Raw genomic sequence first — 72,089 nt, forward strand, 5'->3', positions numbered from 1 at the left:
AACGACAGTGATGGCCCCCTTCACCAAGAGACGGGCCAGCTCTGCTGCCAGAGCCATGCTCGCGGCCGGGTCCCATCTCAACGTGTTGTCGCACCGCTCTTGCCAACATGCATAGCGGATGGAGAGAGGGCGAGTCGACAGCTGAGGAAGACCGTTCAGGAATAACCCGTATTCCTCGACCCCTACCGCCTCGACACTGTGTGTGAACCAAGGGGGGCTTCCCATGAAAGGGAGGCGGCTCAGCAAGCGTAGGAGACGTACCAGAACCAGCCGCTGTAAAAACAACGAGCTGTCTAGACGTCGCGCTCGTGCCCGTTGAACAGGGCGTGAGCCGTCCAGTCGCCGCACCTGTGTCCGTGCGCTGTCCGCAGGCTGTAGCCACAGCGCGCGGACCGGTCTCCTCACCTTCCACAAACTGTGGAAGGGAGGTAGAGGGGATAATGTGGGGAACCAGGAGACCGGTACAAGCGGCCGTATCTACGGGCTCGTGCAATGAGCCATGTGAACACGCCACCGGGCTGAGGGGGGGAAAGAGGCAACATGGAGGAACGCACCACAAGCGTAGGACGCAGGTGGCCTAAGGAATATCGCTCTTTAGTTGTCATGTACTGCCGTTCAGCCGAACGGTCTTTATTTTTTTCTTTATTTAGGAGAGAAAAAGTGGGAGCAAGCTCCCGGAACTTCCCGGTCCGTGGCGCTGCTCTCCCCGTCTGCGGCGGCGGCGGCTGCGGCTGCTGCGGCACCGGGGCTGGAGTTGGAGGCGGCCCCCTGGAACGCTGGGACCGGCCTGGACCCCGCTTCCTCCCGGCCTGCTGGTGGGAGGAGCCCATCCGTGAGAATCGTTCCCGGTTCGGGGCAATTCTCACGGACAGACTGCTGGTGCGCGAGCACCTCGGAGAACCGGGGCCCAAACAGGCCATCCGGCACTAATGGGCCCTGGACGAGGCTGGCCCGCTCTCGTTCCGGCACCGCAGTGTGGGAGAGCCATATGGCCCTCTGAAACATCATGGCCCACGCCATATGCCGGCCGGCCGAAACGGCTATCGGCTGGCAAAGCTGGAGGATGGCGCTGGAAAAGCGGGAAACCGCTAGCCATCTCGCGGCTTCCTCCGACGGTAGGCCTCCCTGCCAGCCGACAAGGAGACCAGGGCAGAGGAGAGCGGGGCGAGATTGTTGACCACCACCGCGGATTGAGAGGCACAAACGAACACCCTGTCCATTAGGACGACACTCTGTCTCTGGAGGCGGTCAGGGGGGCAGCGGCTTTTCGTTAGGGCGCCATCCGCACTGGGTAGCCCGCCAGGAAGAAGATGGGGTGCGAAAGCACTCGCCCTGCATATCATCAGATAAGGACGAGAGGCCGGGCCGGCATGGGAATCCCCTTGATGGCCGTCGCCTCACCCATGATCTCCCCAAAGAGAGAGGCCTTCTGGCCCGGTTTCTCATGTTGGACGACGGTGGCGGTTGTAATCCGGGAGCGGGAAAAACCGGACGCCGAGTCACCGAAGACGTCGTCCAGGGAGGCGACGTCGATGATGCCGCCGTCGTCGTCCAGGTCAGGGTCCCCGGCCCTGAACAGGTCGATGGCCTCAGCGAGGTCCACCGAAGGGGAAAAGAAGAGATGCCCGGAGAGGATCCCCTCTTCAGGCAGCTCCCGGCAGGCGACACAGGAGACGGGGGCCGCCATAGCAGCCGCGGCGTGGTCGGCTCCGAGGCACCGAAAGCACGCCAAGTGCCCGTCACCCGGTGCCAGGCAGGCGGGACAGGAGGCGCATAGGGGCCCTGAAAAGGGCCTAGCTCTAGGAGCGCTCTCAGGTGGCGTTTGTCAATGGCCTCGCCCAAGCTGCTGCCACCGGCTTGGGAGATCCGTGTCGAAGTCATCTTAATGTTCTCGATTTTCTGCTGATAAGCACAAGTGCTGAAAGAAAAGGGAGGATGAGCTTATGTAGACACGATACCGTGGGAAATGTGGGCGGTGCCCACGCTGATTGGTGCATAATTGAAATTTTCAGTGTGCGAGCACGCGCACGGGACAAGCCCGTAAGGCAAAGCCTAGACGGCGTAGCATACATGAAATAGAACAGCTAGTGCTCGTTTTGCACCAAACGCAAGTTTTAGCCACTGGGGGACCATAGGCAGGCAAGGGGAACTCATATTTATGTTAGAAAACCTCATAAAGTGAGATTTTCATGTCATTGGACCTTTAACATAGTATATGAGCTCCAGAAATTGAGCTTTGTGAAAATGAGAAATGTTTTTAAAGCTCAACCACAGCATGGAGGAGAAGTGATTGTTGCCATTTGCGGACTCCCGGAGCTCTATATCTATATCAGGGACGGCTGGTATCAATGGGCTAGTGGGGCTAAGCCCTCCCTATCTTGTACAATAAAGGACATTATTAAATTTATGAAAATATTAAAATATAATAATTACTAAAACTTAGAATTGGTTGATTTTGGTGCAACTGAGAAGCAACAGCCCCAAATAATCCCAAAAACGCAGGAGATACATATAGTTATGATGCGTAAAAATCTGCCCAGACAGATCGTCTGGGCTGACTTTTCTAAGCCCACGCTTAAGAAAATCAGCATCCAATCGGTGTCGCCCAATCGTTATTGACAGGTGTTATGACATACCCCCTTGATTTAGAGACCATTTGGGCTAAATTAATATAGCCCAGACCATAGACATCTTATAGCATAGACGGAGCATTGGCTGCTGGGACGCGAGAAATACGGCCGCCATCTTGGAGTTGTCAACCGGGAGCAGCAACAGCAGCAGAAACAGGATGCCGGGCTGTTGTTCAGCGTATTCCTGCTCAAATCGGCGGACCATCCACAATAGGAATCGGGGGGATTACTTTTCACAAGTAAGATTTAACATTACCGTACTATTGGTATAATTGGTATTGAATAATAAAACACGCCAAACCATGTGGCCTTTATCATAGCTACACGTCTGACAAAAAAACGCATGAAAATCAGTGGTATTCAGTGAGGTATGATTAATTAAATGCGCTGACAGTTCATTGCTCCAGCCAAACGGATTACACTGAGTGGAGCGGATGACCACTCCAAGATGGCAGCCCCGCGTCTCGTCAGCGCCAGTAGGCGGTAGCATTCAATGCTCCGTCTATCATATATGATGTCTATGGCCCAGACCAACAGTGACAGTGACTCTCACTGGTGATGGTCACTGTTGGAGGCGGCAGAAAAAGGTGAAAAAAACCCTGACCACAATGGCGAGCGCTAATTTACCTAACGAAGTGGACTATCTACTGACTCATCCGTTTTCGTTGATGTCTTTAGAAGAAATAAAAGAAACTAGAACTGCAAGCAGTTATGCAGGGGTCCAAGAAGTGTGCATTTCGCCGGCACAACGCGACAAGAAATGTGCGTTTCGCCGGCACAATGCGAAGCATGTGTTCAAAACGCTACCCTGAACCTGTGGATACAAAGGATTTGACTGTGGTAGGAGTAGCGAGAAGTCAGTGCAGCGTTTTCGCAGTGAAATTTTGTAGAAGATATACAATTTCCTCGTTTATGGCGCCCCCTAATGGCGAGATTGTCCGATTTTTTTATCGAACGACATTAAGGGTAGCACCAACATGTGTGTAGAATTAGGACTCGATCCGATGTCTACTTCTGGATTTTTTTGTATTTTTGATTTTCCACGTCTAATTTAGCTAATATACCAATATTCAAAACGCTACCGTTTCGTCGTCGAAGGTCGGATCAAAAAAGTGTATACGATTCCTTTTCGTGTGCGTCTGAAGATGTCGTGTGCAAAGTTTGGTGTCGATTGGTCAAGAAATGTGGGAGTAAAAAAAAAAAAAAAAACAGTATAGCGGTTTTCGCATTTTGCGAAAGAAAATTCTAGACGCAAATGGGCGTGGCCTATGCCAAAAGATGCAGCAGACTCCAGTGAATATGTGGGTACAAGTTTTTGACTGTGGGAGGTTCGGTGTGGGAGTTATAGCCCCAAATGCATCTTTCCTTGGTATAGCGCCACCTAGTGGCCATCGTGTCTGGATTTGGTCGTCTGCTTAGAACTCAGGGCCCTGGATCTAGTCATGCAATTGGCGTGTCGGCACCATTTACGGTTTGGGCTGTGGGCACACTTTTAGGTGCTGGAATAATAACTAGAACTGCAAGCAGTTATGCAGGGGTCCAAGAAGTGTGCATTTCGCCGGCACAACGCGACAAGAAATGTGCATTTCGCCGGCACAACGCGAAGCATGTGTTCAAAACGTTACCGTGAACAACATTTGGATATAAAGGTTTGACTGTGGGAGCTTCGGTGTGGGAGTTATAGCCTAAAACGCGTTTTCAGAACATTCCATTGGCCAAATAGGAGATAGACCATGTCGTCGTTTTTTGGCGCCGCCCTGTTGGCGAAATTTTCCCAAGACAATTTTCCTTTGCCAAAAACTCCCGCCCACATTAATAATTCTTGGCCATATTTTCTATATAGATTCGGGTTTGCCCCTTGATGGTTTCCCTTGAGTTTGAAGAACATTCCTTTGGCCAATTAGAAGATATACAATTTCCTCGTTTATTGCGCCCCCTAATGGCGAAATATTCCGAATTCTTTACTGAACGCCATTAAGGGTAGCACCGACATGTGTCTAAAATTTGGACTTGATCCGATGTCTAATTTTGGTATTTTCTGAATTTTTGCGTATCGACGTAAAACGTAGCTAATAAACAAATGTTCAAAACGCTACCGTTTCGTAGTCGAAGGTCGGATCAAAAAGTGTTTGAGTTTTTCTTTTCGTGTTCGTCTGACGATGTCGTGTGCAAAGTTTGGTGTCGATTGGTCAAGAAATGTGGGAGAAGTAGGGCAAAAACAGTTTTCCAGTTTTCGCGATTTTGCGAAAAAAAATTATGGACGCAAATGGGCGTGGCCTATGTCAAAAGTTGCAGCAGACTCCAGTGAATATGTGCGTACAAGTTTTTGACTGTGGGAGGTTCGGTGTGGGAGTTATAGCCCCAAACGCATCTTTCCTTGGTATAGCGCCACCTAGTGGCCGGCGTGTCTGAATTTGGTTATCTGAGTAGCGGTGCCGTACCTGGTTCTAGTCATGCAATTGGCGCGTGTGCACCATTTACGGTTTGGGCTGTGGTTCCATTTTCACGGGGAGGTAGTATAATAATAATAATAAATATAGCTGCGAGCAGCAATGTGGGTGTCAAGCATAATCGGACTCGGTAGGCTAATTCTGCCGGATGGACGCAATCGGCCAGGGGGCTACATGACGACCGCCTCGGAAATCGGCAATACCGACAGCCGGTGGGATGAGTAAATGGGAAAAGGACCCCACCTAGAGGTAAGGGCGCAATACAGTCTGCCTGACAGAACAAATGTCACAAATACATAGGGGTATTCGGAACAATATCTCTAAAAGAGACACAATGTAAACAAGCATCCGTTCTGGAGGTGGTTCGTGAAGCATCTAATCCAGAGGGAATTGCAGTTTATATAGTAGGTGGGCGGAATGGTAAATTTAGTCATTGTTGCATTATACATTAAGTACCGCTTGACGCCACACGAGTGCAGTGTCTGCCCATTAATGAGCGCCACACGAGTGCAGTGTCTACCCATTAATGAGCAACGTCAAGTTTGATTGGCTGTCACGGCCAAACGGTTTTGAATTTGAGAAAGCTGTTTAATACATTTGTTCAGCTTGGTCGGAAGATCATATATGCAAAGTTTCATGAAGATTGGACATAATTTGTGGCCTGTGGGAATTTACAACTAATTTTGACAACTTTCAACATGGCGGCCAAGTTCTGATGTTACAATGAGAAATAATTTATAAGCTATATAAGGAGGTCTGGCAGTATCCTCAGACATTAGAAATAAGTTTGAAATGTACTCATGTGAAGAGAGAGGAGTTAAAACACGTCTTCATTAATTATAGCGCCCCCTAGAGGTCAATGGTCACCAAATTCATTAAGCGTCCCCATGATGATGTTATGGGTCTATGTTTCAAGTTTGGTTATGATATGTCAAAGGGCTGCCGAGATATTGGCGTGTTTCCGGTTTGGGGGGTTTGTGGTCAAATATCATTGGGTGCCGCGGTTATTTCCGCAAGAAGTAATATACTAGCTATACGGGGAGGTCTGATAGTATCACTAGACATTGAAAATAAGTTTTAAATGTACTCATGTGAAGAGAGAGGAGTCAAAACACATCGACATTAATAACAGCGCCCCCTAGAGGTCAAATCTCACCAAATTTATTCAGTGTCACCTTTCTGGGGTCATGGGTCTATGTACCAAGGTTGGTTATGATATGTCAAAGGGCTGCTGAGATATGGGCTTACATCCGGTTTGGCGGCTACGCCGCCAAATTTGATTTGCTGTAGCGGGCAAACGGTTTTGAATCAATCGATCAATTCGATGTTTTGTATCAAGCATGGCCAGAAGATCATGTGTGCCAAGTTTCGAGATGATTGGACAAGATTTGTGATAGAAGTAGTATTTTGAGGGTTTTTGACATAAACCAAGATGGCGGACATATACGTCATGGCGCAATGACGTCATAGGGTGTGTTGAACTGGGCTTGGTTCAAGGAATCCAATGATACCTGGTTTGTGAATATTGGTCGAATAAGTCGAAAGTTATGAACATGAATGCATGTCCAACTTTGACCTGTTGGTGGCGCTAGAGCTGTTGGGCTAGCGACCTGAGATTGGCTTAATGGGCTAATGGGGCTGTCCTGAACCATTGTGCCAAATTTCACAACTTTTCGCCAAGCGGTTCTATGGGCTGCCATTGACTCCAATGGCAGCATAATAATAATAATAATAATAAGAATTCGTACGAAAACAATAGGTTGTCTCGCAACATAGTTGCTTGACACCCAATAATAAAAATCCTTACAAAAACAATAGGGATCCAACCTGTTGGCTTGGACCCCTAACTAGAACTGCAAGCAGTTATGAAGGGGTCCAAGAAGTGTGCATTTCGCCGGCACAACGCGACAAGAAATGTGCATTTCGCCGGCACAACGCGAAGCAAGTATTCAAAACGCTACCGTGAACAACATGTGGATATAAAGGTTTTGACTGTGGGAGCTTCGGTGTGGGAGTTATAGCCTAAAACGCGTTTTCAGAACATTGGCCAAATAGGAGATAGACAATGACGGCGTTTTTTGGCGCCGCCCTGTGGCGAAATTTTCCAAAGACAATTTTCCTTTGCCAAATAACTCCCGCCCACATTAATAATTCTTGGCCATATTTTCTATATAGACTCGGGTTTGCCCCTTGATGGTTTCCCTTGAGTTTGAAGAACATTCCTTTGGCCAATTAGAAGATATACAATTTCCTCGTTTATTGCGCCCCCTAATGGCGAAATTTTCCGAAATTTTTATCGAACGACATTAAGGTTAGCACCAACATGTGTGTAAAATTTGGACTCGATCCGATGTCTCAATTTGGATTTCTTTGGATTTTTGCTATTCCACGTCTAATTAAGCTAATAAACCAATATTCAAAACGCTACCGGTTCGTCGTCGAAGGTCGGATCAAAAAAGTAATGCAGGAATTATTTTTGTGTAGGTCTGAAGATGCCGTGTGCAAAGTTTGGTGTCGATTAGTCAAGAAATGTGGGACGAGTAGCGAAAAAACAGTTTTGCGGTTTTCGCGATTTTGCGAAAAAAAATTCCAGACGCAAATGGGCGTGGCCTATGCCAAAAGATGCAGCAGACTCCAGTGGATATGTGCGTACAAGTTTTTGACTGTGGGAGGTTCGGTGCGGGAGTTATAGCCCCAAACGCGTATTCCTTGGTATAGCGCCACCTAGTGGCCGGCATGTCTGGATTTTGTCGTCTGCCGTCACCTCACGGACGTGGAACTAGTCATGTAATTGGCTTGTGTGCACCATTTACGGTTTGGGCTGTAGTACCACTTCTAACGAAGGAAGTATAACTAGAACTGCAAGCAGTTATGCAGGGGTCCAAGAAGTGTGCATTTCGCCGGCACAACGCGACAAGAAATGTGCATTTCGCCGGCACAACGCGATGCAAGTATTGAAAACGCTACTGTGAACAACATGTGGATATAAAGGTTTTGAATGTGGGAGCTTCGGTGTGGGAGTTATAGCCTAAAACGCGTTTTCAGCACATTCCATTGGCCAAATAGGAGATAGACAATGTCGTCGTTTTTTGGCGCCGCCCTGTGGCGAAATTTTCCAAAGACAATTATCCTTTGCCAAATAACTCCCGCCCATATTAATAATTCTTGGCCATATTTTCTATATAGACTCGGGTTTGCCCCTTGATGGTATCCCTTGAGTTTGAAGAACATTCCTTTGGCCAATTAGAAGATATACAATTTCCTCGTTTATTGCGCCCCCTAATGGCGAAATATTCCGAATTCTTTATTCAACGCCATAAAGGGTAGCACCGACATGTGTCTAAAATTTGGACTTGTTCCGATGTCTAATTTTGGATTTTTTGGGATTTTTGATTTTCCACGTCTAATTTAGCTCATAAACCAATATTCAAAACGCTACCGATTCGTCGTCAAAGGTCGCATCAAAAAAGTGTTTCATGCATTCTTTGCGTGTGCGTCTGAAGATGTCGTGTGCAAAGTTTGGTGTCGATTGGTCAAGAAATGTGGGAGGAGTAGGGAAAAAACTGTTTTGCGGTTTTCGCGATTTTGCGAAAAAAACTCTTTGACGCAAATGGGCGTGGCCTATTTCAAAAGATGCAGCAGACTCCAGTGAATATGTGGGTACAAGTTTTTGACTGTGGGAGGTTCGGTGTGGGAGTTATAGCCCCAAACGCGTTTTCCCTTGGTATAGCGCCACCTAGTGGCTGGCGTGTCTGGATTTGGTCGTCTGCTTAGAACTCAGGGACCTGGATCTAGTCATGCAATTGGCGTGTCGGCACCATTTACGGTTTGGGCTGTGGACCCACTTCTAGGGGGGAATAATTGTAAACACTACAAAAACAATAGGGATCCAACCTGTTGGCTTGGACTCCTAATAATAGGAAAAATCCTTACAAAAACAATAGGGATCCAACCTGTTGGCTTGGACCCCTAACAAGAAATGTGCGTTTCGCCGGCACAACGCGAAGCATGTGTTCAAAACGCTACCCTGAACCTGTGGATACAAAGGATTTGACTGTGGTAGGAGTAGCGAGAAGTCAGTGTAGCGTTTTCGCGGCGAAATTTTGTAGAAGATATACAATTTCCTCGTTTATTGCGCCCCCTAATGGCGAAATTTTCCGAAATTTTTATCGTACGACATTAAGGTTAGCACCAACATGTGTGCACAATTTGGACTCGTTCCGATGTCTAATTTTGGATTTCTTTGGATTTTTGATTTTCCACGTCTAATTTAGCTCATAAACCAATATTCAAAACGCTACTGTTTCGTCGTCAAAGGTCGCATCAAAAAAGTGTTTTTCATGCATTCTTTGCGTGTGCGTCTGAAGATGTTGTGTGCAAAGTTTGGTGTCGATTGGTCAAGAAATGTGGGAGGAGTAGGGAAAAAACAGTTTTGCGGTTTTCGCGATTTTGCGAAAAATATTCCCAGACGCAAATGGGCGTGGCCTAGGCCAAAAGATGCAGCAGACTCCAGTGAATAAGTGGGTACAAGTTTTTGACTGTGGGAGGTTCGGTGTGGGAGTTATAGCCCCAAACGCGTATTCCTTGGTATAGCGCCACCTAGTGGCCGGCATGTCTGGATTTTGTCGTCTGCGTAGTGTTCACGGACCTGGATCTAGTGATGCAATTGGCGCGTGTGCACCATTTACGGTTTGGGCTGTGGTACCACTTCTAGATGGGAAGTATAATAAAAATCCTTACAATAACAATAGGGATCCAACCTGTTGGCTTGGACCCCTAACTAGAACTGCAAGCAGTTATGCAGGGGTCCAAGAAGTGTGCATTTCGCCGGCACAACGCGAATTAAGTATTCAAAATGCTACCGTGAACAACATGTGGATATAAAGGTTTTGACTGTGGGAGCTTCGGTGTGGGAGTTATAGCCTAAAACGCGTTTTCAGAACATTGGCCAAATAGGAGATAGACAATGTCGTTGTTTTTTGGCGCCGCCCTGTGGCGAAATTTTCCAAAGACAATTTTCCTTTGCCAAATAACTCCCGCCCACATTAATAATTCTTGGCCATATTTTCTATATAGACTCGGGTTTGCCCCTTGATGGTTTCCCTTGAGTTTGAAGAACATTCCTTTGGCCAATTAGAAGATATACAATTTCCTCGTTTATTGCGCCCCCTAAAGGCGAAATTTTCCGAAATTTTTATCGAACGTCAATAAGGTTAGCACCAACATGTGTGTAGAATTTGGACTCGATCCGATGTCTAATTTTGGATTTCTTTGGATTTTTAATTTTCCACGTCTAATTTAGCTCATAAACAAATATTCAAAACGCTACCGTGTCGTCTTCGAGGGTCGGATCAAAAAAGTGTCTATCATTTCTTTGCGTGTGCGCCTGAAGATGCCGTGTGCAAAGTTTGGTGTTGATTGGTCAAGAAATGTGGGAGGAGTAGCGAAAAAACAGTTTTTGACGCAAATGGGCGTGGCCTATGCCAAAAGATGCAGCAGACTCCAGTGAATATGTGCGTACAAGTTTTTGACTGTGGGAGGTTCGGTGTGGGAGTTATAGCCCCAAACGCGTATTCCTTGGTATAGCGCCACCTAGTGGCCGGCGTGTCTGGATTTTGTCGTCTGCGTAGTCCGAAGAGATCTGGATCTAGTCATGCAATTCGCGTGTCGGCACCATTTACGGTTTGGGCTGTGGGCACACTTTTAGGGAGGTAAGAATAACTAGAACTGCAAGCAGTTATGCAGGGGTCCAAGAAGTGTGCATTTCGCCGGCACAACGCGACAAGAAACGTGCGTTTCGCCGGCACAACGCGAAGCATGTGTTCAAAACGCTACCCTGAACCTGTGGATACAAAGGATATGACTGTGGTAGGAGTAGCGAGAAGTCAGTGTAGCGTTTTCGCGGCGAAATTTTGTAGAAGATAACCAATTTCGTCGTTTATGGCGCCCCCTAATGGCGAAATTTTCCGAAATTTTTGTCGAACGACATTAAGGTTAGCACCAACATGTGTGTACAATTTGGACTCGTTCCGATGTCTAATTTTGGATTTCTTTGGATTTTTGATTTTCCACGTCTAATTTAGCTCATAAACCAATATTCAAAACGCTACCGTTTCGTCGTCGAAGGTCCGATCAAAAAAGTGTCTATCATTTCTTTGCGTGTGCGTCTGACGATGCCGTGTGCAAAGTTTGGTGTTGATTGGTCAAGAAATATGGGAGGAGAAATTTTCCAAAGACAATTTTCCTTTGCCAAATAACTCCCGCCCATATTAATAATTCTTGGCCATATTTTCTATATAGACTCGGGTTTGCCCCTTGAAGGATTCCCTTGAGTTTGAAGAACATTCCTACGGCCAATTAGAAGATATACAATTTCCTCGTTTATTGCGCCCCCTAATGGCGAAATTTTCCAAAATTTTTATCGAACGTCATTAAGGTTAGCACCAACATGTGTGTAGAATTTGAACTCGATCCGATGCCTAATTTTGGATTTTTTGGGATTTTTAATTTTCCACGTCTGATTTAGCTAATAAACAAATATTCAAAACTCTACCGTTTCGTCGTCGAAGGTCGGATCAAAAAACTGTCTATCATTTCTTTGCGTGTGCGTCTGAAGATGCCGTGTGCAAAGTTTTGCGGTTTTCGCAATTTTGCGAAAAAAAATTATTGACGCAAATGGGCGTGGCCTATGTCAAAAGATGCAGCAGACTCCAGTGAATATGTGGGTACAAGTTTTTGACTGTGGGAGGTTCGGTGTGGGAGTTATAGCCCCAAACGCGTATTCCTTGGTATAGCGCCACCTAGTGGCCGGCATGTCTGGATTTTGTCGTCTGCGTAGTCCCCACGGATCTGGATCTAGTCATGCAATTGGTGTGTCGGCACCATTTACGGTTTGGGCTGTGGGCACACTTTTAGGGAGGTAAGTATAATAATAACTAGAACTGCAAGCAGTTATGCAGGGGTCCAAGAAGTGTGCATTTCGCCGGCACAACGCAACAAGAAATGTGCGTTTCGCCGGCACGACGCGAAGCATGTGTTCAAAACGCTACCCTGAACCTGTGGATACAAAGGATTTGACTGTGGTAGGAGTAGCGAGAAGTCAGTGTAGCGTCTTCGCGGCGAAATTTTGCAGACGATATACAATTTCCTCGTTTATTGCGCCCCCTAATGGCGAATTTTTCCGAATTTTTTATCGAACGACGTTAAGGTTAACACCAACATGTGTGTAAAATTTGGACTCGATCCGATGTCTAATTTTGGATTTCTTTGGATTTTTGATATTCCACGTCTAATTTAGCTAATATACCAATATTCAAAACGGTACCGTTTCGTCGTCAAAGGTCGCATCAAAAAAGTGTTTCATGCATTCTTTGCATGTGCGTCTGAAGATGTCGTGTGCAAAGTTTGGTGTTGATCGGGCGAGAAATGTGGAAGGAGTAGGGAAAAAACAGTTTTGCGGTTTTCGCAATTTTGCGAAAAAAAATTATAGACGCAAATGGGCGTGGCCTATGCCAAAAGATGCAGCAGACTCCAGTGAATCTGTGCGTACAAGTTTTTGAATGTGGGAGATTCGGTGTGGGAGTTATAGCCCCAAACGCGTCTGTCCTTGGTATAGCGCCACCTAGTGGCCGGCGCGTCTGGATTTGGTTATCTGAGTAGCGGTGCCGGACCTGGATCTAGTCATGCAATTGGCGCGTGTGCACCATTTACGGTTTGGGCTGTAGTCCCACAAGTACGGGGGGAAGAATAATAATAATAATAATAATAATAATAACTAGAACTGCAAGCAGTTATGCAGGGGTCCAAGAAGTGTGTATTTCGCCGGCACAACGCGACAACAAATGTGCGTTTCGCCGGCACAACGCGAAGCATGTGTTCAAAACGCTACCCTGAACCTGTGGATACAAAGGATTTGACTGTGGTAGGAGTAGCGAGAAGTCAGTGTAGCGTTTTCGCGGCGAAATTTTGTAGACGATGTACAATTTCCTCGTTTATTGCGCCCCCTAATGGCGAATTTTTCCGATTTTTTTATCGAACGACGATAAGGTTAGCACCAACATGTGTGTAAAATTTGGACTCGATCCGATGTCTAATTTTGGATTTCTTTGGATTTTTGATATTCCACGTCTAATTTAGCTCATAAACCAATATTCAAAACGCTACCGTTTCGTCGTCGAAGGTCGGATCAAAAAAGTGTTCCAGCGTTCTTTGCGTGTGCGTCTGAAGATGCCTTGTGCAAAGTTTGGTGTCGATTGGTCAAGAAATGTGGGAGGAGTAGGGAAAAAACAGTTTTGCGGTTTTCGCGATTTTGCGAAAAAAAATTATGGACGCAAATGGGCGTGGCCTATGCCAAAAGATGCAGCAGACTCCAGTGAATATGTGCGTACAAGTTTTTGACTGTGGGAGGTTCGGTGTGGGAGTTATAGCCCCAAACGCGTATTCCTTGGTATAGCGCCACCTAGTGGCCGGCATGTCTGGATTTTGTCGTCTGCGTAGTCCCCACGGATCTGGATCTAGTCATGCAATTGGCGTGTCGGCACCATTTACGGTTTGGGCTGTGGGCACAGTTTCAGGGAGGTAAGTATAATAATAATAATAACTAGAACTGCAAGCAGTTATGCAGGGGTCCAAGAAGTGTGCATTTCGCCGGCACAACGCGACAAGAAATGTGCGTTTCGCCGGCACAACGCGAAGCATGTGTTCAAAACGCTACCCTGAACCTGTGGATACAAAGGATTTGACTGTGGTAGGAGTAGCGAGAAGTCAGTGTAGCGTTTTCGCGGCGAAATTTTGTAGAAGGTATACAATTTCCTCGTTTATTGCGCCCCCTAATGGCGAAATTTTCCGAAATTTTTATCGTACGACATTAAGGTTAGCACCAACATGTGTGTAAAATTTGGACTCGATCCGATGTCTCATTTTGGATTTCTTTAGATTTTTGATTTTCCACGTCTAATTTAGCTAACATACCAATATTCAAAACGCTACCGTTTCGTCGTCGAAGGTCTGATCAAAAAAGTGTTTCGTGCATTCTTTGCGTGTGCGTCGGAAGATGTCGTGTGCAAAGTTTGGTGTTGATTGGTCAAGAAATGTGGGAGGAGTAGCGAAAAAACAGTTTAGCGGTTTTCGCGATTTTGCGAAAAAAAATTATGGACGCAAATGGGCGTGGCCTATGCCAAAAGATGCAGCAGACTCCAGTGAACAAGTGGGTACAAGTTTTTGACTGTGGGAGGTTTGGTGTGGGAGTTATAGCCCCAAACGCGTATTCCTTGGTATAGCGCCACCTAGTGGCCGGCATGTCTGGATTTGGTCGTCTGCCGTCATCTCACGTACCTGGATCTAGTCATGCAATTGGCGTGTGTGCACCATTTACGGTTTGGGCTGTGGTCCCACTTCTACGGGGGAATAATAACAAACACTACAAAAACAATAGGGATCCAACCTGTTGGCTTGGACCCCTAACTAGAACTGCAAGCAGTTATGCAGGGGTCCAAGAAGTGTGCATTTCGCCGGCACAACGCGACAAGAAATGTGCGTTTCGCCGGCACAAAGCGAGGCATGTGTTCAAAACGCTACCCTGAACCTGTGGATACAAAGGATTTGACTGTGGTAGGAGTAGCGAGAAGTCAGTGTAGCGTTTTCGCTGCGAAATTTTGTAGAAGATATACAATTTCCTCGTTTATTGCGCCCCCTAATGGCGAAATTTTCCGAAATTTTTATCGAACGACATTAAGGTTAGCACCAACATGTGTGTAAAATGTGGACTCGATCCGATGTCTAATTTTGGATTTCTTTGGATTTTTGATATTCCACGTCTAATTTAGCTAATAAACCAATATTCAAAACGCTACCGTTTCGTTATCGAAGGACGGATCAAAAAAGTGTTTCGTGCATTCTTTGCGTGTGCGTCTGAAGATGTCGTGTGCAAAGTTTGGTGTCGATTGGTGAAGAACTGTGGGAGGAGTAGGGAAAAAACAGTTTTGCGGTTTTCGCGATTTTGCGAAAAAAAATTCCTGACGCAAATGGGCGTGGCCTATGCCAAAAGATGCAGCAGACTCCAGTGAATAAGTGGGTAAAAGTTTTTGACTGTGGGAGGTTCGGTGTGGGAGTTATAGCCCCAAACGCGTATTCCTTGGTATAGCGCCACCTAGTGGCCGGCATGTCTGGATTTGGTCGTCTGCCGTCATCTCACGTACCTGGATCTAGTCATGCAATTGGCGTGTGTGCACCATTTACGGTTTGGGCTGTGGTCCCACTTCTACGGGGGAATAATAACAAACACTACAAAAACAATAGGGATCCAACCTGTTGGCTTGGACCCCTAACTAGAACTGCAAGCAGTTATGCAGGGGTCCAAGAAGTGTGCATTTCGCCGGCACAACGCGACAAGAAATGTGCGTTTTGCCGGCACAACGTGAAGCATGTGTTCGAAACGCGGCACAACGCGATTTGACTGTGGTAGGAGTAGCGAGAAGTCAGTGTAGCGTTTTTGCGGCGAAATTTTGTAGAAGATACACAATTTCCTCGTTTATTGCGCCCCCTAATGGCGAAGTTTTCCGATTTTTTTATCGAACGACATTAAGGTTAACACCAACATGTGTGTAAAATTTGGACTCGATCCGATGTCTAATTTTGGATTTCTTTGGATTTTTGATATTTCACGTCTAATTTAGCTAATATACCAATATTCAAAACGCTACCGTTTCGTCGTCAAAGGTCGCATCAAAAAAGTGTTTCATGCACTCTTTGCGTGTGCGTCTGAAGATGTCGTGTGCAAAGTTTGGTGTCGATTGGTCAAGAAATGTGGGAGGAGAAGGGAAAAAACATTTTTGCGGTTTTCGCGATTTTGCGAAAAAAAATTATAGACGCAAATGGGCGTGGCCTATGCCAAAAGATGCAGCAGACTCCAGTGAATCTGTGCGTACAAGTTTTTGAATGTGGGAGATTCGGTGTGGGAGTAATAGCCCCAAACGCGTCTGTCCTTGGTATAGCGCCACCTAGTGGCCGGCGCGTCTGGATTTGGTTATCTGAGTAGCGGTGCCGGACCTGGATCTAGTCATGCAATTGGCGCGTGTGCACCATTTACGGTTTGGGCTGTAGTCCCACAAGTACGGGGGGAAGAATAATAATAATAATAATAATAATAATAATAATAGGAAAAATCCTTACAAAAACAATAGGGATCCAACCTGTTGGCTTGGACCCCTAATAAACACTACAAAAACAATAGGGATCCAACCTGTTGGCTTGGACCCCTAATAATAATAACTAGAACTGCAAGCAGTTATGCAGGGGTCCAAGAAGTGTGTATTTCGCCGGCACAACGCGACAACAAATGTGCGTTTCGCCGGCACAACGCGAAGCATGTGTTCAAAACGCTACCCTGAACCTGTGGATACAAAGGATTTGACTGTGGTAGGAGTAGCGAGAAGTCAGTGTAGCGTTTTCGCGGCGAAATTTTGTAGACGATGTACAATTTCCTCGTTTATTGCGCCCCCTAATGGCGAATTTTTCCGATTTTTTTATCGAACGACGATAAGGTTAGCACCAACATGTGTGTAAAATTTGGACTCGATCCGATGTCTAATTTTGGATTTCTTTGGATTTTTGATATTCCACGTCTAATTTAGCTCATAAACCAATATTCAAAACGCTACCGTTTCGTCGTCGAAGGTCGGATCAAAAAAGTGTTCCAGCGTTCTTTGCGTGTGCGTCTGAAGATGCCTTGTGCAAAGTTTGGTGTCGATTGGTCAAGAAATGTGGGAGGAGTAGGGAAAAAACAGTTTTGCGGTTTTCGCGATTTTGCGAAAAAAAATTATGGACGCAAATGGGCGTGGCCTAGGCCAAAAGATGCAGCAGACTCCAGTGCATCTGTGGGTACAAGTTTTTGGACTCTGGAAGGTTCGGTGTGGGAGTTATAGCCCCGAACGTGTTTTCCTAGGTATAGCGCCACCTAGTGGCCGGCATGTCTGGATTTTGGCGTCTGCGTAGTCCCCACGGATCTGGATCTAGTCATGCAATTGGCGTGTCGGCACCATTTACGGTTAGGGCTGCGGTACCACTTTCAAGGAGGTAAGTATAATAATAAACACTACAAAAACAATAGGGATCCAACCTGTTGGCTTGGACCCCTAATAATAATAATCCTTACAAAAACAATAGGGATCCAACCTGTTGGCTTGGACCCCTAATAACTAGAACTGCAAGCAGTTATGCAGGGGTCCAAGAAGTGTGCATTTCGCCGGCACAACGCGACAAGAAATGTGCGTTTCGCCGGCACAACGCAAAGCAAGTATTCAAAACGCTACCGTGAACAACCTGTGGATATAAAGGTTTTGACTGTGGGAGCTTCGGTGTGGGAGTTATAGCCTAAAACACGTTTTCAGAACATTGGCCAAATAGGAGATAGACAATGTCGTCGTTTTTTGGCGCCGCCCTGTGGCGAAATTTTCCAAAGACAATTTTCCTTTGCCAAATAACTCCCGCCCACATTAATAATTCTTGGCCATATTTTTTATATAGACTCGGGTTTGCCCCTTGATGGTTCCCTTATAGTTTGAAGAACATTCCTCGGGCCAATTAGAAGATATACAATTTCCTCGTTTATTGCGCCCCCTAATGGCGAAAAATTCCGGAATTTTTATCGAACGACATTAAGGTTAGCACCAACATGTGTGTAAAATTTGGACTCGTTCCGAAGTCTATTTTTGGATTTCTTTGGATTTTTGCTATTCCACATCTAATTTAGCTAATAAACCAATATTCAAAACGCTACCGTTTCGTCGTCGAAGGTCGGATCAAAAAAGTGATCAATGCATCTTTGCGTGTGCGTCTGAAGATGCCGTGTGCAAAGTTTGGTGTCGATTGGTCAAGAAATGTGGGAGGAGTAGGGAAAAAACAGTTTTGCGGTTTTCGCGATTTTGCGAAAAAAAATTATAGACGGAAATGGGCGTGGCCTATGTCAAAAGATGCAGCAGACTCCAGTGAATATGTGAGTACAAGTTTTTGACTGTGGAAGGTTCGGTGTGGGAGTTATAGCCCCAAACGCGTATTCCTTGGTATAGCGCCACCTAGTGGCCGGCATGTCTGGATTTTGTCGTCTGCATAGTCTTCACGTACCTGGATCTAGTCATGTAATTGGTGTGTGTGCAACATTTACGGTTTGGGCTGTAGTACCACTTTCTTGGTAGGAAGTATAATAAGAACTAGAACTGCAAGCAGTTATGCAGGGGTCCAAGAAGTGTGCATTTCGCCGGCACAACGCGACAAGAAATGTGCGTTTCGCCGGCACAACGCGAAGCAAGTATTCAAAACGCTACCGTGAACAACATGTGGATATAAAGGTTTTGACTGTGGGAGGTTCGGTGTGGGAGTTATAGCCCAAAACGCGTTTTCAGAACATTCCATTGGCCAATTAGGAGATATATTGTGTCGTCGTTTTTTTGCACCCCCTTGTGGCGAAATTTTCCAAAGACAATTTTCCTTTGCCAAATAACTCCCGCCCATATTAATAATTCTTGGCCATATTTTCTATATAGACTCGGGTTTGCCCCTCGATGGTTTCCCTTGTGTTTGAAGAACATTCCTTTGGCCAATTAGAAGATATACAATTTCCTCGTTTATAGCGCCCCCTTAGGGCGTAATTTTCCGAATTTTTATTCGAACGTCGTTAAGGGTGGCGCTAACATGTGTGTTAAATTTGGACTCGATCCGATGTCTAATTTTGGAATTTTTTGGATTTTTAATTTTCCACGTCTAATTTAGCTAATAAACCAATATTCAAAACTCTACCGTTTCGTCGTCGAAGGTCGGATCAAAAAAGTGTCTATCATTTCTTTGCGTGTGCGTCTGAAGATGCCGTGTGCAAAGTTTGGTGTCGATTGGTCAAGAAATGTGGGAGGAGTAGCGAAAATACAGTTTTGCGGTTTTCGCGATTTTGCGAAAAAAAATTCTAGACGCAAATGGGCGTGGCCTATGCCAAAAGATGCAGCAGACTCCAGTGCATATGTGGGTACAAGTTTTTGACTGTGGGAGGTTCGGTGTGGGAGTTATAGCCCCAAAAGCGTATTCCTTGGTATAGCGCCACCTAGTGGCCGGCGTGTCTGGATTTGGTTATCTGAGTAGCGGTGCCGTACCTGGATCTAGTCATGCAATTGGCGTGTCGGCACCATTTACGGTTTGGGCTGTGGGCCCACTTCTAAGGCGTACGAAATAATAATAATAATAATAATCCTTACAAAAACAATAGGGATCCAACCTGTTGGCTTGGACCCCTAACTAGAACTGCAAGCAGTTATGCAGGGGTCCAAGAAGTGTGCATTTCGCCGGCACAACGCTACAAGAAATGTGCATTTCGCCGGCACAACGCGAAGCAAGTATTCAAAACGCTACCGTGAACAACATGTGGATATAAAGGTTTTGACTGTGGGAGCTTCGGTGTGGGAGTTATAGCCTAAAACGCGTTTTCAGAACATTCCATGGCCAAATAGGAGATAGACATTGTCGTCGTTTTTTGGCGCTGCCTTGTGGCGAAATTTTCCAAAGAGAATTATCCTTTGCCAAATTACTCCCGCCCACATTAATAATTCTTGGCCATATTTTCTATATAGGCTCGGGATTGCCCCTCTATGGTTTCCCTTGAGTTTGAAGAACATTCCTTTGGCCAATTAGAAGATATACAAATTCCTCGTTTATTCCGCCCCCTTATGGCGAAAATTTCCGAATTTTTTATCGAACGCCATTAAGTGGAGCATCGACATGTCTGTACAATTTGGACTCGATCCGATGTCTAATTCTGGATTTCTTTGGATTTTTGATTTTCCACGTCTAATTTAGCTCATAAACCAATATTCAAAACGCTACCGTTTCGTCGTCGAAGGTCCGATCAAAAAAGTGTCTATCAATTATATGCGTGTGCGTCTGAAGATGCCGTGTGCAAAGTTTGGTGTCGATTGGTCAAGAAATGTGGGAGGAGTAGCGAAAAAACAGTTTTGCGGTTTTCGCGATTTTGCGAAAAAAAATTATGGACGCAAATGGGCGTGGCCTATGCCAAAAGATGCAGCAGACTCCAGTGAATATGTGCGTACAAGTTTTTGAATGTGGGAGATTCGGTGTGGGAGTTAAAGCCCCAAACGCGTATTCATTGGAATAGCGCCACCTAGTGGCCGGCATGTCTGGGTTTTGTCGTCTGCGTAGTGTTCACGCAGTGGCGGATCTTCCATTAGGCAAACCTAGGCAAGTGCCTAGGGCCCCAACCAAATCTGTCTTTATTAGGGGCCCCCAAATCTGACCCCCCCAGCCATTACTTATGTAAAGTAAAAAAGAAAAACACATTTCTAGTAGAAAAAAATAACAAAAATATCAACATAATGCCGAACTAAGGCCTAAATAATAATTTTCCAGCACACATGCCCCCCTCCATTGTGCATTGGACTAGTCCAGAATATGATTACGTAGTAACGCGCGCAGCGCGAAATAACTTACTTCAAACCAAAGCAGAGGGATGCAACTCGGTGAAAATGAAGCGGCGGAATTATGATAGTTGTTGTGCTAAACGAAAACAAAAAGCTGTCTTTGTGTTTACAAATGCTTTCTGTCTCTCACACACACACACACACACACACACACACACACACACACACACACACACACACACACACACACACACAGCTTTGCCACTCACTCAGTCACTCACTCACTCACATACTCTCTCTCTCACTCACACACAGACACACAGACACACAGACACACACACACACACACACACACACACACACACACACACACACACACACACACACACACACACACACACACACTGTTTTACTCACATGAAATGGTGAAGGCAACAGGGAAAATGGACATTTGAAGATGGAGAACTTAACCACTTGCACACCTAAACACCTCTCTCTCTCTCTCTCTCTCTCTCTCTCTCTCTCTCTCTCTCTCTCTCTCTCTCTCTCTCTCGTTTGAGTAATAAACATGGAATTTTGGCAAAGGCTGGAGAAATCTGAAACTGATTTTACTGTGGAGAGTTGAGTGGCAGTGCACTATGGGTTTATTGCGATTCTAAGAGTATTGGGATGGTTAGTTGTTTTGTGTACGTGTTTCAAAAATGAGGGCCCCATGTCTATATTTTGCCTAGGGCCCCAAAATGGCTAGATCCGCCCCTGTGTTCACGGACCTGGATCTAGTCATGCAATTGGCGTGTGTGCACCATTTACGGCTTGGGCTGTAGTACCACTTCTAGGGGGGAAGTATAATAACTAGAACTGCAAGCAGTTATGCAGGGGTCCAAGAAGTGTGCATTTCGCCGGCACAACGCGACAAGAAATGTGCGTTTCGCCGGCACAACGCGAAGCATGTGTTCAAAACGCTACCCTGAACCTGTGGATACAAAGGATTTGACTGTGGTAGGAGTAGCGAGAAGTCAGTGTAGCGTTTTCGCGGCGAAATTTTGTAGAAGATATACAATTTCCTCGTTTATTGCGCCCCCTAATGGCGAAATTTTCCGAGATTTTTATCGTACGACATTAAGGTTAGCACCAACATGTGTGCACAATTTGGACTCGTTCCGATGTGTAATTTTGAATTTTTTGGATTTTTGATTTTCCACGTCTAATTTAGCTCATAAACCAATATTCAAAACGCTACCGTTTCGTCGTCAAAGGTCGGATCAAAAAAGTGTTTTCATGCATTCTTTTGGTGTAGGTCTGAAGATGTCGTGTGCAAAGTTTTGTGTCGATTGGTCAAGAAATGTGGGAGGAGTAGCGAAAAAAAATTCTTGCGGTTTTCGCGATTTAGCGAAAAATATTCATGGACGCAAATGGGCGTGGCCTAGGCCAAAAGATGCAGCAGACTCCAGTGCATCTGTGTGTACAAGTTTTTGGACTCTGGGAGGTTCGGTGTGGGAGTTATAGCCCCAAACGCGTATTCCTTGGTATAGCGCCACCTAGTGACCGGCGTGTCTGGATTTTGTTATCTGAGTAGCGGTGCCGATTCTGGATCTAGTCATGCAATTGGCGCGTGTGCGCCATTTACGGTTTGGGCTGTGGTTCCACTTTCACGGGGAGGTAGTATAAAAATCCTTACAAAAACAATAGGGATCCAACCTGTTGGCTTGGACCCCTAACTAGAACTGCAAGCAGTTATGAAGGGGTCCAAGAAGTGTGCATTTCGCCGGCACAACGCGACAAGAAATGTGCGTTTCGCCGGCACAACGCGAAGCATGTGTTCAAAACGCTACCCTGAACCTGTGGATACAAAGGATTTGACTGTGGTAGGAGTAGCGAGAAGTCAGTGTAGCGTTTTCGCGGCGAAATTTTGCAGACGATATACAATTTCCTCGTTTATTGCGCCCCCTAATGGCGAATTTTTCCGATTTTTTTATCGAACGACGTTAAGGTTAACTCCAACATGTGTGTAAAATTTGGACTCGATCCGATGTCTAATTTTGGATTTCTTTGGATTTTTGATATTCCACGTCTAATTTAGCTAATAAACCAATATTAAAAACGCTACCGTTTCGTCGTCGAAGGTCGGATCCAAAAAGTGTTTCATGCATTCTTTGCGTGTGTGTCTGAAGATGTCGTGTGCAAAGTTTGGTGTCGATTGGTCAAGAAATGTGGGAGGAGTAGCGAAAAAACAGTTTTGCGGTTTTCGCGATTTAGCGAAAAATATTCCTAGACGCAAATGGGCGTGGCCTAGGCCAAAAGATTCAGCAGACTCCAGTGCATCTGTGTGTACAAGTTTTTGGACTCTGGGAGGTTCGGTGTGGGAGTTATAGCCGCAAACGCGTATTCCTTGGTATAGCGCCACCTAGTGGCCGGCGTGTCTGGATTTTGTTATCTGAGTAGCGGTGCCGATTCTGGATCTAGTCATGCAATTGGCGCGTGTGCACCATTTACGGTTTGGGCTGTGGTTCCACTTTCACCGCGGGAAGTATAATAAAAATCCTTACAAAAACAATAGGGATCCAACCTGTTGGCTTGGACCCCTAATAATCCTTACAAAAACAATAGGGATCCAACCTGTTGGCTTGGACCCCTAACTAGAACTGCAAGCAGTTATGCAGGGGTCCAAGAAGTGTGCATTTCGCCGGCACAACGCGACAAGAAATGTGCGTTTCGCCGGCACAACGCGATGCTTGTGTTCAAAACGCTACCCTGAACCTGTGGATACAAAGGATTTGACTGTGGTAGGAGTAGCGAGAAGTCAGTGTAGCGTTTTCGCGGCTAAATTTTGTAGAAGATATACAATTTCCTCGTTTATGGCGCCCCCTAATGGCGAACTTTTCCGAAATTTTTATCGTACGACATTAAGGTTAGCACCAACATGTGTGTAAAATTTGGACTCGATCCGATGTCTAATTTTGGATTTCTTTGGATTTTTGATATTCCACGTCTAATTTAGCTAATATACCAATATTCAAAACGCTACCGTTTCGTCGTCAAAGGTCGCATCAAAAGAGTGTTTCGTGCATTCTTTGCGTGTGCGTCTGAAGATGTCGTGTGCAAAGTTTGGTGTTGATTGGTCGAGAAATGTGGGAGGAGTAGCGAAAAAACAGTTTTAGCCCAAAACGCGTTTTCAGAACATTCCATTGGCGATTAGGAGATGTATTATTTCGTCGTTTTTTTGCGCCCTCTTGTGGCGAAATTTTCCAAAGACAATTTTCCTTTTCCAAATAACTCCCGCCCACATTAATAATTCTTGACCATAATTTTTATATAGACTCGGGTTTGCCCCGTGATGGTTTCCCTTGAGTTTGAAGAACATTCCTTTGGCCAATTAGAAGATATACAATTTCCTCGTTTATTGCGCCCCCTAATGGCGAAATTTTCCGAAATTTTTATCGTACGACATTAAGGTTAGCACCAACATGTCTGTAAAATTTGGACTTGTTCCGATGTCTAATTTTGCATTTCTTTGGATTTTTGATTTTCCACGTCTAATTTAGCTCATAAACCAATATTCAAAACGCTACCGTTTCGTCGTCGAAGGTCCGATCAAAAAAGTGTCTATCAATTCTATGCAATCAATTCTATCAATTCTATGTGCGTCTGAAGATGCCGTGTGCAAAGTTTGGTGTCGATTGGTCAAGAAATGTGGGAGGAGTAGGGAAAATACAGTTTTGCGGTTTTCGCGATTTTGCGAAAAAGAATTATAGACGCAAATGGGCGTGGCCTATGCCAAAAGTTGCAGCAGACTCCAGTGAATATGTGTGTACAAGTTTTTGGACTGTGGGAGGTTCGGTGTGGGAGTTATAGCCCCAAACGCGTTTTCCCTTGGTATAGCGCCACCTAGTGGCCGGCGTGTCTGTATTTTGCCGTCTGCATAGTCTTCAGGGACCTGGATCTATTCATGCAATTGGCGTGTCGGCACCATTTACGGTCTGGGCTGTGGTACCACTTCTAGCCGGGAATAATAATAACTAGAACTGCAAGCAGTTATGCAGGGGTCCAAGAAGTGTGCATTTCGCCGGCACAACGCGACAAGAAATGTGCGTTTCGCCGGCACAACGCGAAGCATGTGTTCAAAACGCTACCCTGAACCTGTGGATACAAAGGATTTGACTGTGGTAGGAGTAGCGAGAAGTCAGTGTAGCGTTTTCGCGGCGAAATTTTGTAGACGATATACAATTTCCTCGTTTATTGCGCCCCCTAATGGCGATTTTTTCCGAATTTTTTATCGAACGACGTTAAGGTTAACACCAACATGTGTGTAAAATTTGGACTCGATCCGATGTCTAATTTTGGATTTCTTTGGATTTTTGATATTCCACGTCTAATTTAGCTAATAAACCAATATTCAAAACGCTACCGTTTCGTCGTCGAAGGTCGGATCAAAAACGTGTTATTATTTAAATTGTTGTGTGCGTCTAAAGATGTCGTGTGCAAAGTTTGGTGTCAATTGGTCAAGATATGTGGGAGGAGTAGCGAAAAAACAGTTTTGCGGTTTTCGCGATTTTGCGAAAAAAAATTATAGACGCAAATGGGCGTGGCCTAGGCCAAAAGATGCAGCAGACTCCAGTGAATATGTGCGTACAAGTTTTTGACTGTGGGAGGTTCGGTGTGGGAGTTATAGCCCCAAACGCGTTTTCCCTTGGTATAGCGCCACCTAGTGGCCGGCGTGTCTGGATTTTGTCGTCTGCCTAGAACTCAGGGACCTGGATCTAGTCATGCAATTGGCGTGTCGTCACCATTTACGGTTTGGGCTGTGGGCCCACTTCTAGGGGGGAATAATAATAATAATAATAACTAGAACTGCAAGCAGTTATGCAGGGGTCCAAGAAGTGTGCATTTCGCCGGCACAACGCGACAAGAAATGTGCGTTTCGCCGGCACAACGCGAAGCATGTGTTCAAAACGCTACCCTGAACCTGTGGATACAAAGGATTTGACTGTGGTAGGAGTAGCGAGAAGTCAGTGTAGCGTTTTCGCGGCGAAATTTTGTAGAAGATATACAATTTCCTCGTTTATTGCGCCCCCTAATGGCGAAATTTTCCGAAATTTTTATCGTACGACATTAAGGTTAGCACCAACATGTGTGCACAATTTGGACTCGTTCCGATTTCTAATTTTGGATTTTTTTGGATTTTTAATTTTCCACGTCTAATTTAGCTCATAAACCAATATTCAAAACGCTACCGTTTCGTCGTCGAAGGTCGGATCAAAAAACTGTCTCACGATTCCTTTGCGTGTGCGTCTGAAGATGTCGTGTGCAAAGTTTGGTGTCGATTGGTCAAGAAATGTGGGAGGAGTAGCGAAAATACAGTTTTGCGGTTTTCGCGATTTTGCGAAAAAAAATTCTAGACGCAAATGGGCGTGGCCTATGCCAAAAGATGCAGCAGACTCCAGTGAATATGTGCGTTCAAGTTTTTGACTGTGGGAGGTTCGGTGTGGGAGTTATAGCCCCAAACGCATTTTCCCTTGGTATAGCGCCACCTAGTGGCCGGCGTGTCTGGATTTTGTTATCTGAGTAGCGGTGCCGATTCTGGATCTAGTCATGCAATTGGCGTGTCGGCACCATTTACGGTTTGGGCTGTGGTTCCACTTTCACGGGGAGGTAGTATAATATCTAGAACTGCAAGCAGTTATGCAGGGGTCCAAGAAGTGTGCATTTCGCCGGCACAACGCGACAAGAAATGTGCGTTTCGCCGGCAAAACGCGAAGCAAGTATTCAAAATGCTACCGTGAACAACATGTGGATATAAAGGTTTTGACTGTGGGAGCTTCGGTGTGGGAGTTATAGCCTAAAACGCGTTTTCAGAACATTCCATTGGCCAAATAGGAGATAGACAATGTCGTCGTTTTTTGGCGCCGCCCTGTGGCGACATTTTCCAAAGACAATTTTCCTTTTTCAAATAACTCCCGCCCACATTAATATTTCTTGGCCATATTTTCTATATAGACTCGGGATTGCCCCTTGATGGTTTCCCTCGGGTTTGAAGAACATTCATCAGGCCAATTAAAAGATATACAATTTCCTCGTTTATTGCGCCCCCTAATGGCGAAAAATTCCGGAATTTTTATCAAACGACATTAAGGTTAGCACCAACATGTGTGTAAAATTTGGACTTGTTCCGATGTCTAATTTTGGATTTCTTTGGATTTTTGATTTTCCACGTCTAATTTAGCTCATAAACCAATACTCAAAACGCTACCGTTTCGTCGTCGAAGGTCAAATCAAAAAACTGTCTCAGGATTCCTTTGCGTGTGCGTCTGAAGATGTCGTGTGCAAAGTTTGGTGTCGATTGGTCAAGAAATGTGGAAGGAGTAGGGAAAAAACTGTTTTGCGGTCTTCGCGATTTTGCGAAAAAAAATTCTAGACGCAAATGGGCGTGGCCTATGCCAAAAGATGCAGCAGACTCCAGTGAATATGTGCGTACAAGTTTTTGACTGTGGGAGGTTCGGTGTGGGAGTTATATCCCCAAACGCGTTTTCCCTTGGTATAGCGCCACCTAGTGGCCGGCGCGTCTGGATTTTGTTATCTGAGTAGCGGTGCCGTTTCTGGATCTAGTCATGCAATTGGCGCGTGTGCACCATTTACGGTTTGGGCTGTAGTTCCACTTTCACGGGGAGGTAGTATAATAATAAAAATCCTTACAAAAACAATAGGGATCCAACCTGTTGGCTTGGACCCCTAACTAGAACTGCAAGCAGTTATGCAGGGGTCCAAGAAGTGTGCATTTCGCCGGCACAACGCGACAAGAAATGTGCGTTTCGCCGGCACAACGCGAAGCATGTGTTCAAAACGCTACCCTGAACCTGTGGATACAAAGGATTTGACTGTGGTAGGAGTAGCGAGAAGTCAGTGTAGCGTTTTCACGGCTAAATTTTGTAGAAGATATACAATTTCCTCGTTTTTGGCGCCCCCTAATGGCGAACTTTTCCGAAATTTTTATCGAACGACATTAAGGTTAGCACCAACATGTGTGTAAAATTTGGACTCGATCCGATGTCTAATTTTGGATTTCTTTGGATTTTTGATATTCCACGTCTAATTTAGCTAATATACCAATATTCAAAACGCTACCGTTTCGTCGTCAAAGGTCGCATCAAAAGAGTGTTTCGTGCATTCTTTGCGTGTGCGTCTGAAGATGTCGTGTGCAAAGTTTGGTGTTGATTGGTCGAGAAATGTGGGAGGAGTAGCGAAAAAACAGTTTTGCGGTTTTCGCGATTTTGCGAAAAAAAATTCTAGACGCAAATGGGCGTGGCCTATGCCAAAAGATGCAGCAGACTCCAGTGAATATGTGTGTACAAGGTTTTGAATGTGGGAGGTTCGGTGTGGGAGTTATAGCCCCAAACGCGTCTTTCCTTGGTATAGCGCCACCTAGTGGCCGGCGTGTCTGGATTTTGTTATCTGAGTAGCGGTGCCGGACCTGGATCTAGTCATGCAATTGGCGTGTCGGCACCATTTACGGTTTGGGCTGTGGGCCCACTTTTAGCGCGGGAAGTATAATAATAATAAAAATCCTTACAAAAACAATAGGGATCCAACCTGTTGGCTGTTGGCTTGGACCCCTAACTAGAACTGCAAGCAGTTATGCAGGGGTCCAAGAAGTGTGCATTTCGCCGGCACAACGCGACAAGAAATGTGCGTTTCGCCGGCACAACGCGAGGCATGTGTTCAAAACGCTACCCTGAACCTGTGGATACAAAGGAACGCGACAAGAAATGTGCGTTTCGCCGGCACAACGCGAAGCATGTGTTCAAAACGCTACCCTGAACCTGTGGATACAAAGGATTTGACTGTGGTAGGAGTAGCGAGAAGTCAGTGTAGCGTTATCGCGGCGAAATTCTGTAGACGATATACAATTTCCTCGTTTATTGCGCCCCCTAATGGCGGATTTTTCCGAATTTTTTATCGAACGACGATAAGGTTAACACCAACATGTGTGTACAATTTGGACTCGATCCGATGTCTAATTTTGGATTTCTTTGGATTTTGGATATTCCACGTCTAATTTAGCTAATAAACCAATATTCAAAACGCTACCGTTTCGTCGTCAAAGGTCGCATCAAAAAAGTGTTTCATGCATTCTTTGCTCGTGCGTCTAAAGATGTCGTGTGCAAAGTTTGGTGTCGATTGGTCAAGAAATGTGGGAGGAGTAGGGAAAAAAACTGTTTTGCGGTTTTCGCAATTTTGCGAAAAAAAATTGTAGACGCAAATGGGCGTGGCCTATGTCAAAAGATGCAGCAGACTCCAGTGAATATGTGGGTACAAGTTTTTGAATGTGGGAGGTTCGGTGTGGGAGTTATAGCCCGAAACGCGTATTCCTTGGTATAGCGCCACCTAGTGGCCGGCGTGTCTGGATTTTGTCGTCTGCTTAGAACTCAGGGACCTGGATCTAGTCATGCAATTGGCGTGTCGGCACCATTTACGGTTTGGGCTGTGGACCCACTTCTAGGGGGGAATAATAATAAACACTACAAAAACAATAGGGATCCAACCTGTTGGCTTGGACCCCTAATAATAGGAATAATAATCCTTACAAAAACAATAGGGATCCAACCTGTTGGCTTGGACCCCTAATAATAAAAATCCTTACAAAAACAATAGGGATCCAACCTGTTGGCTTGGACCCCTAACTAGAACTGCAAGCAGTTATGCAGGGGTCCAAGAAGTGTGCATTTCGCCGGCACAACGCGACAAGAAATCTGCGTTTCGCCGGCACAACGCGAAGCATGTGTTCAAAACGCAACCCTGAACCTGTGGATATAAAGGTTTTGACTGTGGGAGCTTCGGTGTGGGAGTTATAGCCTAAAACGCGTTTTCAGAACATTGGCCAAATAGGAGATAGACAATGTCGTCGTTTTTTGGCGCCGCCCTGTGGCGAAATTTTCCAAGGACAATTTTCCTTTGCCAAATAACTCCCGCCCACATTAATAATTCTTGGCCCTATTTTCTATATAGACTCGGGTTTGCCCCTTGATGGTTTCCCTTGAGTTTGAAGAACATTCCTTTGGCCAATTAGAAGATATACAATTTCCTCGTTTATAGCGCCCCCTTTGGGCGTAATTTTCCGATTTTTTATTCGAACGTCGTTAAGGGTGGCGCTAACATGTGTGTTAAATTTGGATTCGATCCGATGTGTAATTTTTTTTTTTTTTGGATTTTGGATTTTTCACGTCTAATTTAGCTAATAAACAAATATTAAAAACGATACCGTTTCGTCGTCGAAGGTCGGATCAAAAAACTGTCTATCATTTCTTTGCGTGTGCGTCTGAAGATGTCGTGTGCAAAGTTTGGTGTCGATTGGTCAAGAAATGTGGGAGGAGTAGGGAAAAAGTTTTGCGGTTTTCGCGATTTTGCGAAAAAAGATTATAGACGCAAATGGGCGTGGCCTATGCCAAAAGTTGCAGCAGACTCCAGTGAATATGTGTGTACAAGTTTTTGGACTGTGGGAGGTTCGGTGTGGGAGTTATAGCCCCAAACGCGTATTCCTTGGTATAGCGCCACCTAGTGGCCGGCATGTCTGGATTTCGTCGTCTGCATAGCCTTCACGTACCTGGATCTAGTCATGCAATTGGCGCGTGTGCACCATTTACGGTTTGGGCTGTAGTCCCACTTTTATTGCTGGAATAATAATAAAAATAATCCTTACAAAAACAATAGGGATCCAACCTGTTGGCTTGGACCCCTAAAAATCCTTACAAAAACAATAGGGATCCAACCTGTTGGCTTGGACCCCTAATAATAATCCTTACAAAAACAATAGGGATCCAACCTGTTGGCTTGGACCCCTAACTAGAACTGCAAGCAGTTATGCAGGGGTCCAAGAAGTGTGCATTTCGCCGGCACAACGTGACAAGAAATGTGCGTTTCGCCGGCACAACGCGAAGCATGTGTTCAAAACGCTACCCTGAACCTGTGGATACAAAGGATTTGACTGTGGTAGGAGTAGCGAGAAGTCAGTGTAGCGTTTTCGCGGCGAAATTTTGTAGACGATATACAATTTCCTCGTTTATTGCGCCAATTACATGACTAGATCCAGGTACGTGAAGACTATGCAGACGACAAAATCCAGACATGCCGGCCACTAGGTGGCGCTATACCAAGGAATACGCGTTTGGGGCTATAACTCCCACACCGAACCTCCCAGAGTCCAAAAACTTGTACACACAGATGCACTGGAGTCTGCTGCATCTTTTGGCCTAGGCCACGCCCATTTGCGTCTATGAATATTTTTCGCTAAATCGCGAAAACCGCAAAAATGTTTTTTCGCTACTCCTCCCACATTTCTCGACCAATTGACACAAAACTTTGCACACGACATCTTCAGACGCACACACAAAGAATGCATGGAACACTTTTTTGATGCGACCTTTGACGACGAAACTGTAGCGTTTTGAATATTGGTTTATGAGCTAAATTAGACGTGGAAAATCAAAAAACCAAAGAAATCCAAAATTAGGCATCGGAACGAGTCCAAATTGTGCACACATGTTGGTGCTAACCTTAACGTCGTACGATAAAAATTTCGGGAAATTTCGCCATTAGGGGGCGCAATAAACGAGGAAATTGTATATCTTCTACAAAATTTCGCCGCGAAAACGCTACACTGACTTCTCGCTACTCCTACCACAGTCAAATCCTTTGTATCCACAGGTTCAGGGTAGCGTTTTCAACACATGCTTCGCGTTGTGCCGGCGAAACGCACATTTCTTGTCGCGTTGTGCCGGCGAAATGCACACTTCTTGGACCTCTGCATAACTGCTTGCAGTTCTAGTTAGGGGTCCAAGCCAACAGGTTGGATCCCTATTGTTTTTGTAAGGATTTTTTTTATTAGGGGTCCAAGCCAACAGGTTGGATCCCTATTGTTTTTGTAAGGATTATTATTATTATTATTATTATTTTTAGGGGTCCAAGCCAACAGGTTGGATCCCTATTGTTTTTGTAAGGATTATTATTCCTATTATTATTATTATTATTATTATTAGGGGTCCAAGCCAACAGGTTGGATCCCTATTGTTTTTGTAAGGATTTTTATACTACCTCCCCGTGAAAGTGGAACCACAGCCCAAACCGTAAATGGTGCACACGCGCCAATTGCATGACTACATCCAGAATCGGCACCGCTACTCAGATAACAAAATCCAGACACGCCGGCCACTAGGTGGCGCTATACCAAGGAATACGCGTTTGTGGCTATAACTCCCACACCGAACCTCCCAGAGTCCAAAAACTTGTACACACAGATGCACTGGAGTCTGCTGCATCTTTTGGCCTAGGCCACGCCCATTTGCGTCTAGGAATATTTTTCGCTAAATCGCAAAAACCGCAAAACTGTTTTTTCGCTACTCCTCCCACATTTCTCGACCAATCAACACCAAACTTTGCAAACGACATCTTCAGACGCACACGCAAAGAATGCACGAAATACTTTTTTGATGCGACCTTTGACGACGAAACGGTAGCGTTTTGAATATTGGTTTATTAGCTAAATTAGACGTGGAATATCAAAAATCCAAAGAAATCCAAAATTAGACATCGGATCGAGTCCAAATTTTACACACATGTTGGAGTTAACCTTAACGTCGTTCGATAAAAAAATCGGAAAAATTCGCCATTAGGGGGCGCAATAAACGAGGAAATTGTATATCGTCTGCAAAATTTCGCCGCGAAAACGCTACACTGACTTCTCGCTACTCCTACCACAGTCAAATCCTTTGTATCCACAGGTTCAGGGTAGCGTTTTGAACACATGCTTCGCGTTGTGCCGGCGAAACGCACATTTCTTGTCGCGTTGTGCCGGCGAAATGCACACTTCTTGGACCCCTTCATAACTGCTTGCAGTTCTAGTTAGGGGTCCAAGCCAACAGGTTGGATCCCTATTGTTTTTGTAAGGATTTTTATACTACCTCCCCGTGAAAGTGGAACCACAGCCCAAACCGTAAATGGCGCACACGCGCCAATTGCATGACTAGATCCAGAATCGGCACCGCTACTCAGATAACAAAATCCAGACACGCCGGTCACTAGGTGGCGCTATACCAAGGAATACGCGTTTGGGGCTATAACTCCCACACCGAACCTCCCAGAGTCCAAAAACTTGTACACACAGATGCACTGGAGTCTGCTGCATCTTTTGGCCTAGGCCACGCCCATTTGCGTCCATGAATATTTTTCGCTAAATCGCGAAAACCGCAAGAATTTTTTTTCGCTACTCCTCCCACATTTCTTGACCAATCGACACAAAACTTTGCACACGACATCTTCAGACCTACACCAAAAGAATGCATGAAAACACTTTTTTGATCCGACCTTTGACGACGAAACGGTAGCGTTTTGAATATTGGTTTATGAGCTAAATTAGACGTGGAAAATCAAAAATCCAAAAAATTCAAAATTACACATCGGAACGAGTCCAAATTGTGCACACATGTTGGTGCTAACCTTAATGTCGTACGATAAAAATCTCGGAAAATTTCGCCATTAGGGGGCGCAATAAACGAGGAAATTGTATATCTTCTACAAAATTTCGCCGCGAAAACGCTACACTGACTTCTCGCTACTCCTACCACAGTCAAATCCTTTGTATCCACAGGTTCAGGGTAGCGTTTTGAACACATGCTTCGCGTTGTGCCGGCGAAACGCACATTTCTTGTCGCGTTGTGCCGGCGAAATGCACACTTCTTGGACCCCTGCATAACTGCTTGCAGTTCTAGTTATTATACTTCCCCCCTAGAAGTGGTACTACAGCCCAAGCCGTAAATGGTGCACACACGCCAATTGCATGACTAGATCCAGGTCCGTGAACACAGGGGCGGATCTAGCCATTTTGGGGCCCTAGGCAAAATATAGACATGGGGCCCTCATTTTTGAAACACGTACACAAAACAACTAACCATCCCAATACTCTTAGAATCGCAATAAACCCATAGTGCACTGCCACTCAACTCTCCACAGTAAAATCAGTTTCAGATTTCTCCAGCCTTTGCCAAAATTCCATGTTTATTACTCAAACGAGAGAGAGAGAGAGAGAGAGAGAGAGAGAGAGAGAGAGAGAGAGAGAGAGAGAGAGAGAGAGAGAGAGAGAGGTGTTTAGGTGTGCAAGTGGTTAAGTTCTCCATCTTCAAATGTCCATTTTCCCTGTTGCCTTCACCATTTCATGTGAGTAAAACAGTGTGTGTGTGTGTGTGTGTGTGTGTGTGTGTGTGTGTGTGTGTGTGTGTGTGTGTGTGTGTGTGTCTGTGTGTCTGTGTGTGAGTGAGAGAGAGAGTATGTGAGTGAGTGAGTGACTGAGTGAGTGGCAAAGCTGTGTGTGTGTGTGTGTGTGTGTGTGTGTGTGTGTGTGTGTGTGTGTGTGTGTGTGTGTGTGTGAGAGACAGAAAGCATTTGTAAACACAAAGACAGCTTTTTGTTTTCGTTTAGCACAACAACTATCATAATTCCGCCGCTTCATTTTCACCGAGTTGCATCCCTCTGCTTTGGTTTGAAGTAAGTTATTTCGCGCTGCGCGCGTTACTACGTAATCATATTCTGGACTAGTCCAATGCACAATGGAGGGGGGCATGTGTGCTGGAAAATTATTATTTAGGCCTTAGTTCGGCATTATGTTGATATTTTTGTTATTTTTTTCTACTAGAAATGTGTTTTTCTTTTTTACTTTACATAAGTAATGGCTGGGGGGGTCAGATTTGGGGGCCCCTAATAAAGACAGCCACTGCGTGAACACTACGCAGACGACAAAACCCAGACATGCCGGCCACTAGGTGGCGCTATTCCAATGAATACGCGTTTGGGGCTTTAACTCCCACACCGAATCTCCCACATTCAAAAACTTGTACGCACATATTCACTGGAGTCTGCTGCATCTTTTGGCATAGGCCACGCCCATTTGCGTCCATAATTTTTTTTCGCAAAATCGCGAAAACCGCAAAACTGTTTTTTCGCTACTCCTCCCACATTTCTTGACCAATCGACACCAAACTTTGCACACGGCATCTTCAGACGCACACGCATAGAATTGATAGACACTTTTTTGATCGGACCTTCGACGACGAAACGGTAGCGTTTTGAATATTGGTTTATGAGCTAAATTAGACGTGGAAAATCAAAAATCCAAAGAAATCCAGAATTAGACATCGGATCGAGTCCAAATTGTACAGACATGTCGATGCTCCACTTAATGGCGTTCGATAAAAAATTCGGAAATTTTCGCCATAAGGGGGCGGAATAAACGAGGAATTTGTATATCTTCTAATTGGCCAAAGGAATGTTCTTCAAACTCAAGGGAAACCATAGAGGGGCAATCCCGAGCCTATATAGAAAATATGGCCAAGAATTATTAATGTGGGCGGGAGTTATTTGGCAAAGGATAATTCTCTTTGGAAAATTTCGCCACAAGGCAGCGCCAAAAAACGACGACAATGTCTATCTCCTATTTGGCCATGGAATGTTCTGAAAACGCGTTTTAGGCTATAACTCCCACACCGAAGCTCCCACAGTCAAAACCTTTATATCCACATGTTGTTCACGGTAGCGTTTTGAATACTTGCTTCGCGTTGTGCCGGCGAAATGCACATTTCTTGTAGCGTTGTGCCGGCGAAATGCACACTTCTTGGACCCCTGCATAACTGCTTGCAGTTCTAGTTATTATTCTTACCTCCCTAAAAGTGGGACCACAGCCCAAACCGTAAATGGTGCCGACACGCGAATTGCATGACTAGATCCAGATCTCTTCGGACTACGCAGACGACAAAATCCAGACACGCCGAACACTAGGTGGCGCTATACCAAGGGAAAACGCGTTTGGGGCTATAACTCCCACACCGAATCTCCCACATTGAAAAACTTGTACGCACAGATTCACTGGAGTCTGCTGCATCTTTTTGCATAGGCCACGCCCATTTGCGTCCATAATTTTTTTTCGCAAAATCGCGAAAACCGCAAAACAGTTTTTTCCCTACTCCTCCCACATTTCTTGACCAATCGACACCAAACTTTGCACACGACATCTTCAGACGCACACGCAAAGGAATCCTGAGACAGTTTTTTGATTTGACCTTCGACGACGAAACGGTAGCGTTTTGAGTATTGGTTTATGAGCTAAATTAGACGTGGAAAATCAAAAATCCAAAGAAATCCAAAATTACACATCGGAACAAGTCCAAATTTTACACACATGTTGGTGCTAACCTTAATGTCGTTTGATAAAAATTCCGGAATTTTTCGCCATTAGGGGGCGCAATAAACGAGGAAATTGTATATCTTTTAATTGGCCTGAGGAATGTTCTTCAAACCCGAGGGAAACCATCAAGGGGCAATCCCGAGTCTATATAGAAAATATGGCCAAGAAATATTAATGTGGGCGGGAGTTATTTGAAAAAGGAAAATTGTCTTTGGAAAATTTCGCCACAAGGCGGCGCCAAAAAACGACGACATTGTCTATCTCCTATTTGGCCAACGGAATGTTCTGAAAACGCGTTTTAGGCTATAACTCCCACACCGAAGCTCCCACAGTCAAAACCTTTATATCCACATGTTGTTCACGGTAGCATTTTGAATACTTGCTTCGCGTTTTGCCGGCGAAATGCAAATTTCTTGTCGCGTTGTGCCGGCGAAATGCACACTTCTTGGACCCCTGCATAACTGCTTGCAGTTCTAGTTATTATTTTTCCCCCCTAGAAGTGGGTCCACAGCCCAAACCGTAAATGGTGCCGACACGCCAATTGCATGACTAGATCCAGGTCCCTGAGTTCTACGCAGACGACAAAATCCAGACACGCCGGCCACTAGGTGGCGCTATACCAAGGAAAGACGCGTTTGGGGATATAACTCCCACACTGAACCTCCCACATTCAAAACCTTGTACCCACAGATTCACTGGAGTCTGCTGCATCTTTTTGCATAGGCCACGCCCATTTGCGTCTATAATTTTTTTTCGCAAAATCGCGAAAACCGCAAAACAGTTTTTTCCCTACTCCTCCCACATTTCTTGACCAATCGACACCAAACTTTGCACACGACATCTTCAGACGCACACGCAAAGGAATCCTGAGACAGTTTTTTGATTTGACCTTCGACGACGAAACGGTAGCGTTTTGAGTATTGGTTTATGAGCTAAATTAGACGTGGAAAATCAAAAATCCAAAGAAATCCAAAATTACACATCGGAACAAGTCCAAATTTTACACACATGTTGGTGCTAACCTTAATGTCGTTTGATAAAAATTCCGGAATTTTTCGCCATTAGGGGGCGCAATAAACGAGGAAATTGTATATCTTTTAATTGGCCTGAGGAATGTTCTTCAAACCCGAGGGAAACCATCAAGGGGCAATCCCGAGTCTATATAGAAAATATGGCCAAGAAATATTAATGTGGGCGGGAGTTATTTGAAAAAGGAAAATTGTCTTTGGAAAATTTCGCCACAAGGCGGCGCCAAAAAACGACGACATTGTCTATCTCCTATTTGGCCAACGGAATGTTCTGAAAACGCGTTTTAGGCTATAACTCCCACACCGAAGCTCCCACAGTCAAAACCTTTATATCCACATGTTGTTCACGGTAGCATTTTGAATACTTGCTTCGCGTTTTGCCGGCGAAATGCAAATTTCTTGTCGCGTTGTGCCGGCGAAATGCACACTTCTTGGACCCCTGCATAACTGCTTGCAGTTCTAGTTATTATTTTTCCCCCCTAGAAGTGGGTCCACAGCCCAAACCGTAAATGGTGCCGACACGCCAATTGCATGACTAGATCCAGGTCCCTGAGTTCTACGCAGATGACAAAATCCAGACACGCCGGCCACTAGGTGGCGCTATACCAAGGAAAGACGCGTTTGGGGCTATAACTCCCACACTGAACCTCCCACATTCAAAACCTTGTACCCACAGATTCACTGGAGTCTGCTGCATCTTTTGGCATAGGCCACGCCCATTTGCGTCTAGAATTTTTTTTCGCAAAATCGCGAAAACCGCAAAACTGTTTTTTCGCTACTCCTCCCACATTTCTCGACCAATCAACACCAAACTTTGCACACGGCATCTTCAGACGCACACGCAAAGAAACCCTCAGACAGTTTTTCGATCCGACTTTCGACGACGAAACGGTAGCGTTTTGAATATTGGTTTATTAGCTAAATTTGACGTGGAAAATCAAAAATCCAAAAAAAAACAAGATTAGACATCGGATCGAGTCCACATTTTACACACATGTCGGGGCTAGCCTTAATGTCGTTCGATAAAAAATTCGGAAAATTTCGCCATTAGGGGGCGCAATAAACGAGGAAATTGTATATCTTCTACAAAATTTCGCCGCGAAAACGCTACACTGACTTCTCGCTACTCCTACCACAGTCAAATCCTTTGTATCCACAGGTTCAGGGTAGCGTTTTGAACACATGCTTCGCGTTGTGCCGGCGAAATGCACATTTTTTGTCGCGTTGTGCCGGCGAAATGCACACTTCTTGGACCCCTGCATAACTGCTTGCAGTTCTAGTTAGGGGTCCAAGCCAACAGGTTGGATCCCTATTGTTTTTGTAAGGATTTTTATACTTACCTCCCTGAAAGTGGTACCACAGCCCAAACCGTAAATGGTGCACACACGCCAATTGCATGACTAGATCCAGATCCGTGTAGACTACGCAGACGACAAAATCCAGACCTGCCGGCCACTAGGTGGCGCTATAACAAGAAAATCGCGTTTGGGGCTATAACTCCCACACCGAACCTCCCACATTCCAAAACCTTATACCCACAGATGCACTGGAGTCTGTTGCATCTTTTGGCATAGGCCACGCCCATTTGCGTCGATGAATATTTTTCGCTAAATCGCGAAAACCGCAAAACAGTTTTTTCCCTACTCCTCCCACATTTCTTGACCAATCGACACCAAACTTTGCACACGACATCTTCAGACGCACACGCAAAGGAATCGTGAGAGTTTTTTGATCCGACCTTCGACGACGAAACGGTAGCGTTTTGAATATTGGTTTATGAGCTAAATTAGACGTGGAAAATCAAAAATCCAAAGAAATCCAAAATTAGACATCGGAACGAGTCCAAATTGTACACACATGTTGGTGCTAACCTTAATGTCGTAGGATAAAAATTTCGGAAAGTTTCGCCATTAGGGGGCGCCATAAACGAGGAAATTGTATATCTTCTACAAAATTTAGCCGCGAAAACGCTACACTGACTTCTCGCTACTCCTACCACAGTCAAATCCTTTGTATCCACAGGTTCAGGGTAGCGTTTTGAACACATGCTTCGCGTTGTGCCGGCGAAACGCACATTTCTTGTCGCGTTGTGCCGGCGAAATGCACACTTCTTGGACCCCTGCATAACTGCTTGCAGTACTAGTTAGGGGTCCAAGCCAACAGGTTGGATCCCTATTGTTTTTGTAAGGATTTTTAGGGGTCCAAGCCAACAGGTTGGATCCCTATTGTTTTTGTAAGGATTTTTAGGGGTCCAAGCCAACAGGTTGGATCCCTATTGTTTTTGTAGTGTTTGTTATTATTCCCCCTGAAAGTGGGTCCACAGCCCAAACCGTAAATGGTGCACACGCGCCAATTACATGACTAGAACCAGGTCCGGCACCCCTACTCAGATAACTAAATCCAGACATGCCGGCCACTAGGTGGCGCTATACCAAGGAGAAACACGTTTGGGGCTATAGCTCCCACACCGAACCTCCCACAGTCAAAAACTTGTCCCCACATATTCACTGGAGTCTGCTGCATCTTTTGGCATAGGCCACGCCCATTTGCGTCCATAATTTTTTTTCGCAAAATCGCGAAAACCGCTAAACTGCTTTTTCGCTACTCCTCCCACATTTCTTGACCAATCGACACCAAACTTTGCACACGGCATCTTCAGACGCACCCGCAAAGAAATGATAGACAGTTTTTTGATCCGGCCTTCGACGACGAAACGGTAGCGTTTTGAATATTTGTTTATTAGCTAAATTAGACGTGGAAAATTAAAAATCCAAAAAGATCCAAAATTAGACATCGGATCGAGTCCAAATTCTACACACATGTTGGTGCTAACCATAATGACGTTCGATAGAAATTTCGGAAAATTTCGCCATTAGGGGGCGCTATAAACGAGGAAATTGTATATCTTCTAATTGGCCAAAGGAATGTTCTTCAAACTCAAGGGAAACCATCAAGGGGCAAACCCGAGTCTATATAGAAAATATGGCCAAGAATTATTAATATGGGCGGGAGTTATTTGGCAAAGGAAAATTGTCTTTGGAAAATGTCGCCACAGGGCGGCGCCAAAAAACGACGACATTGTCTATCTCCTATTTGGCCAATGTTCTGAAAACGCGTTTTAGGCTATAACTCCCACACCGAAGCTCGCACAGTCAAAACCTTTATATCCACATGTTGTTCACGGTAACGTTTTGAATACTTGCTCCGCGTTGTGCCGGCGAAATGCACATTTCTTGTTGCGTTGTGCCGGCGAAATGCACACTTCTTGGACCCCTGCATAACTGCTTGCAGTTCTAGTTAGGGGTCCAAGCCAACAGGTTGGATCCCTATTGTTTTTGTAAGGATTTTTTTTATTAGGGGTCCAAGCCAACAGGTTGGATCCCTATTGTTTTTGTAAGGATTATTATTATTATTATTATTATTTTTAGGGGTCCAAGCCAACAGGTTGGATCCCTATTGTTTTTGTAAGGATTATTATTCCTATTATTATTATTATTATTATTATTATTCTTACCTCCCTAAAAGTGGGACCACAGCCCAAACCGTAAATGGTGCCGACACGCGAATTGCATGACTAGATCCAGATCTCTTCGGACTACGCAGACGACAAAATCCAGACACGCCGAACACTAGGTGGCGCTATACCAAGGGAAAACGCGTTTGGGGCTATAACTCCCACACCGAATCTCCCACATTGAAAAACTTGTACGCACAGATTCACTGGAGTCTGCTGCATCTTTTTGCATAGGCCACGCCCATTTGCGTCTATAATTTTTTTTCGCAAAATCGCGAAAACCGCAAAACAGTTTTTTCCCTACTCCTCCCACATTTCTTGACCAATCGACACCAAACTTTGCACACGAAACGGTAGCGTTTTGAGTATTGGTTTATGAGCTAAATTAGACGTGGAAAATCAAAAATCCAAAGAAATCCAAAATTACACATCGGAACAAGTCCAAATTTTACACACATGTTGGTGCTAACCTTAATGTCGTTTGATAAAAATTCCGGAATTTTTCGCCATTAGGGGGCGCAATAAACGAGGAAATTGTATATCTTTTAATTGGCCTGAGGAATGTTCTTCAAACCCGAGGGAAACCATCAAGGGGCAATCCCGAGTCTATATAGAAAATATGGCCAAGAAATATTAATGTGGGCGGGAGTTATTTGAAAAAGGAAAATTGTCTTTGGAAAATTTCGCCACAAGGCGGCGCCAAAAAACGACGACATTGTCTATCTCCTATTTGGCCAACGGAATGTTCTGAAAACGCGTTTTAGGCTATAACTCCCACACCGAAGCTCCCACAGTCAAAACCTTTATATCCACATGTTGTTCACGGTAGCATTTTGAATACTTGCTTCGCGTTTTGCCGGCGAAATGCAAATTTCTTGTCGTGTTGTGCCAGCGAAATGCACACTTCTTGGACCCCTGCATAACTGCTTGCAGTTCTAGTTATTATTTTTCCCCCCTAGAAGTGGGTCCACAGCCCAAACCGTAAATGGTGCCGACACGCCAATTGCATGACTAGATCCAGGTCCCTGAGTTCTACGCAGACGACAAAATCCAGACACGCCGGCCACTAGGTGGCGCTATACCAAGGAAAGACGCGTTTGGGGCTATAACTCCCACACTGAACCTCCCACATTCAAAACCTTGTACCCACAGATTCACTGGAGTCTGCTGCATCTTTTGGCATAGGCCACGCCCATTTGCGTCTAGAATTTTTTTTCGCAAAATCGCGAAAACCGCAAAACTGTTTTTTCGCTACTCCTCCCACATTTCTCGACCAATCAACACCAAACTTTGCACACGGCATCTTCAGACGCACACGCAAAGAAACCCTCAGACAGTTTTTCGATCCGACTTTCGACGACGAAACGGTAGCGTTTTGAATATTGGTTTATTAGCTAAATTTGACGTGGAAAATCAAAAATCCAAAAAAAAACAAGATTAGACATCGGATCGAGTCCACATTTTACACACATGTCGGGGCTAGCCTTAATGTCGTTCGATAAAAAATTCGGAAAATTTCGCCATTAGGGGGCGCAATAAACGAGGAAATTGTATATCTTCTACAAAATTTCGCCGCGAAAACGCTACACTGACTTCTCGCTACTCCTACCACAGTCAAATCCTTTGTATCCACAGGTTCAGGGTAGCGTTTTGAACACATGCTTCGCGTTGTGCCGGCGAAATGCACATTTTTTGTCGCGTTGTGCCGGCGAAATGCACACTTCTTGGACCCCTGCATAACTGCTTGCAGTTCTAGTTAGGGGTCCAAGCCAACAGGTTGGATCCCTATTGTTTTTGTAAGGATTTTTATACTTACCTCCCTGAAAGTGGTACCACAGCCCAAACCGTAAATGGTGCACACACGCCAATTGCATGACTAGATCCAGATCCGTGTAGACTACGCAGACGACAAAATCCAGACCTGCCGGCCACTAGGTGGCGCTATAACAAGAAAATCGCGTTTGGGGCTATAACTCCCACACCGAACCTCCCACATTCCAAAACCTTATACCCACAGATGCACTGGAGTCTGTTGCATCTTTTGGCATAGGCCACGCCCATTTGCGTCGATGAATATTTTTCGCTAAATCGCGAAAACCGCAAAACAGTTTTTTCCCTACTCCTCCCACATTTCTTGACCAATCGACACCAAACTTTGCACACGACATCTTCAGACGCACACGCAAAGGAATCGTGAGAGTTTTTTGATCCGACCTTCGACGACGAAACGGTAGCGTTTTGAATATTGGTTTATGAGCTAAATTAGACGTGGAAAATCAAAAATCCAAAGAAATCCAAAATTAGACATCGGAACGAGTCCAAATTGTACACACATGTTGGTGCTAACCTTAATGTCGTAGGATAAAAATTTCGGAAAGTTTCGCCATTAGGGGGCGCCATAAACGAGGAAATTGTATATCTTCTACAAAATTTAGCCGCGAAAACGCTACACTGACTTCTCGCTACTCCTACCACAGTCAAATCCTTTGTATCCACAGGTTCAGGGTAGCGTTTTGAACACATGCTTCGCGTTGTGCCGGCGAAACGCACATTTCTTGTCGCGTTGTGCCGGCGAAATGCACACTTCTTGGACCCCTGCATAACTGCTTGCAGTACTAGTTAGGGGTCCAAGCCAACAGGTTGGATCCCTATTGTTTTTGTAAGGATTTTTAGGGGTCCAAGCCAACAGGTTGGATCCCTATTGTTTTTGTAAGGATTTTTAGGGGTCCAAGCCAACAGGTTGGATCCCTATTGTTTTTGTAGTGTTTGTTATTATTCCCCCTGAAAGTGGGTCCACAGCCCAAACCGTAAATGGTGCACACGCGCCAATTACATGACTAGAACCAGGTCCGGCACCCCTACTCAGATAACTAAATCCAGACATGCCGGCCACTAGGTGGCGCTATACCAAGGAGAAACACGTTTGGGGCTATAGCTCCCACACCGAACCTCCCACAGTCAAAAACTTGTACCCACATATTCACTGGAGTCTGTTGCATCTTTTGGCATAGGCCACGCCCATTTGCGTCTATAATTTTTTTTCGCAAAATCGCGAAAACCGCTAAACTGCTTTTTCGCTACTCCTCCCACATTTCTTGACCAATCGACACCAAACTTTGCACACGGCATCTTCAGACGCACCCGCAAAGAAATGATAGACACTTTTTTGATCCGACCTTCGACGACGAAACGGTAGCGTTTTGAATATTTGTTTATTAGCTAAATTAGACGTGGAAAATTAAAAATCCAAAAAGATCCAAAATTAGACATCGGATCGAGTCCAAATTCTACACACATGTTGGTGCTAACCATAATGACGTTCGATAGAAATCTCGGAAAATTTCGCCATTAGGGGGCGCTATAAACGAGGAAATTGTATATCTTCTAATTGGCCAAAGGAATGTTCTTCAAACTCAAGGGAAACCATCAAGGGGCAAACCCGAGTCTATATAGAAAATATGGCCAAGAATTATTAATATGGGCGGGAGTTATTTGGCAAAGGAAAATTGTCTTTGGAAAATTTCGCCACAGGGCGGCGCCAAAAAACGACGACATTGTCTATCTCCTATTTGGCCATGGAATGTTCTGAAAACGCGTTTTAGGCTATAACTCCCACACCGAAGCTCCCACAGTCAAAACCTTTATATCCACATGTTGTTCACGGTAGCGTTTTGAATAGTTGCTTCGCGTTGTGCCGGCGAAATGCACATTTCTTGTCGCGTTGTGCCGGCGAAATGCACACTTCTTGGACCCCTGCATAACTGCTTGCAGTTCTACTTAGGGGTCCAAGCCAACAGGTTGGATCCCTATTGTTTTTGTAAGGATTTTTTTTATTATTAGGGGTCCAAGCCAACAGGTTGGATCCCTATTGTTTTTGTAAGGATTTTTCCTATTATTATTATTCTTCCCCCCGTACTTGTGGGACTACAGACCAAACCGTAAATGCTGCACACGCGCCAATTGCATGACTAGATCCAGGTACGGCACCGCTACTCAGATAACCAAATCCAGACACGCCGGCCACTAGGTGGCGCTATACCAAGGAATACGCGTTTGGGGCTATAACTCCCACACCGAGCCTCCCACAGTCAAAAACTTGTACCCACATATGCACTGGAGTCTGCTGCATCTTTTGGCATAGGCCACGCCCATTTGCGTCTAGAATTTTTTTTCGCAAAATCGCGAAAACCGCAAAACTGTATTTTCGCTACTCCTCCCACATTTCTTGACCAATCGACACCAAACTTTGCACACGGCATCTTCAGACGCACACGCAAAGAAATGATAGACACTTCTTTGATCCGACCTTCGACGACGAAACGGTAGAGTTTTTAATATTTGTTTATTAGCTAAATTAGACGTGGAAAATTAAAAATCCAAAAAATTCCAAAATTAGACATCGGATCGAGTCCAAATTCTACACGCATGTTGGTGCTAACCTTAATGACGTTCGATAAAAATTTCGGAAAAATTCGCCGTTAGGGGGCGCAATAAACGAGGAAATTGTATATCTTCTAATTGGCCAAAGGAATGTTCTTCAAACTCTAGGGAAACCATCAAGGGGCAAACCCGAGTCTATATAGAAAATATGGCCAAGAATTATTAATGTGGGCGGGAGTTATTTGGCAAAGGAAAATTGTCTTTGGAAAATTTCGCCACAGGGCGGCGCAAAAAAACGACGACATTTTCTATCTCCTATTTGGCCAATGGCATGTTCTGAAAACGCGTTTTAGGCTATAACTCCCACACCGAAGCTCCCACAGTCAAAACCTTTATATCCACATGTTGTTCACGGTAGCGTTTTGAATACTTGCTTCACGTTGGGCCGGCGAAATGCACATTTCTTGTCGCGTTGTGCCGGCGAAATGCACACTTCTTGTTAGGGGTCCAAGCCAACAGGTTGGATCCCTATTGTTTTTGTAAGGATTTTTTTAGGGGTCCAAGCCAACAGGTTGGACCCCTATTGTTTTTGTAAGGATTATTAGGGGTCCAAGCCAACAGGTTGGATCCCTATTGTTTTTGTAGTGTTTATTATTATTATTATTATACTTACCTCCCTGAAACTGTGCCCACAGCCCAAACCGTAAATGGTGCCGACACGCCAATTGCATGACTAGATCCAGATCCGTGGGGACTACGCAGACGACAAAATCCAGACATGCCGGCCACTAGGTGGCGCTATACCAAGGAATACGCGTTTGGGGCTATAACTCCCACACCGAACCTCCCACAGTCATTGACTTGTACGCACATATTCACTGGAGTCTGCTGCATCTTTTGGCATAGGCCACGCCCATTTGCGTCTTGAATTTTTTTTCGCAAAATCGCGAAAACCGCAAAACAGTTTTTTCCCTACTCCTCCCACATTTCTTGACCAATCGACACCAAACTTTGCACAAGGCATCTTCAGACGCACACGCAAAGAACGCTGGAACACTTTTTTGATCCGACCTTCGACGACGAAACGGTAGCGTTTTGAATATTGGTTTATGAGCTAAATTAGACGTGGAATATCAAAAATCCAAAGAAATCCAAAATTAGACATCGGATCGAGTCCAAATTTTACACACATGTTGGTGCTAACCTTAACGTCGTTCGATAAAAAAATCTGAAAAATTCGCCATTAGGGGGCGCAATAAACGAGGAAATTGTACATCGTCTACAAAATTTCGCCGCGAAAACGCTACACTGACTTCTCGCTACTCCTACCACAGTCAAATCCTTTGTATCCACAGGTTCAGGGTAGCGTTTTGAACACATGCTTCGCGTTGTGCCGGCGAAACGCACATTTGTTGTCGCGTTGTGCCGGCGAAATACACACTTCTTGGACCCCTGCATAACTGCTTGCAGTTCTAGTTATTATTATTATTATTTCGTACGCCTTAGAAGTGGGCCCACAGCCCAAACCGTAAATGGTGCCGACACGCCAATTGCATGACTAGATCCAGGTACGGCACCGCTACTCAGATAACCAAATCCAGACACGCCGGCCACTAGGTGGCGCTATACCAAGGAATACGCGTTTGGGGCTATAACTCCCACACCGAACCTCCCACAGTCAAAAACTTGTACCCACATATGCACTGGAGTCTGCTGCATCTTTTGGCATAGGCCACGCCCATTTGCGTCTAGAATTTTTTTTCGCAAAATCGCGAAAACCGCAAAACTGTATTTTCGCTACTCCTCCCACATTTCTTGACCAATCGACACCAAACTTTGCACACGGCATCTTCAGACGCACACGCAAAGAAATGATAGACACTTTTTTGATCCGACCTTCGACGACGAAACGGTAGAGTTTTGAATATTTGTTTATTAGCTAAATTAGACGTGGAAAATTAAAAATCCAAAAAATTCCAAAATTAGACATCGGATCGAGTCCAAATTCTACACGCATGTTGGTGCTAACCTTAATGACGTTCGATAAAAATTTCGGAAAAATTCGCCGTTAGGGGGCGCAATAAACGAGGAAATTGTATATCTTCTAATTGGCCAAAGGAATGTTCTTCAAACTCTAGGGAAACCATCAAGGGGCAAACCCGAGTCTATATAGAAAATATGGCCAAGAATTATTAATATGGGCGGGAGTTATTTGGCAAAGGAAAATTGTCTTTGGAAAATTTCGCCACAAGGGGGTGCAAAAAAACGACGACACAATATATCTCCTAATTGGCCAATGGAATGTTCTGAAAACGCGTTTTGGGCTATAACTCCCACACCGAACCTCCCACAGTCAAAACCTTTATATCCACATGTTGTTCACGGTAGCGTTTTGAATACTTGCTTCGCGTTGTGCCGGCGAAACGCACATTTCTTGTCGCGTTGTGCCGGCGAAATGCACACTTCTTGGACCCCTGCATAACTGCTTGCAGTTCTAGTTATTAGGGGTCCAAGCCAACAGGTTGGATCCCTATTGTTTTTGTAAGGATTTTTATTATACTACCTCCCCGTGAAAGTGGAACTACAGCCCAAACCGTAAATGGTGCACACGCGCCAATTGCATGACTAGATCCAGAATTGGCACCGCTACTCAGATAACAAAATCCAGACACGCCGGTCCCTAGGTGGCGCTATACCAAGGAATACGCGTTTGGGGCTATAACTCCCACACCGAACCTCCCACAGTCCAAAAACTTGTACACACATATTCACTGGAGTCTGCTGCAACTTTTAGCATAGGCCACGCCCATTTGCGTCCATAATTTTTTTTCGCAAAATCGCGAAAACCGCAAAACTGTATTTTCGCTACTCCTCCCACATTTCTTGACCAATCGACACCAAACTTTGCACACGGCATCTTCAGACGCACACGCATAGAAATGATAGACACTTTTTTGATCGGACCTTCGACGACGAAACGGTAGCGTTTTGAATATTGGTTTATTAGCTAAATTTGACGTGGAAAATCAAAAATCCAAAAAAATCCAAAATTAGACATCGGATCGAGTCCACATTTTACACACATGTCGGGGCTAGCCTTAATGTCGTTCGATAAAAAAATCGGAAAATTTCGCCATTAGGGGGCGCAATAAACGAGGAAATTGTATATCTTCTACAAAATTTTGCCGCGAAAACGCTACACTGACTTCTCGCTACTCCTACCACAGTCAAACCCTTTGTATCCACAGGTTCAGGGTAGCGTTTTGAACACATGCTTCGCGTTGTGCCGGCGAAACGCACATTTCTTGTCGCGTTGTGCCGGCGAAATGCACACTTCTTGGACCCCTGCATAACTGCTTGCAGTTCTAGTTAGGGGTCCAAGCCAACAGGTTGGATCCCTATTGTTTTTGTAGTGTTTATTATTATTATTATTATACTTACCTCCCTGAAACTGTGCCCACAGCCCAAACCGTAAATGGTGCCGACACGCCAATTGCATGACTAGATCCAGATCCGTGGGGACTACGCAGACGACAAAATCCAGACATGCCGGCCACTAGGTGGCGCTATACCAAGGAATACGCGTTTGGGGCTATAACTCCCACACCGAACCTCCCACAGTCATTGACTTGTACGCACATATTCACTGGAGTCTGCTGCATCTTTTGGCATAGGCCACGCCCATTTGCGTCTTGAATTTTTTTTCGCAAAATCGCGAAAACCGCAAAACAGTTTTTTCCCTACTCCTCCCACATTTCTTGACCAATCGACACCAAACTTTGCACAAGGCATCTTCAGACGCACACGCAAAGAACGCTGGAACACTTTTTTGATCCGACCTTCGACGACGAAACGGTAGCGTTTTGAATATTGGTTTATGAGCTAAATTAGACGTGGAATATCAAAAATCCAAAGAAATCCAAAATTAGACATCGGATCGAGTCCAAATTTTACACACATGTTGGTGCTAACCTTAACGTCGTTCGATAAAAAAATCTGAAAAATTCGCCATTAGGGGGCGCAATAAACGAGGAAATTGTACATCGTCTACAAAATTTCGCCGCGAAAACGCTACACTGACTTCTCGCTACTCCTACCACAGTCAAATCCTTTGTATCCACAGGTTCAGGGTAGCGTTTTGAACACATGCTTCGCGTTGTGCCGGCGAAACGCACATTTGTTGTCGCGTTGTGCCGGCGAAATACACACTTCTTGGACCCCTGCATAACTGCTTGCAGTTCTAGTTCCTATTATTCTTACCTCCCTTAAAGTGGTACTACAGCCCAAACCGTAAATGGTGCCGACACGCCAATTGCATGACTAGATCCAGATCTCTTCGGACTACGCAGACGACAAAATCCAGACACGCCGGTCCCTAGGTGGCGCTATACCAAGGAATACGCGTTTGGGGCTATAACTCCCACACCGAACCTCTCAGAGTCCAAAAACTTGTACACACAGATGCACTGGAGTCTGCTGCATCTTTTGGCCTAGGCCACGCCCATTTGCGTCTAGGAATATTTTTCGCAAAATCGCGAAAAACGCAAAACTGTTTTTTCCCTACTCCTCCCACATCTCTTAACCAATCGACGCCAAACTTTGCACACGACATCTTCAGACGCACACGCAAAGAATGCATGAAACACTTTTTTGATGCGACCTTTGACGACGAAACTGTAGCGTTTTGAATATTGGTTTATGAGCTAAATTAGACGTGGACTATCACAAATCCAAAGAAATCCAAAATGAGACATCGGATCGAGTCCAAATTTTACACACATGTTGGTGATAACCTTAATGTTGTTCGATAAAAATTTCGGAAAATTTCGCCATTAGGGGGCGCAATAAACTACGAAATTGTATATCTTCTAATTGGCCAAAGGAATGTTCTTCAAACAAGGAGGGGACCATCAAGGGGCAAACCCGAGTCTATATAAAAATTATGGTCAAGAATTATTAATGTGGGCGGGAGTTATTTGGAAAAGGAAAATTGTCTTTGGAAAATTTCGCCACAAGAGGGCGCAAAAAAACGACGAAATAATACATCTCCTAATTGGCCAATGGAATGTTCTGAGAACGCGTTTTGGGCTATAACTCCCACACCGAACCTCCCACAGTCAAAACCTTTATATCCACAGATTCACTGGAGTCAGCTGCATCTTTTGGCGTACGCCGTTTCTCAATTTCGAACACATGCTTCGCGTTGTGCCGGCGAAATGCACACTTCTTGGACCCCTGCATAACTGCTTGCAGTTCTAGTTATTAGGGGTCCAAGCCAACAGGTTGGATCCCTATTGTTTTTGTAAGGATTTTTATACTTCCCGCGGTGAAAGTGATACTACAGCCCAAACCGTAAATGGTGCACACGCGCCAATTGCATGTCTAGATCCAGAATCGGCACCGCTACTCAGATAACCAAATCCAGACACGCCGGTCCCTAGGTGGCGCTATACCAAGGAATACGCGTTTGGGGCTATAACTCCCACACCGAACCTCCCAGAGTCCAAAAACTTGTACACACAGATGCATTGGAGTCTGCTGCATCTTTTGGCCTAGGCCACGCCCATTTGCGTCTGCAATTTCTTTTCGCAAAATCGCGAAAACCGCAAAACAGTTTTTTCCCTACTCCTCCCACATTTCTTGACCAATCGACACCAAACTTTGCACACGACATCTCCAGACGCACGCGCAAAGAATGCATGAAACACTTTTTTGATGCGACCTTTGACGACGAAACGGTAGCGTTTTGAATATTGGTTTATTAGCTAAATTAGACGTGGAATATCAAAAATCCAAAGAAATCCAAAATTAGACATCGGATCGAGTCCAAATTTTACACACATGTTGGTGTTAACCTTAACGTCGTTCGATAAAAATTTCGGAAAAATTCGCCATTAGGGGGCGCAATAAACGAGGAAATTGTATATCTTCTACAAAATTTCGCCGCGAAAACGCTACACTGACTTCTCGCTACTCCTACCACAGTCAAATCCTTTGTATCCACAGGTTCAGGGTAGCGTTTTGAACACATGCTTCACGTTGTGCCGGCAAAACGCACATTTCTTGTCGCGTTGTGCCGGCGAAATGCACACTTCTTGGACCCCTGCATAACTGCTTGCAGTTCTAGTTATTATTATTCCCCCCTAGAAGTGGGCCCACAGCCCAAACCGTAAATGGTGCCGACACGCCAATTGCATGACTAGATCCAGGTCCCTGAGTTCTAGGCAAACGACAAAATCCAGACACGCCGGCCACTAGGTGGCGCTATACCAAGGAAAGACGCGTTTGGGGCTATAACTCCCACACCGAACCTCCCACAGTCAAAAACTTGTACCCACATATGCACTGGAGTCTGCTGCATCTTTTGGCATAGGCCACGCCCATTTGCGTCCATAATTTTTTTTCGCAAAATGGCGAAAACCGCTAAACTGTATTTTCGCTACTCCTCCCACATTTCTTGACCAATCAACACCAAACTTTGCACACGACATCATCAGACGCACACAAAAGAAGAAATATCAACACTTTTTGGATCCGACCTTCGAAGACGAAACGGTAGCGTTTTGAATATTGGTTTATGAGCTAAATTAGACGTGGAAAATCAAAAATCCAAAGAAATCCAAAATTTGACATCGGAACGAGTCCAAATTGTACACACATGTTGGTGCTATCCTTAATGTCGTACGATAAAAATTTCGGAAAATTTCGCCATTAGGGGGCGCAATAAACGAGGAAATTGTATATCTTCTACAAAATTTCGCCGCGAAAACGCTACACTGACCTCTCGCTACTCCTACCACAGTCAAATCCTTTGTATCCACAGGTTCAAGGTAGCGTTTTGAACACATGCTTTGCGTTGTGCCGGCGAAACGCACATTTCTTGTCGCGTTGTACCGGCGAAATGCACATTTCTTGTCGCGTTGTGCCGGCGAAATGCACACTTCTTGGACCCCTGCATAACTGCTTGCAGTTCTAGTTAGGGGTCCAAGCCAACAGGTTGGATCCCTATTGTTTTTGTAAGGATTATTAGGGGTCCAAGCCAACAGGTTGGATCCCTATTGTTTTTGTAAGGATTTTTCCTATTATACTTACCTCCCTAAAAGTGGGACCACAGCCCAAACCGTAAATGGTGCCGACACGCCAATTGCATGACTAGATCCAGATCTCTTCGGACTATGCAGACGACAAAATCCAGACACGCCGGTCACTAGGTGGCGCTATACCAAGGAATACGCGTTTGGGGCTATAACTCCCACACCGAACCTCCCACATTCAAAACCTTATACACACAGATTCACTGGAGTCTGCTGCATCTTTTGGCATAGGCCACGCCCATTTGCGTCTAGAATTTTTCTTCGCAAAATCGCGAAAACCGCAAAACTGTTTTTTCGCTACTCCTCCCACATTTCTCGACCAATCAACACCAAACTTTGCACACGGCATCTTCAGACGCACACGCAAAGAAACCCTCAGACAGTTTTTTGATCCGACTTTCGACGACGAAACGGTAGCGTTTTGAATATTGGTTTATTAGCTAAATTTGACGTGGAAAATCAAAAATCCAAAAAAAACCAAAATTAGACATCGGATCGAGTCCACATTTTACACACATGTCGGGGCTAGCCTTAATGTCGTTCGATAAAAAAATCGGAAAATTTCGCCATTAGGGGGCGCAATAAACGAGGAAATTGTATATCTTCTACAAAATTTCGCCGCGAAAACGCTACACTGACTTCTCGCTACTCCTACCACAGTCAAATCCTTTGTATCCACAGGTTCAGGGTAGCGTTTTGAACACATGCTTCGCGTTGTGCCGGCGAAACGCACATTTCTTGTCGCGTTGTGCCGGCGAAATGCACACTTCTTGGACCCCTGCATAACTGCTTGCAGTTCTAGTTAGGGGTCCAAGCCAATAGGTTGGATCCCTATTGTTTTTGTAAGGATTCTTTTTATTATTCCCCCCGTGAAAGTGGGACTACAGCCCAAACCGTAAATGGTGCACACGCGCCAATTGCATGACTAGATCCAGAATCGGCACCGCTACTCAGATAACAAAATCCAGACACGCCGGCCCCTAGGTGGCGCTATACCAAGGAATACGCGTTTGGGGCTATAACTCCCACACCGAACCTCCCACATTCAAAACCTTGTACACACAGATTCACTGGAGTCTGCTGCATCTTTTGGCATAGGCCACGCCCATTTGCGTCTAGAATTTTTTTTCGCAAAATCACGAAAACCGCAAAACTGTTTTTTCGCTACTCCTCCCACATTTCTCGACCAATCAACACCAAACTTTGCACATGGCATCTTCAGACGCACACGCAAAGAAACCCTCAGACAGTTTTTTGATCCGACTTTCGACGACGAAACGGTAGCGTTTTGAATATTGGTTTATTAGCTAAATTTGACGTGGAAAATCAAAAATCCACAAAAAAACAAAATTAGACATCGGATCGAGTCCAAATTTTACACACATGTTGGTGCTAACCTTAATGTCCTTCAATAAAAAAATCGGAAAATTTCGCAATTAGGGGGCGCAATAAACGAGGAAATGGTATATCTTCTGCAAAATTTCCCCGCGAAAACGCTACACTGACTTCTCGCTACTCCTACCACAGTCAAATCCTTTGTATCCACAGGTTCAGGGTAGCGTTTTGAACACATGCTTCGCGTTGTGCCGGCGAAACGCACATTTCTTGTTGCGTTGTGCCGGCGAAATGCACACTTCTTGGACCCCTGCATAACTGCTTGCAGTTCTAGTTCTTATACTTCCTACCAAGAAAGTGGTACTACAGCCCAAACCGTAAATGGTGCACGCACGCCAATTACATGACTAGATCCAGGTACGTGAAGACTATGCAGACGACCAAATCCAGACATGCCGGCCACTAGGTGGCGCTATACCAAGGAATACGCGTTTGGGGCTATAACTCCCACACCGAACCTCCCAGAGTCCAAAAACTTGTACACACAGATGCACTGGAGTCTGCTGCATCTTTTGGCCTAGGCCACGCCCATTTGCGTCTAGAATTTTTTTTCGCTAAATCGCGAAAACCGCAAAACTGTATTTTCGCTACTCCTCCCACATTTCTTAACCAATCAACACCAAACTTTGCACACGGCATCTTCAGACGCACACGCAAAGAAACCCTCTGACAGTTTTTTTATCCGACTTTCGACGACGAAACGGTAGCGTTTGGAATATTGGTTTATTAGCTAAATTTGACGTGGAAAATCAAAAATCCAAAAAAATCCAAAATTAGACATCGGATCGAGTCCAAATTGTACACACATGTTGGTGCTAACCTTAATGTCGTTCGATAAAAAATTCGGAAAATTTCGCCATTAGGGGGCGCAATAAACGAGGAAATTGTATACCTTCTAATTGGCCGAAGGAATGTTCTTCAAACTCAAGGGAAACCATCAAGGGGCAAACCCGAGTCTATATAGAAAATATGGCCAAGAATTATTAATGTGGGCGGGAGTTATTTGGCAAAGGAAAATTGTCTTTGGAAAATGACGCCACAGGGCGGCGCCAAAAAACGACGACATTGTCTATCTCCTATTTGGCAATGGAATGTTCTGAAAACGCGTTTTAGGCTCTAACTCCCACACCGAAGCTCCCACAGTCAAAACCTTTATATCCACATGTTGTTCACGGTAGCGTTTTGAATACTTGCTTCGTGTTGTGCCGGCGAAATGCACATTTCTTGTCGCGTTGTGCCGGCGAAATGCACACTTCTTGGACCCCTGCATAACTGCTTGCAGTTCTAGTTCCTATTATTATTATTCTTACCCCCCTAAAAGTGGGCCCACACCCCAAACCGTAAATGGTGCCGACACGCAAATTGCATGACTAGGTCCAGATCTGTTCGGACTAAGCAGACGACAAAATCCAGACCTGCCGGCCACTAGGTGGCGCTATAACAAGAAAATCGCGTTTGGGGCTATAACTCCCACACCGAACCTCCCACATTCAAAACCTTGAACACACAGATTCACTGGAGTCTGATGCATCTTTTGGCATAGGCCACGCCCATTTGCGTCTATAATTTTTTTTCGCAAAATCGCGAAAACCGCAAAACTGTTTTTTCCCTACTCCGCCCACATTTCTTGACCAATCGACACCAAACTTTGCACACGACATCGTCAGACGCACACGAAAAGAAAAACTATATACTTTTTTGATCCGACCTTCGACTACGAAACGGTATTGTTTTGAATATTGCTTTATTAGCTACGTTTTACGTTGATACGCAAAAATTCAGAAAATACCAAAATTAGACATCGGATCAAGTCCAAATTTAAGACACATGTCGGTGCTACCCTTAATGGCGTTCAATAAAGAATTCGGAATATTTCGCCATTAGGGGGCGCAATAAACGAGGAAATTGTATATCTTCTAATTGGCCAAAGGAATGTTCTTCAAACTCAAGGGAAACCATCAAGGGGCAAACCCGAATCTATATAGAAAATATGGCCAAGAATTATTAATGTGGGCGGGAGTTTTTGGCAAAGGAAAATTGTCTTGGGAAAATTTCGCCAACAGGGCGGCGCCAAAAAACGACGACATTGTCTATCTCCTATTTGGCCATGGAATGTTCTGAAAACGCGTTTTAGGCTATAACTCCCACACCGAAGCTCCCACAGTCAAAACCTTTATATCCACATGTTGTTCACGGTATGGTTTCGAATACTTGCTTCGCGTTGTGCCGGCGAAACGCACATTTCTTGTCGCGTTGTGCCGGCGAAATGCACACTTCTTGTTATTATTATTATTCCCCCCTAGAAGTGGGCCCACAGCCCAAACCGTAAATGGTGACGACACGCCAATTGCATGACTAGATCCAGGTCCCTGAGTTCTAGGCAGACGACAAAATCCAGACACGCCGGCCACTAGGTGGCGCTATACCAAGGGAAAACGCGTTTGGGGCTATAACTCCCACACCGAACCTCCCACAGTCAAAAACTTGTACGCACATATTCACTGGAGTCTGCTGCATCTTTTGGCCTAGGCCACGCCCATTTGCGTCTATAATTTTTTTTCGCAAAATCGCGAAAACCGCAAAACTGTTTTTTCGCTACTCCTCCCACATATCTTGACCAATTGACACCAAACTTTGCACACGACATCTTTAGACGCACACAACAATTTAAATAATAACACGTTTTTGATCCGACCTTCGACGACGAAACGGTAGCGTTTTGAATATTGGTTTATTAGCTAAATTAGACGTGGAATATCAAAAATCCAAAGAAATCCAAAATTAGACATCGGATCGAGTCCAAATTTTACACACATGTTGGTGTTAACCTTAACGTCGTTCGATAAAAAATTCGGAAAAATTCGCCATTAGGGGGCGCAATAAACGAGGAAATTGTATATCGTCTACAAAATTTCGCCGCGAAAACGCTACACTGACTTCTCGCTACTCCTACCACAGTCAAATCCTTTGTATCCACAGGTTCAGGGTAGCGTTTTGAACACATGCTTCGCGTTGTGCCGGCGAAACGCACATTTCTTGTCGCGTTGTGCCGGCGAAATGCACACTTCTTGGACCCCTGCATAACTGCTTGCAGTTCTAGTTATACTTCCTTCGTTAGAAGTGGTACTACAGCCCAAACCGTAAATGGTGCACACAAGCCAATTACATGACTAGATCCAGGTCCGTGAGGTGACGGCAGACGACAAAATCCAGACATGCCGGCCACTAGGTGGCGCTATACCAAGGAATACGCGTTTGGGGCTATAACTCCCACACCGAACCTCCCACAGTCAAAAACTTGTACCCACATATTCACTGGAGTTTGCTGCATCTTTTGACATAGGCCACGCCCATTTGCGTCCATAATTTTTTTTCGCAAAATCGCGAAAACTGCAAAACTGCTGTCAGCTTTTTTTTGATTTGTTGACGATATATTTCCACTACGGAGCGACATAACCCGCTTCAACTTTCATCATTACAGACATTCTATACGTCGTTAGAAAGGGTAGAATCTCCACAATTTATTCATCCGGTTGTTTTTTTCTATAAATCATGAGCACAAAACCATAAATATTGATATTTACCAGCATGGTAAACCGGAAATGCCAAAAAACAGAGTGACTCCCTACCTTTGAAGCAATCTGAGAACCGTAATATGTGTCCATTCCTCAATTATTTATATTCCAATTGTCCGTGAGAATCCACTGATCAAAAGCATCCGAATGGTTTTTCATAAAATTATTCCAGCTTGTGAATATCGTCGTGTAAAGTCCATTTGTTTACCATCTCCAAACTTTGTTCGTCAACTAACATACAGACGTTCGCAGCCGTATCGATATTTTCCCTAGCTCCAGTATGCAGTTGTTGGATATGCTTGTTTTCATCACTTTGCTGGCTACAAAATAAAAGTGTCCCCGTCTTTTTCTGTTCAGTTTTCACTCCGGTACAGCCCGTGAAGTAGATGGAGCGCTCCCAGTTCGAAGGGCCAATGGGCTTTGTTTACTTTGTTTTGCGGCTTTAGTATAGGGACAGCGTATTGGCTATTGATATATCAATCACTTGGGCTTCTAGCCAATGAGTTTACCTTTCCAACGCTGCTAGGCGTGTCCAGCTGTGATACGTATGAGCCGAGATATAAAGCTGCGTCAACACGGCAGACAACTCACTTTGCGCATATTTTGCGCATATATTGTTCATATTTAGTTCTTGTCATATTTTCATGATATGGCCAATATCTCAATATGAATGTGTGAAAAAATTATGTTTTGAATCATGGAGAAAGGTTTTATAGTCACCAAAATGCTTCAGTAATGTTTCCAGTGTCACAGAAGTAGAGTAAATGCATTTGGCACAATTTGGCCATTTGGAGACATTTTGGAGAGGTTTGTGCCGCCTGTGACAACACACCATAAAAACTCCATTAACTCCCCAAGGTTTAGGCCTAGAACTCCAACATTTCTTCCAGGTGTAGTTGGCATGATGTAGAAGGTATTGGGCATATTGCCATATGCCTTACATATAAAGCACATCCTAGTTATTGTAGTTCAATTATGACCTATTATTTTCGAAGACAAAAAAAATTGCTTTAGAGCCATGTCTGAACTGATGTCATTTAGGTTGTGTGTATGATACATATCTACAGAAACTAGAGCTTGTCAGCTTTCAAATGAAGTATCATACATCCATCTAGGACTTAGGGTTACTGTGTTATACGCTTTTCCATTTGGGTATGTGTATAGGCGAAAAAAACCAAAATACTGCCGGGGCTTAACAGGTGGATAAAGTAAATAAATTAAATCATATCAAAACGAAAACATAAATGCTTATGGCTGCAGCAAAATCAAAGTAAACGTTGTGCGTCGTGACGTTCGGTATTGTATGCTTACAAGATGGCGGGGAGCAGCGCGCGAGCAGACACAGAGTTGGAAAGCATAACTCCTAAAAACGTAAAAAGCACCGTGTGGAAAAATTTTGGATTTCCATCGAGAAACGGGAAGAGAAACCGTCATTTGCAAATTATGCTGTAAGTCGTTAAAGTACCACTCGACTACGAGCAACATGAGCGCACACCTCCATTCAGTGCATTACTCGGAGTACGCAGAACAGTTAGCGGCTGAGGAAGAGCCACGGTCAAAACAGCCAAGAATAACATCGTTTTTGCCTCCCTCCTCATCTCGTTGTCTGCCAGCTGGGCGGCAAGAGACAATAACGAAAAAGCTGACAGAGTTTATCTGCAAAGATATGAGGCCAGTTAACATCTCGCAGGGGGACGGGTTTAAGGAGAAAAAAAAAAAAGTTTGAACGTTAGTTGCCGCACTCGAATGTTCTCCTTTTTTTTAAAAATTTGAATTGTATTCGAATAGCGAAGTTCGTTTTGACAGCCCTAATGTCTATGCTCCGTGGTGCACTAACCGGAAATTACGATCACGTTTGCCGCCGTGGCTCCTCCCCCGCAATAAACATCCCGCTTTGAACGGTGAAATCTTTACGCCTAGCAGCTATAAAAAGCTATAAAAACTATAAAAACTACAAAATGACTCTATTAATGCAGACTATGTGGGAAATGCGCCGACTTTGGCTCAGCCTGGCTCCGCCTCTTTCGCTACGTAGCTAATATGGCTGCCGTTGAGTACGGGGAGTGTCCTCAGAGCCCGTCTACGAAGAGCCTGGGCACTCCCTATACGCCCCATTGTACCGATTTTGGTTGTAGTTCCATGAGACATCCACTGGGGGTGATCGCGGGCGAGTCCAGATTGAATGGGAGTCTATGGGGCTAAACGGCTAATTATGCCTCTTTCACCTGCTTGTCGTTGAAATATCGCAAATTTTATTGTAGATTCCGCAAGTTCAATATAGATTATGGTTCAAAAGTCAAATGAGTGAGTACTTATGTCCTTTCGATTTCTTACAGTTTGGGCCGTTGTTGGCCATACACGCTAGCATTCTGCTAATGAATGCTGATTGGTCAGGGACGGACTTGCGACTGATTACGACCAGAGACCCCTCTTACGGCATCTGAAGCTGAAGAGCAATCAGAAACGTGTTAACTCAATTTTTGAGTACTGTATTTATATTTTCCTTCAGGTCCTTTTATTTTTTAGATAGTATGTATGGTGAAAGTACATGGGCATAAATGGAATTTCTTCCATTTCTTGTGTTCAATGTTCAATGTGTTATATACATGGTAGGTACGGTATGACCACCTTAAATAATACAGTCAATATCCCGCTCAATATCATTTAATCTGTCATTGTCTATTTTTCGAAAATAAAGATAGTTTAAAAAAGAAATGCCTCGTAAATGTGCAATGATAAACTGCACTTACAGTGGAAACGGATTGTCCGTCTTTTCGTTTACCAAGGACAGAAAAAGGTAACGTTCTTGCTTGCTCCTGTATGAATGGTCCTAGCTACCTGAGGCTTCACCTGGTAAGGAAAGTTGCGCTGGAGCCCGGGTAATATCGCACATGGCTTATTCAAGTTGCGAGCTAGACATTCTCTAAAGTGTCGAGACTCAAGCACTTAACTTACCTTAACCGATTGTTCCATACAAATGGTTAGTTAACGATTTAACAACTTCAACATCTGCTATTACAGTCGTTATTTTTTTGTAGGACTTGGGCTAATGACCTTGCACAGAGGGAAAACCATCTACACCACTCGTCATTGATTTCTATGCATTCACTGATCTTTACAGATGGGTTTTTTTTATAAGCCATTGAATATACCGTAATTGCTCTGCCATGCAACACATTATAAGCTACACATGTTTGTTAAATGAGAAATATGGTCTGGGTCACATTGAAACAGTAACAGTTGTATAACAGTAATTATACAAACATTATACCAACATTGCAACAGGCAAGTTTATTCAAACATCACACTAACAAGAACACAATAAGAACAGTAACTAATAAAAAAAAAGAGAAATGATTTAACAACACTGAACATACTGAACAGAGGCAGAGGAAAAGGACAGAGGAAGAAGACTTGTCCGTTGTCACAGCATCAAGGTCCGACTGTAGATATCAAGAAAGGAAGAGGCATGAGGAGAACAACAGAACACTGCTCTCTAGCAGATTGTTTACTGATGTAAACTAAATTGATGCAGTCTTAAAATTATGATTCTAATCCAGGTTTCTATTTTAGGAGAAAGAAATGGCTCATAATCGTTACAAAAAAAAAAAGCTTTATCATCGGCACTAGTGAGGATTAGAAAAAACACTCTCTGTAAGTAACATATGTAAAACATTCGCGCATTTCTTTTTTTTACATTAGCTCACTAAAACTCTGTAACTAGGGCAAAAAAAAAGCCTTACCTCCAACAGCTGGTGTTATCGTTGCGGGACAAGGGAAGTGCTTTAAAACCTGCCGTAAAGCAGTACCTCTGACAGTATTACAGTGTGTGACGTCATCGCATGTTTTTAACGCCTTTTTAGAACAGATACGTGACCTTAAAAAATCCAATATTCAGCTGAGTTTATTATCTTAGCCCCACCCTTTGATAGCAACTTTAAAATTACTTGACAAAAAATTACATCGTGAGAAAAGTGGATTCTGAGGATAAAACCCCGTTGGCTCCCATTCATTCTGGACTCGCCTACGAGCGCCCCGCGTGGTCAAAGATTATTACTGCAACCAGTCCAGAAAACCAGAACTAACCCGCGAGTGCCAGTTCTCCTCATATTAGACATTCTCTGGTGTCCTTTGATCCACACTTCACGATTAGCCCTTTTTCAGTACGGCATCCGGGTCCTTGAAGTATACTTCTTTTCGCCGGATCTGAATTGGAACGTACTGCGTACTCAAATTTTGGGTAGTAAGTACGGACAGTACGGGTATTGGAACACGGCACTGTACTTACGTGACACAAACCAGCACCGCAAACGTTCTCTCCCGCTTGAGATGACGTCTTTCTTTATAGGTTCATGGGTCTGATTCGCCGATTTCCCATGATGATATCCCCGGAGATTCTCGGGCATCTTCGACAATTTGGCTATAGATTGTCTCATTACACGCTAAATAATATAATTATAGCCTAATTATATATGTAGCCTGTACACATATATAGGCAATATATATATAATTAGGCAATATATATATATATACATATAGCATTTGTGGTTTTGGCATAAACATAACTAGGGTGCACTGTACTATCTGCGCACACCCTTTCTGAAGCCTCTCTCTCGCTCTCTCTCTCTCTGTCCCTCCCTCGCTCTCTTTCTCTCTCTCTCGTAGCGTTTTGTGGAGCACATTCATTGTCTGACAACACTCACATTCAGAAAGCATTGGTTTACATTTCGTTCTGTGTAGCACGCAAAAAGTCGGACTATCGTACTCTGGAACACGCTTCAATAGATTTACGTTTGTGCGCATGAGCACGCAATCGCGTGATACCGGGTTGTATCCATAGACATCATATAGGTAGACGCCGCCTCCACTGCTTCAGCCCGTTGCCTCGGCGAAACGCGTTGCCGCCATATTGGTACGGAAGCTCTCTGAAGCCAGAGGTCTGTCAGACGTGTCAAACAAGCGCAAGTTGCCAGGAGCTGCGGTTTATCTGGATAAAAATCACGATAACCTTTTACATTTCGCAACCAATTTCATGGAGTATTCAAGGGTTTATGCTCTACGTGAAGTGTGTAAAAAAAAGATTTGCCTCTACTTTACTTTGAATCTCGCTAGTTAAATCGCCAGTCATACATGTGCATGGGTCTATGATAAACGCTCACTTTTCTTGCACAGCCCGTGCACTTTGAAAATACTGAGAAGATCTATAAACTATCGAAATAGTGCTTCTTTAGTTACTACGTATTGACCATCATTAAGAGAAAGAGCATACATCAAATAGTGAGAAACTGGCAGTCAGTGTGTTTTTCATAGTTTAATAGTTCCTTTTCAAGTATGTCCATTAAGAAACCTTGAACAGTGCAATTGGCAATACACATTTATTTCACAAGTCAACATTACCAAAAAAAGCTATATATTTCTATAGCAGTAAAAATATACACATCTCAATATATACATACACATCTCAATAGATGAACTGTAATATAAATAACATAGCATATATATAATACAATATAATATAATGACTCAGTATAATGTGCAATGGAATAACATATATATGATATATATAATATGTGAAACAATATAATATAATATATTTTAAGTATATATATATATATATATATATATATATATATATATATTTGTATATTTGTATATTTGTACATTTGTATATTTGTATATTTGTACATTTGTACAATTTGACATAACATACAATCATGCTCATAACATTTTCACATATATGCAGTGCAATAGACACAATATAAAATTTCACACAATATATGATATAATAAAATAATTGAATCTAGACTAGAACCCTTTAAAAAGTATTGTCTTGCTGAGCTTTTTTCGACTGTTGCCAGTCTGTAATTGCAGCGTGCTCAGTTTTGCAATGTGGTTCAGCCTGATCTTGTGAAATACAGACACAACCAAGGACAACAGTGCAAAGTGGTGGTTTTCAATGCCAAATTGTGTGTCCTGAATGTGCTCCTTGAGGAGAAACACATCATCTGTCCAGATGTCAGCCAGGACAAACTGCTTGACCACAGACACACTGACAGCTTGCCCTGATGCAGGCTGACGAATGAACCGCTCTGCTGACCTGACCACCTTCACTGTCCCCTCTGAAGGAATCATCAGCCCTCCTTTGTTCTTCAGAGTCAGCAGGTGGTAGTTCTCGTCGAAAGATGCGCGTGCAGCATCTGTCACCAGGCTATAATTACATTATACATACATTGTAATTACTCACAAGCAAGTAGTGGTAGATTATATATATATATATATACTGTATATCCTATATTTCTTGACAATATTATCTCCTGTTAACGAACGATAGAATAAGGCTTTGCTAACCATGTCCATTTCACGTTAGACTAGCTATAGTCTGATTCTGGCGGCAACTTAGCTGTCTCAACAGCTCTTAGCTCTCAACATAACACATGATCTACGTGACATGACTGAATTTTACAATTACAAATAGAAACAATTGTTTAGTCTTACTTGTGAAAGGTAATTCCTTGCGATCTTGTTTGAATCGTCCTGACGGTGGTGCAGCCCCAAGCGGCGCATGAAGTAGGCATCTTCCCTCCGAAGACGAAATAACTCCCGTACCAAGATGGCGGCGACGATTTATGCCGTCCAAGGCCGAAGGGGGCGTCTACCTATATGATGTCTATGGTTGTATCGACACAAGCCAACTGAAAAAAACCCGGAAGGTTTGTTAATAAACGGGGCTCAATCATGGACATAAAAAGAAGGCTCAATCTGTTTTGGTTTTGATTTCATTGAACGCAGCTCGTTCTTTCGCACAAACAAAGCCATTGGAAACACGTCTAAAAGCACTGATGAATGCATATGTAACCCAGTTCCTGTTAGGGACTCTTATTCTGAAGGAGGAGAATGGAAGCGTCTGCGTGTGGGTCGCTGTTTTGACTCTTTGTTGGGAGCGCTGGAAATAAAGTGGATCTCCCCGTTCAGTGAATGGAGTTAACCAATTCTTCTTTTATATATAACCCAAGTATACAGGGACGCTGGAAGTAATTCACAGTTTGGGGGGCTGAGAAACGTTCCGATGACATCATAATGCGAAAGGTCAAACATAAATAAATAACGTTCTCGATAGGGTGTTACACTTGGTTATTTATATGCCTAGTAATCATGTGATAAAGGCTATAATGAGATGTCATCACAACCAACCTGTATTAGACCAGAGGTTTTAGAAATACACCATAAGGCCAACTTCTGAATGTGCTTCATTGAATCACACATGAAATGCAAGTATTTCTCAGAATATATCTTTAATTAAGACCTCAAATATTTAATTACACGCACAAGGTACTGATATTATGCATTAGACAGTCTTATGAACAAGTAACATAGCCTAGATGAGGCTAACTGATTTGATAGTTTTAACAAACTTAACGTTAAGAAAGAAAACTCCTTCCTCCGAACTCCGAAGCAAACGCACGCATGCAAGCACGCACACAGTGGTGAACACCCTCCCTTGAAAGATCTGGAGAAGTTTTCATTAGCATAACGCCTGGCTGGGAACGAAAAATCTTTTGGCTGAAAAGGCTCCTCACTCAGACTGTAGCTAGTGCTAGCTTCCCCGCTAGTAGCAGCAACAGAATCCACCGACGGCGCAGCAGCAGTTAGCATCGCCGGCTCATCCAAGCTCTCCTCCTCCGGTCTGATTTGGGGGTGATCCTTTGATGGTAATGCTGGTAAAGACACTTGAATACTGACACATTCTACATTCGTAGTGTTTTGCCTTTTGGTGGAACCATGACCCACAGGATCTTTGAAAAAATCCGAAATTATTTTCTGACTCATACTTTTTAGCTCTGTTTTTGCATTTCACATTCAGCCTCTCGCCACCAGGGGGGGCTGCAGCCCCCCCACTTCCAGCGTCCATGCAAGTATATGCAACAATAATTTGTACATTAGATTATTATTCATAGATTAGAAAACAAAAGGAAATCGTTAATAGTTGGAATTAACATGGGAATGAATGAAACACGCATGCGCATTTAAAAGACAGTGTTTACAGGAAGTGTATTTCCGTTTGGATAGTATTGAAGATACAAGTGTGTAGATATGTTTATGGTTTGAATGATGGTAAACGGTTGAAAAAGGATTGAGTTAAGATGTCATAAGAAGTAGGTGTATCAGAATGGGCAGACGTCTTCAATGAAAACAGCTGAAAACGAAGCGGTATGATACTAAAACTGTGATTCTGAAGAAAGTTTAAATGATATAGAAATTCCGCTAAATGGTTTGAACGAAGATAAACGGTTGAACATTTATTTAGTCACGTTACTTCTACTGTTGAAATACCAGAGGACGGCTCTGCCGTCCTCCCATTGACTCCCATTTAAAAAAAAAAGATAATATTTTACAAGAAGAATATCTTAAAAAGTATAAAATATAAAAAAAATCGGAAATTGAAGCGATTCCAAGCTATTCTGAATATTTTAAAATTTGAATGGGGTCTCTAGTTGGAAAATTGAGGAAGGAGATAGGTCCCAAAGTTTGTAGAGAATAATAAAGAAAATTTAGAAATAAAGAAATTTGGAAAGAATAAAACCTAAGAAGAACAATAGTTGAGCGCTGCATGCAGCACTCACATAATAAAACCTAAGAAGAACAATAGTTGAGCACTGCATGCAGCACTCACCTAGTAAAACCTAAGAAGAACAATAGTTGAGCGCTGCATGCAGCACTCACCTAATTAAGGTAACTCGCCCCTCCCAACCTCCCGATTCTATGGGAGACGGGGGGGACGGGACGGGGGGGGACACGGAAACTAGGACGCTCTTTTATTTGACATGTTATGTTATGTTGTCTAATATTTATTTCAACATAACTATTGGTATTAAGAAATATAAATATTTAATAATATTTATATATTTTTTATTTTAAATCCCATATTTTTGGCTGCCCCTGCGGATGGATGCGCCCGTAGCATTCGCCTATACTGCCTATGCCCATGGGCACAATGCTAATTGAGTAAAGTGTAGAATTCTAAATCAAATATTTACTTGAGTAAGAGTAAAATTACATACTTAAAAAGGCAACTTGAAAAGTACTCGTTACCCGGAGAAAATACTTTTTTACTAATTTTCGTTACTTGTAACGCGTTACTACCCACCAATGTGCTCAGGGCTGGATACAAAAGGATGCCAAGGCTGTGAACGGGGGCTGGCTAGATCATTAGATGGTCCAGAACGATTGCACAAGCCCTAAGTGCTGGTAGACTTGACTGGACACATCGCAGAGGAGAAGGGCTGTGGTGACCTGTAAGTTACGTGTTGGGTCAGCAAGGGAGCACAGAGGTAGCACTGGCGGTCAGAGAGGGGCGCGCAGCATACATGTGTGTGTGCACTTTCTAGTTGTGGCAGGCGCAACCTGGTCTCACAGGAATCCGTGTTATGACTACGGACGCTTAACTCGAAATCCGTAGCCACATCACGGAAACACGCCGATTTCCGTGATGTGGCCACGGAATTCGCTCCAATGCAAGTTAATGACACTGATGTTCCGTGGCTCACACACGGATCCCCGTTTCAACGAGCGAGTCGACCACGGGGATTAATTCAAAACCCGTGGTGGTCTCACTGAAACACTTAAATTGTCCTTGATGTGTCCACGGAAGTTGCTCCAATGCAAGTAAATGACACTGATATTCCGTGGCACACACACACAGATTCCCGTTTCAATCTGTGTGTGTGCCAAAGTTGACCACGGTGGGGGCTTGACTCAAAATCCGTGCTGGTCTGACGGAATCACTTAAATTGTCCGTGATGTGGCTACGGAATTGGCTCCAATGCAAGTAAATGTCACTGTTATTCCGTGGCTCACACACGGATCCCCGTTTCAACGAGCGAGTCGACCACGGGCGCTTAACTCACAGTCCGTGGTGGTTTCACGGAATCACTTAAATTGTCTGTGATGTGGCTACGGAATTGGCTCCAATGCAAGTAAATGACACTGTTATTCCGTGGCTCACACACGGATCCCCGTTTCAACGAGCGAGTCGACCACGGGTGCTTAACTCACAGTCCGTGTTGGTCTCACGGAATCACTTAAATCGTCCGTGATGTGGCCACGGAATTTGCTCCAATGCATGTAAATCACACTGTTATTCCGTGGCTCACACACGGATCCCCATTTCAACGAGCGAGTCGACCACGGGCGCTTAACTCACAGTCCGTGGTGGTCTCACGGAATCACTTAAATGGTCCGTGATGTGGCTACGGAATTGACTCCAATGCAAGTAAATGACAATGTTATTCCGTGGCTCACACACGGATCCCCGTTTCAACGAGCGAGTCGACCACGGGCGCTTGACTCACAGTCCGTGTTGGTCTCACGGAATCACTTAAATCGTCCGTGATGTGGCCACGGAATTTGCCCCAATGCAAGTAAATGACCAACCCGGTATCACGCAATTGCGTGCTCCTGCGCACGAACGTTAATCTATTGAAGCGTGTTCCCGAGCACGATAGTCCGACTTTTTGCGTGTTACACAAAACGAAATGTAAACCAATGCATTCTGAATGGGAGTGTTCTAAGACAATTAACGTGCTCCACAAAACGGTACGAGAGAGAGAGAAAGAGAGCGGGAGGGACAGAGAGAGAGAGAGAGAGAGAGAGAGGCTTCAGAAAGGGTGTGCGCAGATAGTACAGTGCACCCTAGTTATGTTTATGCCAAAACCTATATATATAATTAGGCTGTGGAAATTGCAATAAGTTAAGAACACAACTTCGCACGTTGAGCACACAGCCGTGTGACTCGTTTATTTTGTAAAAAAGAAAACCGGAAAACAAAGCGTGCTGAAGGTAAACAAATCCAGCATGGTCTGTGACGTCATGAGACGCACGTACTCCTTAGGGACCGCGATCCCTGAACCACCAAGAACGTAAATGACATGCAGTAAACAACAACACAATTGAAAGAACAACACATAACGAAATACTGTAGGTGAATTATGTTACGGTCACTACAAGGCTATAATTATATTATTTAGTGTGTAATGAGACAATATATAGCCAAATTGTCGAAGATGCCCGAGAATCTTCGGGGATATCAGCATGGGAAATCAGCGAATCAGACGGGGGGGGGGGGGGGGGACACACGTTAGTTGAGGGGGGGGGACACGTTTGTTGAGGGGGGGGGGAGACACATTTGTAGGGGGGTCAACTGAGAACCCCAATTCCCAGAATCCCCCGCGGCTCCGGAACACGGCGTAGCTTATATTAATCTTTATTATCTGAATGGGAAATGCAATATTTTAGGACAGATACACCATTAAACGCGTTTCTAATGACTTTTCTAGCGAGAAATGTACATTTTCCTTACATAATCTTCAGTCAGTGAATGTGTATGATCTTTATCAATCTTTATTATCTGAATGGGAAATGCAATATTTTAGGACAGATACACCATTAAACGCGTTTCTAATGACTTTTCTAGCGAGAAATGTACATTTTCCTTACATAATCTTCAGTCAGTGAATGTGTATGATCTTTATTAATCTTTATTATCTGAATGGGAAATGCAATATTTTAGGACCGATTCACCGTTAAACGTGTTTCTAATAACATTTCTAGCGAGAAATATACTTTTTACTTGCATAATCTTCAGTCAGTGATTGTGTCTGATCTTTAGTTTTATAGTTATTAGGATTTGATCGGCTCGCTCGCATGTTTCAACGACGTCAGGTTGCTTTCGCTAAACTAGCAGCTCACGTGCTTCCTGCGTTTGTGTGATTAAACTGTTACTTTATGTAACTTTTAATGATATCATCTTGTTAGAAACACGTATATCTGAGAGCCAACCCAGTCGCCAAAAGCATACGTTGACAGTGTACTTTTCGTGAACACTGGATTACGTCGCATTTCAACATAAAATAGCGTGTTATACAGACACACACACACACGCACAGACACACACACACACAAGCACACACAAGCACACACACGCACGCACAGACACACAGACAGACACACACACACACACACGCACACGGTGCATTTCGCTGCTAAAACAACAACAAAAAAATATTCCCTCAAATATTATTACTTTCAAAACGTTGGCCAAAATGGCCAATAATATCATTTTTTATTTGGGATGCTTCTAGGACATTTTGGGTGGATTTTGAACGGTATGTGGGGGGCATGTTTTTTGCAGGACCTGGCAACCCTGCGCTGTTGCCCGAGATCTGGATCCACCCCGGCGTGGTGCCGTCTCCTTTTGACCTTTTGACCCCAGACTTCTGGGGGAATAGCTGAATCAATTCATTAGTCAATCAGAAGCATGTAAATATCTTCCCGGTGGCGTAGAAGAAACTTGGCCCGGTCGGACCCCGAGGGCAGGAAGGGGGGGCCCTTCCTGCCCGAGACTTGGCCCGGTCAGACCCCGAGGGCAGGCCCCCCCTTCCTGCCCTCGGGGTCCGACCGGGCCAAGTTTCGGTGCGGAGGTCTCAGTTAGGCCCTAGAATAAGGTATTAAAATTTCAGGGCGGTAGGACCTTCCTATCTCAAAAACTGTTTTTCCACCACATTCTGAACCATTAGGTCTTGCAGGCTTCACTTCTGAGGGGCTTTGTCCAAATGACACTCCATTTGAGAAAACTTTTTTTCTCTAAGGGCTAGAACTCCAAATCTCGGATATGTCGTACACGGGGCCCCGGGAAATGTGTGTAAACATTTTAGCATCCCTAGCTATCTCGAAAAGGTCGGCAAAGGGGCGTGACCTCCAACAGTACAGTAAATGTACATAAGACAGAGGTTAGTTTCTAGTCCCCATTTTTTGTGGGATGGAGGTGTACATTTGTGGCTAAAGGTGTGTAGACACAGCTGGCCTGTGGCCACGTTTTTGAAGTCGGGGGTCAAAAGGTCAAAAGGAGCCGGCACCACGCCGCTTATGAGATAACAAAAAGTTAATGTATGTTTCTCTCATAACTTTTTGTCATTATTAAAGAGAGGCCTGATTCTCAGATATGCATGTTGGATGGCTAGGGTGTTGGTCTGGGAAGAACTTCAGGCCAAAATCTTGCAAGCGAGCCGCTGGGTGCAGGTGCAACGAGATGGAGCACTTGCTGAGCCTGGACTTTCATAATCTTCGCTCTGTGAATGTAAAGGATGTTTGGTCGGATGTTACGACGAAGAATCATAATGTGAATGGGAATATTCTATGAATCTCTTGATAGCATCTTTCGTCTCAACACTTCTGCTGCAGCCACTTAAAGTCTCACTCCGAGAACCTTAAAATATGAATCAATCCATTAGAAGTATGAAAATATCTTCCCGGTGGTGCAACAGAGCAAACAAGGTGTCCTTTGACATCTACGTTTCGAGACGATTGCAACAGTGCCACACATGATCAAATTTGAATATGTTTCGGGGTAGTAATTAGCTGTCGATTTTGGAGGCCTTTATCAATAATGACCAGCTATAGATTTGCTTCCCGATGGAGATTTTTGACAAATTACATGTTAATTAGCATCTACACGTTAAGCTGAGTCCAATGAGATCAAGCTCGGCCTCTTGCTACACCGAGATCATGTCCTAGACCTAGGTGTACCATGTAAAACACATGTTACCATTAGCTAGAGTGTCGTTCTTGGTGTCATTGGACTCAGCTCAACGTGTAGATGCTAAATAACATGTCATTTGTGACAAATCTTTATCGGGAAGCAAATCAATAGCTGCTCAGTATTGATTAAGGCCTCCAATTTCGACAGCTAATTACTACCATTAAACATGTTCGAATATGCTCATGTGTGGCACTGTTGCAATCTCCTGGAAGCGTAGATGTTGAAGGACACCTTGTTTGTCCTCTTACGCCACCGGGAAGATATTTACATGCTTCTGATTGACTAATGAATTGATTCAGCTATCCCCCCAGAAGTCTGGGGTCAAAAGGTCAAAAGGAGACGGCACCACGCCGGGGTGGATCCAGATCTCGGGCAACAGCGCAGGGTTGCCAGGTCCTGCAAAAAACGTGCCCCCCACATACCGTTCAAAATCCACCCAAAATGTCCTAGAAGCATCCCAAATAAAAAATGATATTATTGGCCATTTTGGCCAACGTTTTGAAAGTAATAATATTTGAGGGAATATTTTTTTGTTGTTGTTTTAGCAGCGAAATGCACCGTGTGCGTGTGTGCGTGTGTGTGTGTGTGTGTGTGTGTCTGTCTGTGTGTCTGTGCGTGCGTGTGTGTGCTTGTGTGTGCTTGTGTGTGTGTGTGTCTGTGCGTGTGTGTGTGTGTCTGTATAACACGCTATTTTATGTTGAAATGCGACGTAATCCAGTGTTCACGAAAAGTACACTGTCAACGTATGCTTTTGGCGACTGGGTTGGCTCTCAGATATACGTGTTTCTAACAAGATGATATCATTAAAAGTTACATAAAGTAACAGTTTAATCACACAAACGCAGGAAGCACGTGAGCTGCTAGTTTAGCGAAAGCAACCTGACGTCGTTGAAACATGCGAGCGAGCCGATCAAATCCTAATAACTATAAAACTAAAGATCAGACACAATCACTGACTGAAGATTATGCAAGTAAAAAGTATATTTCTCGCTAGAAATGTTATTAGAAACACGTTTAACGGTGAATCGGTCCTAAAATATTGCATTTCCCATTCAGATAATAAAGATTAATAAAGATCATACACATTCACTGACTGAAGATTATGTAAGGAAAATGTACATTTCTCGCTAGAAAAGTCATTAGAAACGCGTTTAATGGTGTATCTGTCCTAAAATATTGAATTTCCCATTCAGATAATAAAGATTAATATAAGCTACGCCGTGTTCCGGAGCCGCGGGGGATTCTGGGAATTGGGGTTCTCAGTTGACCCCCCTACAAACGTGTCTCCCCCCCCCTCAACAAACGTGTCCCCCCCCCTCAACTAACGTGTCGTCCCCCCCCCCCCCCCCCCCCCTGTCTGATTCGCTGATTTCCCATGCTGATATCCCCGAAGATTCTCGGGCATCTTCGACAATTTGGCTAGATATTGTCTCATTACACACTAAATAATATAATTATAGCCTTGTAGTGACCGTAACATAATTCACCTACAGTATTTCGTTATGTGTTGTTCTTTCAATTGTGTTGTTGTTTACTGCATGTCATTTACGTTCTTGGTGGTTCAGGGATCGCGGTCCCTAAGGAGTACGTGCGTCTCATGACGTCACAGACCATGCTGGATTTGTTTACCTTCAGCACGCTTTGTTTTCCGGTTTTCTTTTTTACAAAATCAGTCACTCGGTCACTCGGCTGTGTGCTCAACGTGCGAAGTTGTGTTCTTAACTTATTGCAATTTCCACAGCCTAATTATATATATAGGTTTTGGCATAAACATAACTAGGGTGCACTGTACTATC

This window comes from Gadus morhua, chromosome 12 (assembly GCF_902167405.1).
Source record: "Gadus morhua chromosome 12, gadMor3.0, whole genome shotgun sequence".
NCBI classification, from domain to species: Eukaryota; Metazoa; Chordata; class Actinopteri; order Gadiformes; family Gadidae; genus Gadus; species Gadus morhua.